General features: G+C 36.8%; 3 protein-coding genes and 2 pseudogenes across 4 annotated transcripts; 4 read left to right on the top strand and 1 right to left on the bottom strand.

The window, feature by feature from the left end:
* Nucleotides 1–1,077: 1,077 nt before the first annotated feature.
* On the bottom strand, nucleotides 1,078–4,063 carry LOC107763305 (uncharacterized). The gene is made up of 3 exons (XM_016581784.2): nucleotides 3,747–4,063; nucleotides 1,552–3,632; nucleotides 1,078–1,457 (listed from the first exon to the last, which is right to left on the bottom strand). The coding sequence occupies exons 1-3, from the start codon at nucleotides 3,931–3,933 to the stop codon at nucleotides 1,383–1,385; spliced, it is 2,343 nt and encodes a 780-aa protein (XP_016437270.1). The 5' UTR covers nucleotides 3,934–4,063; the 3' UTR covers nucleotides 1,078–1,382.
* Nucleotides 4,064–13,512: 9,449 nt separating this feature from the next.
* Nucleotides 13,513–24,973, top strand: LOC107826713 (aspartate--tRNA ligase, chloroplastic/mitochondrial). 2 transcript variants are annotated; one of them, XR_012693676.1, is made up of 16 exons: nucleotides 13,513–14,063; nucleotides 15,010–15,153; nucleotides 16,649–16,758; nucleotides 17,956–18,067; nucleotides 18,252–18,323; nucleotides 18,705–18,796; nucleotides 19,039–19,159; nucleotides 20,739–20,861; nucleotides 21,421–21,616; nucleotides 21,956–22,143; nucleotides 22,262–22,333; nucleotides 23,472–23,570; nucleotides 23,673–23,753; nucleotides 23,843–23,900; nucleotides 24,095–24,223; nucleotides 24,389–24,973. XR_012693676.1 is itself a non-coding variant. In XM_075218012.1 (15 exons), exons 1-15 carry the CDS (start codon nucleotides 13,677–13,679, stop codon nucleotides 24,556–24,558), a joined length of 2,025 nt encoding a protein of 674 aa, XP_075074113.1. In that variant the 5' UTR covers nucleotides 13,513–13,676; the 3' UTR covers nucleotides 24,559–24,973. The 2 variants fall into 2 exon arrangements, 1 of the variants encoding a protein (XP_075074113.1); XM_075218012.1 differs by lacking the exon at nucleotides 24,095–24,223.
* A 1,003-nt stretch (nucleotides 24,974–25,976) lies between these two features.
* Nucleotides 25,977–26,641, top strand: LOC107764781 (agamous-like MADS-box protein AGL62; annotated as a pseudogene).
* A 10,075-nt stretch (nucleotides 26,642–36,716) lies between these two features.
* On the top strand, nucleotides 36,717–37,381 carry LOC107816319 (agamous-like MADS-box protein AGL62; annotated as a pseudogene).
* A 33,060-nt stretch (nucleotides 37,382–70,441) lies between these two features.
* On the top strand, nucleotides 70,442–71,251 carry LOC107796914 (agamous-like MADS-box protein AGL62). The gene is made up of 2 exons (XM_016619739.1): nucleotides 70,442–70,610; nucleotides 70,863–71,251. Exons 1-2 carry the CDS (start codon nucleotides 70,442–70,444, stop codon nucleotides 71,249–71,251), a joined length of 558 nt encoding a protein of 185 aa, XP_016475225.1.
* The last annotated feature ends 838 nt before the right edge of the window (nucleotides 71,252–72,089 follow it).

Raw genomic sequence — 72,089 nt, 5'->3', positions numbered from 1 at the left:
ATAATTTAATCATCAAATAACAAAATAATAAATCCTTTAGCAAAGATCAGAACACTCGTTAGTGTGCGACCCCATAGGTTCAATACTAAACCGGTAGTAAATTGATCACATCAATATACTAATCAAGGGTGACGTCTAGCAACACTCCTTAATGACCGGATAGAATGAAGTATACAATTTACTCTCAAGAACCAGTAGAAGAATAATGTAGTAATTCCTTCTGTCCTTATAGCTCTGGATCACTCTAGGATATGATTCAACTGTCAAATCCTAATAGGCGACCAACTATGTGTCCATGTCAAATATATTCGACCATTGAATGACCTAAAAAACTCTTTTCTTCTTTCATTCAATTGCCCTGGCCAAGGTCTTAGTTTGGTCGTTTATAATTCATGACAACATGGAGCTTAAACTCATTACCAAGAGTTGACAGATTCCATCTTGATCAATCACTAATTCTACAAGCATTTAATCATACCCAATATCCTTTCAACTATCGCCCTAGGGCCATAGGTGTCTAGTATCAAAGTACAATAAATAACTGGTCAATTACCATGACGATCTCAGGTCAAAGGAAACGGTTACGTCACATTCTTCAAGACAATATCCTACTGACAGTTTATGGTAATTCTAACCATTAGGAATTATCCAATGAGTCGGTTCAATGATCATATCTCTATATGCATCATCTATCTATGTAATTTAGTTAATGAGATCAACTAATCTTTATCCCATAAAGACGATCACATAAATATTGATCTAATCGGATTACTAATGTCCAAATTAATAATCCTACGATCAAGAACAAATTTAGATTAAATTATAAGAAACTTCACTCTCATTATCATGATCTCCATCACAATGTCAAGTCTCAAAATTTAATCAAGGACCTTATCAAATTAATCAAGCAATTAATAACAATGATAAAAGAATATCAAATGCCATATATATTTTATAAAAATATGTCCAAAACATCAAATGTGATTGGATCTAGGGCATATCTACTATATCCCTAACATTTACTCCAATGAATAGAAACATTCAAGAAATGGAGCCAACAATCAGATCATCCTAAAATTTATAGAAGCAAGGTCAAACAAAGTGCTATGCACAAGCTACAGGAAATCCTCAACCAATAAAAGAAACTTCAACAGACTAAGGCAGCATGTAGAAAGTTCCACTAATAAGATTAAAAAACATAAGCTAACCAAACATTAATATCCTAAAAAAATTACTTGAATCACTTCAGTTAAGTCAGAAGGCATAGTTCAGGAATGACTATGCTTATGATTGATTTGCCGAGAAGCCAAAAAACCAATTTCCGTCGGTGTCATGCATAAGTGACATGACTTCTGGTTTCTGCTCTAGCACACAACCAATCTTCAAGGAGAGGTGACATGGCTTCTAATTCTGCTCGAGCGTCTTACAGGGGTGATGATTTCTTCTCCTCCACTAACCTAGAATTTCACAAGGAAAAAAATTAGAAAATATTCGAAATATAACAGAAAAATATAAGATTTGGGCATGTAGAATGTAATAGCCAGTACTCACATGCTTGATAGGAATCCTCTCATAAGTAGTGAAACTTCCATAAGAAGGTGAACCCAACGAGTATTCAGACGCAGCCAAGGACTCTCTCCTATTACTCTTTCTTGGTTTCTTCTCCATGCTCTGAGCTTCATCATTTGCTGATTTGGGATATTTCTTACTATAAGATGAACTTATCTGAAAGCTGCTCATTTCTGAGGGACAAGACTCTCCCATAACGTCAACCTCCGTTGGCCAGTTTTGAGAGTAATGTTTCTCTTTGACAATATGATCAGAATAGACTACTGGCTGCAGAGTCTTATCATTTTTTGTCTTAAAATAGATAACTATAGCAGCTAGCACAGAAAGGATAACTGAGGAAATCCCAAGGATCTGAACATTATCTCCAAATCTATCATCAATTGGAGACTGCACCCCTTCCAAAGGTTGGGCATCTTCACCAGAAGAATCATCTTTCACTAAGCTTTCAGGGTTGACGTTCACTGACTCAACTACAGCATCAGAACTGGCATCATTATCAACATTGAAAGATTTGGTTTCGGCCAACTCATGCTCCCCTTGGTCTAGATCCCTTTCTGAACTAATAGACTCATTCCCCTCAGCTACTAGTACAACAGAAACTTCTTCAGTCTCCAAGTCATCTTGTCCTTGTTCTTGATCATTTTCTGAGCTATCAGCCTCATTTTCCTCATCTAATTGAATTGTTGAAGCTTCTTCAATCTCCAACTCATGGGCTCCTTCAACTTCCTCTTCATTGCCATCATCATCTAAATCAGCTTCTATTTGAACTTCTTCCTCATTGGTTTCAGTTTTAGACTCTTCATCCTCTTCCAATTCAACAAGTTCAAGTCCTTTATCCAACTCCACAGAACCAGTACCCCCTTTCAAATACCAGTGATCTATGCCACTATCTTGTACATCAGTCAAGTTCATGAATTTTAAAGGATGCACTGGAATATCTGATGGAATGCTACCAAGGTCATAAATCAACTTTGAGAAGTAAGAAATGGCTTCACCAGAGAATTGCTTAAAGTAACTATTAGCCTTCGCCAACACTGGAATGTCTGATGGAATACTCAGATTAGAAAATCTTAAGTCTATGGACCCAGGAGTAGTAGTAAGTAAGGGAGAATCAGTAACTGAGATCAATACTAAAGCAATCAAGAGTACCAACAACAAAGAAAAAAACTTTGATATTACTGAAGACCTTGGCTTTGTTCTCATTTTTGCTTCTGCAATTTCCTCAGCAGCAGGTTCAGTAATTTTAGGTTCCTCTTCCTCTTCTTGATCAACTGCTGCTTCAAGTAACATCTCTTCTGAAGAAGAACCATCAGATTCTTTCAGCGATTCTTCAGCAGTTTGAGAACTTTCACTGTCCTCTGTGTCTGAAATGTTATCAGACAGTAATAACTCAGACAAGAAGCTGTCATCTAGACTCTTTGCTCCTCCTACTACATCCAATCCTTTTTCCTTATTGAGTAAAACCTCAATTCTTCGGTTGGGTTTGTAGTGAAGAAACTGAGGCCTGGGGGAGAGGTAATTGGTTTTAGGGTCATATGGAGGTAGAGAGGGATCAGCATCAAGTGGAGCTATTAAAGTAGAAACCAGTATTGGCTCATCATTGCAAATATCAGAATCCATGGTTACAGTATCAGAAAGGGTTTCTGAAGGTAAAGGTACCTCCAAAAATGTTACCTTTTTGGGGGGTTTGGCAACTGGAGTAAGACCTTGTTCTTCAACAACAACATTCTCCTCCTTAGGCTCCAATAAAATTTCAGTTTTTTCCATAGATTTTACAGTACTGTTGCTAAGCTCAAAACCCACATCATAATTTTCAGAAGATGCATTAAAGAATGTAGCTTTACCGTCGGACAAGGAGATTGAAGTCCTAAGAGGGTCATTTCTTTCCACCAATATTTTCTTTTTAGGGGATGAAGCAATCTTGGAAGAGGCTGAAATTGTTGGAGACATAAAATTCTTTGAACCCTTTGCCGCCGATGACCTCAGTTTCACTGCTTTCAGTTCATTCTCTTTCTCTTCAAAACCCCCTTCTTTCCCTGAATTAGACACCCTTTTAGCAGAATCTACACCAAAAGAACACAAGAAAACAACAAAGTGACTAATTAAATCAAGAAATCTTGCAACAAATTTTTGACATTTCAAAATAAAGAAATTCGAGCGAAGGAAAGGGAAATTACCAGCAGGGCTATTGGCAGGTGTAACGGGGTTGAATCCTCTGTGGGTTGAAAGAACTGAAGGTCGTGAAAAGGGGTTGCCGTTGAAACTTCTTCTTGCTGTAGAATTGGTGTTTTCAGAGGTTCTTGGATGAGGAGGAATGGGTTTTGCAGAAAGTGGAGAAGGAGATCTGTTAGACGAACCCGCCATTGATGGACGATACCAAGAAAGGTAAGAGAATCGTTTGCAGAAAATAGATGAGGAAATGAAATAGGGTAGTGAATTGAGAAAGGAAAGTGATTTTTTTTAGAGATGATATGTTGTGGGTGTTTGATTTGATGAAGATGCTGTAAATCTTTTGTAACGGCTAGTTTTGAATTTTGAATGCTGCCTTGTTTTGACCGTTGGAGTGAAACGATCAAAAGCAGTGACTTTTGATGATTTGCTTCCTTTATTCTTGTGGCGATAAAGGTGGATTTTGAATTAAGATAACAAACTTTGATTCAAATAGAGCCTGAGATGGGGAAGAAATAAGTTAGGTATATGATATATTAAATCTTTTTTACTTGACCGATTTATTAAGAAGTTCTATGCTCAATAATTTAGTAATTGTACACACAACATACAACATGTAAAAAGAAAAAAAAGAGGTTATACAAGATAGAAGGGAACGAGATTCAATGACTAACTTGATTAATTGATAATAATAACCAATTTATTATCATAGTTTATAAGCATCTATATTGCCTGAATTTTATTGAGCTCAATACCACAGTTTCCTCCATAGCATGCTACTATGCTAGGAAATAAGTTAAAAACAATAGTACGAATACTGACTTTTGGTATATGAATCAGACAAACAATCAAATTTCGAACACTGGAATTAAATAAAGATCGTAAAAATGATTTTGTTAATTTTGAAATTCTTAAGACCTCTAGCATTCTGAAAAAAAAGAGAGAGAGAAGATTTTGTCAAATAATTGATTAAAACAAGCAAAACGGTTAGGAACCTTGTGTGTTCGTTAAACGCCATTCGGAATTAAATCAACAACTAGGAAAGCTATCGTCCATATTAAGATGATCGTGGTAGTTAATAGTAACACTTCAACATCCAACTCACTAATTTAAGCAAACGAGTTGAATAATCCGGGACAATTATAAATTCTTTTGAAACTCTTTACGATCTATAAAAGATGTAATTATGACCAATATTTTGGCTAATGAATTCCATCATACATGAGCATGCTTGCAAAGTAGACTTTGTTGGCAATATTCTTTGGGACCCAAAAATATTGTATTTTGTGGTTGACATCATTTGCACAAGTTGTATATCTTCTTTTACACCTAAGAGGCTGATGATAGGCTATAATTACATGTTTTAGTTGATTATTACACTCTAATTTACTGCACTTTAGTTGAGTTTGCGCTTTAATCGCTAGTGTTTTGCACTAATTATGTGTTTTATGCCTTGTAGGTGTGATTCCGAGCTATATAGATGTTATGGAATGAATTTAAGTGATTTGAAGCTTTGAAGTCTGAGTAAAAGCTCAAGGAATTAAGCCGGGATCGTGTTCGGGGTCAAATTTGATAGTTGAGAACAAACGAAGACTCGATGAGGCATATTACGCACTGTCTAGTAAAATACACATAACCTTTTACTCAGAACTCCATTTTGGCTTCATAATATATGGTTGGAAAGATAACTCAAAGGACTACAACTTTAATGTTTTGCGTTTTTTCAAATTCCAAACGAAACAGGATGAAAACCACGGTTTCACTGCGATCGCGGCAGAACCACGGCAGAGTGCAGACGCAAACAATTGAAGAATCAGAGGCCATGTTTGGCCGCGGTTTGACCGCGACCGCGGTAGAACAACGGCAGGAGGCGGAAATTTCAGGGACTAAAGTGCAAAACACGGGATTTTTAGCCCAAAACCCTATTTTAAACACTAGACTTCGCCCAAGAGAGGCATGCATTATTTTGGAGAGTTTTTTTGGCAAGAAGAACAAGTGTGAGAGAGCACCCAAAACATCTTGGTTTTTTCTTCTCTTTATTTTTTCTTGCAAGTTTTATGATGAATATTGTTGTAGTTTATTTACCCATAGTTAGGAGTAGCTAAATCCTTTGTCTAAGGTTTTGATGGAACCTATTTGGGGATGAACTTCTTGTTTATGTTAATACAAATTGCTAGTCTCAATCTTTACTTGTTCAACTTTGTGTATGTTGTAGTTAATTGACAGGATCCTCAATTAGCTGTGCCTATTTAGTGTGCATAATTCGGGAGAGAGTGCATATTTAGGTTATTGTTGAACAACACCACTCCCAAAGTATAAGAGGGATCTATAACTGCGGGTTTAAATGCGGGATTAGGGATAACGAAGCCTTGAGTGCAATCTAAAGTGAACCGTGTTAATTAGAGCTAGCTAGTGTACCTCGGGAGAGTGAATTGAGTATATTACTATGATTACTCGGGAGAGATTTACGGTAACATGAGCGTTCATGATTGATAAAGAGGTGTTGGTCAATTTGTATGAAGCATAAACAGAAGAGATTCCGTCAATAAGGGAAGTCATTACCTTAGCGTTTTCTCATTATTGTTTACAACCTTAGCATCCTTAGTTTACATCTGTTTATTTAATTGCAATTTTAGTTATTGAAGACACCATCAACTGTGATTCAAACGTTTGAGGAAATTGGTTCTCAAGAGTTTAGTAGTTCTAAAGATAGTGATTGATAGGTTAATTCTCTGTGGATTCGATCCTGGGCAGAATACTCAGGTTATATTTGCAACGTCCGCATTGTCCTTTTTATAAGGCATAGTTGGGCGTGATCAAATTTTGGCGCCGTTGCCGGGGAGTTAACGGAATTATCAATTACCATTGATAGAAATACAAAAATTCTTAGTGTGGTCAGTTTTCTCTATACCCAACTTGTGAATATTTGTGTAATTAATTTTTCTTACCTTAGTCTATTTTTATTGTTTGAGTCTTGTTTATTTTCTTAGTTTTGAAAAATGGTATCATATAATAAAAATTGGTGGGATGGTAGTTGTTCATACTGTGATGACCCTTGTCTTTATTGTGGAGGACCACACTCGTGGCAAAATTGTTTAAATTTTTCCGGGAGTGGATTGTGCGCAGAATCTCAAACCCATGAGTGGAGTATTCGTGATAAGTGTGGTTTTCAAAATGGTCATTGGGATGATTGTGTTGATTGGTCCTTCCCTTCCCCAAGCCCCCGCTATGATGATTCTATTGTTTTTGATGAAAATGATAGGGCTAACGAATTGGAAGAAGTTGAGCATGGCCGAAAGGGAGAGTTCAAGCTCATGTTGGAGTGCTTACTTGAAGGAGGACACAAAGAACAAAGTGCCTTGGAGGAGCTTTTGGAAAATAGTCTCCAAAATTCCTTGGCACTTAATCAAAACCAAGAACTCTCAAATGCCCAAAATGAGAAAATAATGCTCATGTTGGAGACCATTCTTGAAAATGAGGAAGAATGTGAGCTAAAATTTGAAGAGTCAAGAATTGAACCTCCGCCAACCGACCCCATGAGTACCAATGATGCCGAGAAAAACATAGACTTAGAATCAACCGGTGTAAATAAAAATCTGGTTGAGAATGACTCTAGTCCGGGGGAAGAAGAGGATGTCAGAATAGAAAAATTGCAAAATGAAGGTTTGAAGTCACATTCCAAGCATTTTTCAACATTAGAATTGTGTAGTGATATAAAAATTGAACTACATGAGTCCGTGAGGGACTGCGAGGAGGAAAGGCAACAACCATACATTTTACAATTTGAGGAAACAAAAAACCAAAATGACATTCCTCACATGAGAGCCAAGAAGTGCAAAATGAAGAATTTAAGGCTCGACTCGATAATCAACTTACCACCCCCTATCGCTCGTGGTCACAAGCTTGATTCCAAGCTAGATGCACAATTCATATCGTCCAAGTGGCGAGAAAAGTGGTAAAATTGTTTGCGTCGTGCCGCGACTTTAAATCAAGCGCTTGTTGGGAGGCAACCCTATTTTATTTTATTTTATTTTTATTTATTATTGTATTATTCTTGTAGTGTAGATTTTTTATTTTTAGGAACATGGAACACAAAGCCATTGGAAAGATGTAACAACAAACCATTGGTTGGAACTAAGTGTGAGGTACCCGCACGAAGGACCAAGATTGGGAGAAGTCTGAGTACCTCATGAGCTGCTAGTGCTTCGGCCTTTGGCCTACCAGGGAGTTTCTTTTACCCTCTTATTAGTATGGTGTGCATTGGGGACAATGCACAATTTTAAGTGTGGGGTGAGAGACTTGCCTTGATAATGTATTGTAGTGTACATAGACATGGAACATGTTGTAATATTGTATATGTGTTGTTGCATATAGTTGACTGTACTCACATCAGGAGTTACTGACTTGGCCCAACGACGGACGCTTGTCGACGGGTCTCTTGAGGGTCAAAGTCGGATCTAAAAAAAAACAAAGGTACAAGACTCTTCTTGAGGACGGACCACTTGGACAGTACTCTTGAGGGAAGTAGTCCATGTAGCTTCTTTTTATTTTATTTTATTGTTCTTTTCAAGATAGTGTAGTAATTCCCCCTTGATTTTTCTTTAAACCACGGTTCTTTTCCAAGGGTTTTATTTGAACCGAGTGTAGTTAGTTTTTTTTGGGAGTAGGAGCCATTGTGTTGTGTTTTGAAGTGAAACAATATCTTTTGACTTTGTTATGCCTTTAGAATAGTGAGTACTTTGGTTGTGACGCTTAGGCTCAGTTTTTGACTCTTGTAGAAGTACCTTAAATTGTATTATCTTAACTTTGCTCAACTGCTTTGACTAGAGTGTCTTGATGAATCCAATCCTGAGTGAGTTATGTGCTATGCGTGTGTGAGGTTTGTTGTATTCTGTGCATTGCATTTGATGTCTAGAACTTGCCCTGTGTGTTTGCAAAGCGAAATAGTAGTTTTGTTCAGTCTTGGAAGTGATATAGGCATTTCTTTGTTGAGCCAGATATGTATATTTTACCCGCCTAATTGTTATGTATCGTAGTTAACCCCTTTGAGCCTGTAATCTAGTTTCTTTGGCAACCACATTACAAGCCTTACCCATTTGTTTGAATTAACCATCTATTTGAACCATTGTAACCTCTCATGAGCACTTGAATTGTTATGAACTTTTTAAAAGTTAAAGTGTGGGGTGGTTGGTTTGGCTTTTGAGTGGAACCAATGAAATAAGGAGATAGGAGCACTGATTTGAAAAAGCAAGAGCCACTTGAATTGGAAAAAAAAAAGGAAAAGAAAAAAATATATTCTTTGATAATGGTGACTCTTGATATAATTGTGCTTAAATAATTTGGGAGTTGATGTATATTGATGTGAAGGTAGAGTTTGGTTTTACATAAGTAAGGGGTTTGAATGTTAAATTATATGTATTAAAGTGCTTAGGGAGGTGTAGTCACTCTTATATCTAAATGTATCATACCCGTCCCGTAGCCTACATTACAACCAAATAAAGTCCTAATTGATCCTAGATTGAATGAGCTCGATTAGTGGAGTAGTACACTACGGGCAAGCTTATGGTGCATCTTTTGTGGCATATGAATATTAATTCTGAGAGTGAGTGAATTCTTTCTATCTTGAGTTCCTAAGTGTTCTTAAATTTTATTGTATGGAACCACTTTTTTTTTTGTGTAAGGGCGCTTGATTCATGAAGGAAAGGTAATGTCAGTGACCTCTATATTAGAGTAAGTGGGTGAGTTGTGAATAATGCGTGGTACTTGTGAGTCAAATCTTGAGGCGAAGATGTTACGCTTTTGTGCTTAGTCTATTTTAAATATTCTTGATGTGATGAGTTAGGAAAATTGCTTTAAAAAGGTCGTGTCTATATAAAGTGTAGTTTGATTACTCGAGTACGAACAATGGTTTAAGTGTGGGGTGTTGATGATCGGCTATAATTACGTATTTTAGTTGATTATTACACTTTAATTTACTGCACTTTAGTTGAGTTTGCGCTTTAATCGCTAGTGTTTTGCACTAATTATGTGTTTTATGCCTTGTAGGTGTGATTTCGAGCTATATAGATGTTATAGAATGAATTTAAGTAATTTGAAGCTTTGAAATCTGAGTAAAAGCTCAAGAAATTAAGCCGGGATCGTGTTCGGGGGTCAAATTTGATAGTTGAGAACAAACGAAGACTCGATGAGGCATATTGCGCACTATCTAGTAAAATACATATAACTTTTTACTCAGAACTCTATTTTGGCTCCATAATATATTGTTAGAAAGATAACACAAAGGGCTACAACTTTCATGTTTTGCGGTTTTCCAAATTCCAAACAGAACAGGATGAAAACCTGCGGTTTCACCGCAACCGCGGCAGAGTGCATACGCAGACAATTGAAGAATCAGAGGCCATGTTTGGACGCGGTTTGACCGCGACCGCGGTAGAACCGCGGTTGGAGGCGGAAATTTCAGGGACTAAAGTGCAAAATACGGAATTTTTAGCCCAAAATCCTATTTTAAACACTAGACTTCGCCCAAGAGAGGCATGTATTATTTTGGAGAGTTTTTTTGGCAAGAAGAACAAATGTGAGAGAGCACCCAAAGCATATTGGTTTCTTCTTCTCTTTATTTTATGATGAATATTGTTGTAGTTTATTTACCCATAGTTAGGAGTAGCTAAATCCTTTGTCTAAGGTTTTGATGGAACCTATTTGAGGATGAACTTCTTGTTTATGCTAATACAAATTGCTAGTCTCAATCTTTACTTGTTCAACTTTGTGTATGTTGTAGTTAATTGACAGGATCCTCAATTAGCTGTGCCTATTTAGTGTGCATAATTCGGGAGAGAGTGCATATTTAGGTTATTGTTGAACAACACCACTCCCAAAGTATAAGAGGGATCTATAACTGCGGGTTTAAAGGCGGGATTAGGGATAACGAAGCCTTGAGTGCAATCTAAAGTGAACCGTATTAATTAGAGCTAGCTAGTGTATCTCGGGAGAGTGCATTGAGTATATTACTGTGATTACTCGGGAGAGATTTACGGTAAGATGAGCGTTCATGGTTGATAAAGAGGTGTTGGTCAATTTGTATGAAGCATAAACAGAAGGGATTCCGTCAATAAGGGAAGTAATTACCTTAGCGTTTTCTCATTATTGTTTACAACCTTAGCATCCTTATTTTACAGTTGTTTATTTAATTGCAATTTTAGTTATTGAAGACACCATCAACTGTGATTCAAACGTTTGGGAAAATTGGTTCTCAAGAGTTTAGTAGTTCTAAAGATAGTGATTGATAGGTTAATTCTCTGTGGATTCGATCCTGGGCAGAATACTCAGGTTATATTTGCAACGTCCGCATTGTCCTTTTTATAAGGCATAGTTGGGCGTGATCAGAAGCCAAGACTTTTTTGCCTATAAAAGGGAAGGTTATTAGTTCATTTTAGACACACCAAATACACACCAACAAGACTTGAGTATTCATTTCTTGTTTCTTCCTTTCTTCCTTTTATTAAGAGTGTTTTGTATGAAAGTTAAGTGTTGGGAAACACTTGTGTGAACCCTTTATTTGGAGTGATCTTGTGAGGTTATTCTCTTGAGGTATTTGGAATTAATTAGAGTGAATTAGAGTGTTTACTCTAATTTTGTACTCTCTTTTGTACTCTTGTTGGTATAGTAAAATTACTTCTCTCCGCTTGTGGACGTAGGTCACTTTGACCGAACCACGTTAAATTTGTGTCTTCTTTATATGCTTTAATTGCCGTTGTTATCAACTTTCATTATCTTTGTTATTGCCATTATACCATTGTTTGACTAAATTCCGTACTAGCCGGGTTCCCGATCCTAACAAAAGATGTATAACATATTATCTAATTCTATTTTTTTAAGATAGAAGAGTGCATCCAAACCTTATATAGAAAGAAAGCATGCTTAACATGTTAAAGGGTGAGTTTGCCTATGAATCACCGACTCATTCTTCAACAGGCACGTAGTCAGAGCCTTGGCTCCTCCCACTATTCGGGAACTTACGGTTTCATGTTTTATTTTACTAAATAATGAGTTTGGAGTAAAGTTAGTGGTTTGAATCGATTGAAAATTTGAGAGAAAGAAACAGAACATCTAAAGTAATTAAGTTATGAGAAAAAACTGGAAGAATAAAAACGTCCAAAGAAAAATTATCGTGAAATAGACTTAATCAAAGTTTGGCTATGTTCTTATAAGCCCATTTGGAATTCTCACACAACCGAATATGTGATTTATTCAACGGGAGAATTTTCCTTCCTCAATATCCTAACAAGAAAAAATAAAATAATTTCTTCTACATAATTTGCTTTCTAGACGATTAATTCTTTAGGTTGCTTAACTAAAATTGTCATAATTTCTTCCAATTATTTTCAACATTTAAAATCATTTTTAAAATAAAATGCAAATCATATGCATTATATCATAGAACTAAATATTTCAATATGTATTGTGGTAGTAAGATTATTGATTAGCAAAACTAGTACCATGGAGAATTTCACATAAGAATTTCAAAGCTATAGATTATATGAAATAACTCTTAAAAGTTATATCAGTTGTATATGATAACATCACAACAGAAATTAAGGAGTCAAACAGAAAGAGTAGCAATATCTATGTTTGATATATGTGTACGCAGACCTTACCCCTACCCTGGATAGAGAGGTTGTTTCCGAATAAACCCTCGGCAACCTTCCCTCCAAGAACTTCCCACCTTGCTCTTGGGGAGACTCGAACTCACAACCTCTTGGTTGGAAGTGGAGGTTGCTTACCATCAGAGCAACCCCTCTTGTCTGTAATTCTAATATTTTTCTTGATAATTCATTATGAAGGGAACATTTTGTGATGATTAACAATGAATGCATATGCGGTGATTAATAATGTTATGCATGATTTAATCATTCTAAAATCGTATTTTCATTTTTAAGTAGTTTAATTCTTACATTACTAATATATATATTCTTATTCTATATTATATCAATTTTAAAATAATACATAAATTCTCACATAATTTAATGTGATTATTATTTAGTACTATAAACCCAAATATTATATTATCTTAAATTTTATGTTTAGATTAATTATTCATATACCTCAACCAAGCACTACATTATCTTAATTCTTTTGCGAGATTTTGAGGTGAGATAAATTCTTTCTAACTGTCGTTAAAAATAATGAATTTCTCCCATCCCTACAAGGAAAAAGAAAACGGCGTAGAAGCAAAGTATACTTCGCATAGAGAAACTATTTTCCCAAAATATGCAGTTTCTGTTGTAGGTGTTAATCGGGCCGGGCTGACCCGTTTTCAACCCGCTTCAACCCGGGTCAGTCCGTTACTGTAGCTTAATATGCGGACTGGGACGGGTTGGTCGAGAGACGGGTTTTGGACGAACATATTTTGGATAACGGTGCACCGTACCCGCTAAGCCCGTTAACCTGTTAACCGGTTGTTAACGGGCTGCAGCCTGTTATCAGTCCGGTTACCGTTACAATTTTTTTTTTATTATTTAGACCGTTGCCAACGGTCAAAATTTAATTAGAAAAACAAAAAATTACACTAGCCCAACCCGCCCAAACCCGTTTAGCCCTAATCCGAACGGGCCTTAAATAACCCGAAAATTTTCAACCCGACCCCAGCCCGCCCGATAAATGAACGGGCTGAAGTTTTTTCCGTTCAACCCGCCGGATAAACATGTATAGTTTCTGTTGGAAAATTCCACTAATTTCTGTGAGAAGTTACACGCACATTATAAATCGCAGTTCTTTAATGCAACTTATATACAGTATTGTCCTACTACGACTTGTAAATTTGCGTTGTGAGAATCCGACTTACGTGTGAGCGTACACAACGGTCCAATTCAATCTGCTCCAAAACCTCAAATTTTGTCCACAAAACTGTAAAACAAAAAAATCCTTCCCTGTTCATCGCCATGTCCCTCTTCTTCCGTTCCTTACCCACCATAGGTCTTCGCTCAAAACCTTCCCCTCTCACTTCTCTACCTTTCTTTTTCCTTAATAATTTCCACAACCACCCCATTATTATTACCCCAACTTCACTTATCAGTAGCCGCACACTTTCTTCCGCCTCTGCCACTGGTCCTTTAACTTCCGTTGAAACACTTACCCCTAGCACCAAAACTTCTCTATCTCCTACAACTGCTGATACTCTTCAATGGGTTAGCAGGACTCAATACTGTGGTGAATTATCCGATAACGATGTGGGTAAACGGGTTCGACTTTGCGGGTGGGTCGCCCTTCATCGGATTCATGGTGGTTTGACTTTTGTCAACCTCAGGGACCAAACTGGAATTGTTCAGGTGAACCCCCTCACTTATCCCCAGAGGCGGAGCCAGGCTTTCAAACTTATGCGTTCGGGATTCTAATCGTTTAAAGTTAATGGGTTCTAGATTAATAATTTATACATATTCAATAATGGATTTTTTAAGACAAACCCGCTCCCAGCATTCTAGTTCCGCCCCTGCCTATCCCCCCTTAATATTTCAATGCAAGTTGACCTTAATTGAGCGGAATGGATTTAGATGATTCGTATTAGAACCAAAAGTAGTTGTTTATTGAGGATTAGTTGATTGATTGATTGTTATCCCCATTGTTATCACATGTTTATAAGTTCTTCTCTTTATGTATTATGATAGAAATTTGACACTTTTGAAAGTTTGCCTGTGTTATCTTTAAGTCACCCCTGAAGTATTTGAATGAAATGGGCCACAATAGAGCTGAACGAATATAGAAGATTCTTGTACTGAAACAACTAGTTTTGGATTGATGCAAAGATAGATTGATCGATTGTTAAACCAATCTTTTTATGCAAATGTGACATATTTACAAGCTTTTATCTTTATGTATGATGCAATTTGTTTTTGAGGTATACTTGATTGATTGTATGTTTTCCCGATTTTTATATGGAAATGTCACGTCTTTACAAGCTTTTATCTTTATGTATCATTATAAAAATTGATGATCTCTTAGGCTGCTGTGTTATCTCTAAGGAACCCTTTAGGTATTTGAATGAAATGGGATCTGAATAGAGCAGTATTTATTACCGGCAACTAGTTTTGAATTGATGCGAAGTTGATTGAATAATTGATGTCCCAATTTTCTTATGGAAACGTCATATCTCCTCAAGTTATTCTCTCTATGCGTCATTATCTGTAGAAAATTGTAGTCTCTCAAAGGTTGGTTGTGCTCTGTTGATGTAAGTGATAGACCCTAAGGCTAAATTGGTGATGGAACTCTTCATTTCAGATTACGACACTTCCTGATGATTTTCCTGATGCTCATTCTGCTGTGAGCGATCTGAGGCTTGAATATGTCGTTGCCATTGAAGGTGTTGTTCGGCCTAGGCCAGCTGACTCTGCCAACAAAAAGATGAAAACTGGCACGATAGAGGTAACTTGAGACGACCTTTGATTCACCACAATTACTTCTCTCTTCTTCCATATTTTTTAGTGAGTGTCAAACTTTATAGTATTAGTTTTGTTTTTTACTTGATATAATTGCGTTCATTGGTTGCTCGTAACAATTGAGAATCATGTGGCATTTTTAAAGTTATATTTACCTTTGGCTCTGATATTGCAGAATCTTACTTGATGTCAAGTAGAGCTTTTCCATTAGGTTCCCAGCTTTCTCTGGCTACTGCTTTTGTCATGAGGCATGTTCATAGTATATTATGCAGGGGGATCTGAATATTTTGTTCAATGGTACAAGCATCTTGTATGCATACATCTCTCCATAATGAACGGTAAACAACAAACAGGATGCCATGGAACTGATCAAATTGGTGTAATTGAACTTTAAGACTTGTGATAACTAGTAAAGATTTTTAGGCTGTAGCTTAAATGCATTTAAATAAGTTAAGTGTTGCTGGAAAAATGAGAAAGAAAAGATGGCATACATTTTATTGTTGGGTAAATTGACCTCTAATTAGGAGTGGACATAATTTGGGCAAACCCGAAATCTAAACCAAAATTCGAATCTTTTGGATATTTGATTTAGATTTTCGGATTACGGATTGGATTTCGGAATTAACTTTAAAAATTTTTGGATTTCGGATTGGATGTTGGATTTAGTACTTTGATTTTTGGATATTCGAAAATCCAAAATTTTTATACTTTATATTTAGTCCATTATCCATATGCCAATTACTAATACTTTCAATAACATGCCCATTAGACATTATCTCATATATCCAATACTAATTACTAAGTTACTGGCAAAATACTTTCTATCTGGACATGGTTTTACTATTGTTAATTCTTATCGGCCTTATTAATAACTCTGTTGCATTTTCTTGATGATGATTTCATTATTTGAACACTTTATTTGGATGACTGCAGTGAGAATGAGGAACTTTTTAGGCAATGTAACATGAATACTTCATTTGGATGTTCATTTTTGTAAGAAGTCGAAATGTCTCAACTTATAGGCTCAAAACAAATAATCCAAAATATTCATAACGATTAATCCGAAACCGAACTTAAAAATCTGACCCAATTCGAACTTATTTGGATTGGATTTGAATTGTCATTTCTTCAATCCGAAAGCCGAACATCTAAACCAAAATTTTCATACCCTGTCCGAGCTGCCTGAACGCCCACCCTTACCTCTAATCTAAAGTGCTGTTATGTTTCTGAATAAGTAATTAAGTACCAAAGTATTACTAGTCAAATTAAATCAGAAACTGGACAAGGGCCTTAGTCAAATTTCTAAAGCTGAGTTTCTTATCATCCAAGGACGTTTGTCTTTTCACTTTCATGATCTTCTAATTATTTCTTAATTGATTGGATCTGTTTAGTGGCTTTGACTATATCCTGTCATGCAACTTTTTTATATGCCAGTTGCTTACCAAAGTTTTTATATTTCCACTAATTGGTTATGCGTGCAGGTTGCTGCAGAGGATGTCCAGGTGTTGAATGCAGTAAGATTGAAGTTGCCCTTCTTGGTAACAACTGCAGACGATGCAAAAGATTCAGCTAAGGAAGAAATCAGATTGCGGTAACTAATGAATGTTCTACAGCTGTTTGTTGAATCTTTTGTTTGTTTTCCTTTTATGTTTCGTATTCGACCTCATGATCTGCTTCAGGATTCTAAATTCTCATCTTCCCTTGAACTTACTTTAATTCTCATCTAGTCTCGTATCTATTTGCTGTGACCTTCCTCCACAGCGGTTGATCCTCAATGCCAAGCTCCCAAATTGTTTTCTTATTAGGGCTTTGTTAAAGCCTTTAGGTCCCGTACTCCTAAGCCTCCAATCTTCACAGGAGATGCGAGTATGTTCTAATTTGTTAGTGGGTACTTCTTTACTCCTTATTTGTTTCCCTTAGAAAGTTCCTTGGCAGTTCGCCCAACTCCATTGCCCATGGTTGCAGGCATATGCATTAGAGACATGTAGTGGGTGAATACCAGATAGAGTGCTCTTTATCAGTATCTCTTTGAATCCTTTTGGAATAGATGTTCCTTTTACCTTCCTGATTTTCTCGACCCTCTCAATCACCAGATTCCAGTAATGAGCATCCCTTTTGATGGATGCCAATGGTAACCCCTGGCAACCCTGCTATGGAGTAATTATGCAGCTAGCGGATGTTCTTCACCTCTTCCACTAAAAGGTTTCTGACACTTGCAAGAGCATGCTGTTATTGACATGTTGTTAACAACCCATTAAGGATTTCGTCTTTGAGGCCCGTATTTTACACCATTTAAAAGCCGGTGTGAGGTTAGTATATACTTAGCTGGCTGAAGAAGAATACAATGCTTTAGAAGTCATTATAATTTTGAAGGACAAAAAGAGAGAACCTTATGGTAAAGGTCCTCCCCCTCCAACCTTAAGGTTGGGGTTTCGAGTTACCAAGAGAGCAAAGTGGAAAGGGCTACTTTTTTGCTCGTAGGTTGGAAGTTTAGGGTGTTGGTTTGTCATATTAAAAAATAGTCATTAATTTTTCCATTGTCGTCCTGTGTTTCACTTTTCTGCCTCTTTTTCTACCAATGCTTTTGTATTGATGTGATAAGGGCGTAGTCCAGCTCTCTTGGACATATCAAATATCATCTTTGATCCGTTTTGGATCTTGTACGTGTTCGGTGAAGACAATCCTTTTCTTCATTGCAGAAACTGTTTCCTTATCCTAAAATTTTTTACCCCTTTCTTACATTGACGTATTGCTTCTTGCTAGAAATTAATCTTGTACACATTTTTAGATATCGATGCCTTGATTTACGCCGTCCACAAATGAACTCAAATATAATCTTGCGACATAGAGTAGTGAAACTTCTCCGAAGATACCTAGAAGATGTGCATGGTTTTGTCGAGGTAATACCTTCTCTCTAATTGTATTTTTATAGAATTTGGACATCTATTCTTCTTCTTCTTCCTTTTGTGAATAGATAATTTGGTTATCTGGTTTTGAGGAAAATGTTTGCTTTGTTATTTTTTATTTTTTTTCGTGGCTTTTTTTGTTAGCGTTGACCCCAACATTCTCATGGTTACAAGGTAGATTGAGACTCCAATACTATCTAGATCTACTCCTGAAGGTGCTCGTGATTATTTGGTCCCTTCTAGAGTTCAGGTACTCTTTACTTATCTTCTGTTTTAGCACTTTTTGTGTTCATTCAGTCCCTCTATTTGCTGTCAATTTTTTTTTAAAGGTTGTTGGTACAAAAGAAGCGAGTCTTCTTGCAAATAACACTTCTTGTTCCTACAGTCCTCTGATTTATTCTTCATTCTCTTTTACCTTTGAAGTGAAATACTCATTTGTGGAGAGCCAAGGAGAATTGTGCTTAACAAAATGAGAACTTGTCCAAAATTATTGCCCTTATGATGGATAATTTTTTTTTACATCTGACTGATATTTTTTCTGATGGACAATACTCATATTTCAATTGGAAAACTCTTTTTCTCCCATTATTTCTCCATGACATGGAACTTATTTTGTGGTTGTGTTATAAAGCCAGGAACATTTTATGCACTACCCCAGAGTCCTCAGCTGTTCAAGCAAATGCTAATGGTCTCTGGTTTTGATAAGTACTATCAAATAGCAAGGTATTTCATTTGTATAATAGCATTTTAAGATATTTCTGCATCAGATCTCTTGCATTCAAAATTCATGGTGATCCAGATATAAAAGCTCAGGCGTTTTCATCGCTAAAAACTGTGTGAAGCAATATAGTTTTACGAAACCTAAGAGTAGTTATCTTATTCTTATTATAAAGAAAAAAAATGTAATCATGAGCATGTACCCCGTGAGTTATGACTCTCATTAGTCTGTATGGTGTAATTTTCAGGTGCTTTAGGGATGAAGATTTGAGAGCTGACAGACAACCTGAGTTTACACAGCTAGATATAGAAATGGCTTTCACTTCTATGGAGGACATGCTGAAACTCAATGAGGATTTGATTAGAAAGGTTAGTTAAATAGTTTTGGAATGTCAATGCACGGAGTAAGCTCGGTCGAGAATTAAAAAAACAGCATGTATTTGATACTGTAAGAGCCAGATTACTGGAGAAAGTGTTGTTTCCTACAGCAGTGCATCTCAAGTTGTTGGGAAACACTTTCACTATCTTAGAATTTATGCAACATGGACATGCATATGAGGAAATATATTTCTCCAGAGATGCTGGAGATGACAAAGTTGTGAAAGTATTGCCATATTTTTATTAGTTATTTATAAAATCACCAAAATATACATGTGGTGTCAATCCTAGGGTGTATGGTTGTCAATCCTAGGGAGCAGGATACGTCCCGGATTCGGTCAACTGACTTCGGACACTTTGACCGGAGTCCATCGACAAATTTGGGAGAAAAATTGAGATTTTGATTTCTCAAAATAAAAAATAAAACAGATTTAGGAGAATGAAATAATAATGTCCATCTTGGAGAATGAAAGATTGAATTTTACAATATTCATGTAAGTTTTTCACAGAATATCTCTCAAAATTTACAATATTTTTATTGCTCTATTTTTTATAGCCGAATCCCGGCACCCGTATCCATATCCGGATCCGCACACCGAATCTTAAAATTTAGATTTTGCCGAATCCGATACTCGGATCGGTCCCCGTATCGGATACCCGCACCCGACTCCGAGCAACTTTATTCTTAACATAAGTTTTCCTGCAAGAAAATATTAAGCTGCTGTAGGGTTTCTTTTTTGGTTTCCCCCCTATTTAGTGTGCATAGAGCATCTTCTTTTGCAGAGATGTGGGTATAATTGCTGAACTGGGATATATAGCTACATTTCTTGAAATGTGAGCTTTGATATGCAGTGGAAAGTGAAAACTCAATTCTCTTTATCTTTTGTCAGCATTACTTGAACATGGATTTGGCATGCATTCTTATCAGTCAATACTGGCACATGCTATTACTTGTGTTAGCACAAAATCTATCCTGTTTTCTTTCTTCCAAGTTTTAGCACTCTTCAAAGATTGTAAGTTGTGTGCTTATGCTTATGCGACATGTCTTGTAGCTGACCAAAGAAACATGTCTTGTAGCTGAGCAAAGAAAATAAATGATGTTAAATACTGGTGGTGGTTATAGTTGTTCGAGTCCCGCATGGCACTGAGCGTCTTAGACATTTATCTTTGGAGGCGCCTTTGGCCAAGATCTCTACCTAGAACTTCAAGTGTTTAGAATGAGGTGGAATGGCGTCATACAATTTTGTTTAAAAATTGCTAAGCAGACTATTCATATGCCAAAAGAGTGTCTTGTCAGAAATTCATGGGATGATTTGTCTAAAGTACTTAATGAGGTCTTTTTATTTAGTTTATCTTATACAACAACAACACACCCAGTATGATCCCACAAGTGGGGTCTGGGAAGGTTGGATGTACGAAGATTTTACCTCTATCTTGTGTGAGGTAGAGAGGTTGTTTCCGATAGACTTAGTTTGTCTTGGCACGGTAAAAGAATTCAAAACAAGGGAAAACTTTTACCTTCCTATCCAGGAAAAAATCAAGTGATGCATTGTCACATCTTTTGTTGCAGGTTTTTCAGGAAATCCAAGGTGTCCAACTGCCAAATCCTTTTCCAAGGCTTACATATGCTGAAGCAATGAGTCGATATGGTTCAGATAGACCAGATACTCGTTTTGATGTCGAATTGAGAGATGTAATTCTTCTGCAGACTCCAATATTGATCTTTGCTCTTCTTTGTTTCTGTTTGTCTTGACAGTGTATTTCTTCTTTCTTGCTATAATGGACATGTATTTGTTGTCTTGTTGACATACCTTATTCTTTCTCTTACTCTTTTGGATTGGGGCTTTTGTTTTAGGGCTCAGGGGTGGTGGTTGGGGGGTTGGGGTGGAGGTGATACCAACTCTTTTGGATTGGGGCTTTTGTTTTAGGGCTCAGGGGTGGGGTGGGGGGAGCTGGAGGTGATCATACCAATTAAGTTCGAGCACAACCCAATTCACTTGCCTTGAATTAGTATATCAATCTACTTTTTTCACAATGATTTTGCTCTTTTCCGTACAACTGATTGTGTTAAGAGCATTTAGTCTACAAGCTCACTGCTTCTGCGTTGCAACGTCCGCTCCTTATCTATGTAGTTGTATTATCTGCATAGGTGCTCCATATGAAGAAATTTGACCAAGTATGTCATTCATGATACCGCCCTTAGTTTGGATTTGGCAGTGTTGCTGATGATCCTTGTTTTGTTTCACACGCAGGTGTCCGGCATTTTCTCCAATTCCACATTCAAGGTTTTCTCAGATGCCTTAGCAAGTGGAGGAATTATTAAGGCCTTATGTGTGCCTTCTGGGACAAAAATTTATTCAAATACTTCTTTGAAGAAAGGCGACATATACAAAGAAGCAATCAAATCTGGGGCAAAGGGTTTGCCTTTTTTAAAGGTCTTGAATGGTGGTAATGAAAGTTCTACTTCTGGTTCTCTTTTAGCCTTAGATGAAATTCTTCTTTAAGTTTAGCAACTTTGTGGGGTTAGTCCACTTCCCGCAATGAAGGGATTTGCTCAATAATTGCCATACGAATGAGACAGTTCTTTCCCTCCCCCACAAAAAATTACACATCCATGGCTTCCAAGTAAGTGTGCAGAAGAAAAATTAGGTCCAGGGTGTGGGCCATATCGATATCGAGGCTTCAAGACCTTACACTTTGTGGATGTATCTTCACGTTTCTCTCTCTTGCCTTCCTTATCAGAAAAGTTTCTCTCTTGCCTTATATTGGTTATTTAAAATTTCTCAGGGAGCATTGAAGGGATTCCCCAGCTGGTCTCTAGTTTGGATCCGGAAAAGAAAGAGGAATTGCTGAATCAGTTGTCTGCGGTACCAGATGATCTTATCTTGTTTGCTGTTGGTCACTATGCAGAAGTCAATAAAACTTTGGATCGTCTGAGAACATATGTAGCACACGAATTGGGTTTAATTGACAATGTAAGTTTCTGATGACCAAAATTGGGTCAACATGATGTGTTTATCTGTAGAAGAGCTAGGTTCATGACTAGCATCTTGTATGTCCTAATGTCCAACGTTCTTTTGTTTGTATATCTAGTCCAGGCATTCAATACTCTGGGTGACTGACTTTCCAATGTTTGAGTGGAATGATTCAGAACAGAGATTTGAGGTATGTATGGTGCCTAGAATTATCTTCCATGATATACGTGCACGACTAGTCCATCAGTCATTTTGCTTCTTGGCCTTAGGTGGTTTACTTTTGAATATCAAAGAGAAGTAAAATAAGCGAGCCCACGGTGTCCTTTATTATTGTGAGGTATAGTGCCCTTTTAATGATGCAAGAGGTCCATGAAAGAAAATCACGGAAGAACTCAATGTTTAATTACCAAAGGAAAGGATTAAAGAGCACCAAAAGATCTCAATGTTTACATATAATGCTACTGCTTTAATAGACAAAAAAAAAAAAACATTTAATGCTACCACATACTTGGCTCGTTTGTTGGTGAATGTGAGCTTCACAATTATTTTATGTGGTATTGCTCTTACCTGTTACATCCTTACTAGCTGGAGAGATACAACCCTCGTGTTTTCAATGGCCAAAATAGTTTATCATGATCCTACCCTGTCAATGGCCAAAATAGTTTATCATGATCCTGCCCTGATTTTCTCTAGTATGCATTCCTTTTTCCAGTACCTCAAAACTCTACATATCAAGATCTAGAAGACGCAGGTCAATAAATCCATACCAATCACGAATTCTACCTCTAGAACTCTCACCAGTAGCATAATATTGGCATGAGATGATTTAAATGGAGTATTATAGTCAGTGAGGATTCATATAGCCGGCCCAACTTGTTTGGGATTGAGGCGTAATTGTTGTTGAATAAGAAATGTGACAACAACCCAAGATTCTAGAAATTTGTATTTCGCTGCTTTTGAAGATTATGAGCGAATTAGTGCCTTACATTAATCTAGCAAGGATATCCTTGATTTGCATTTAAGTTGTTTCAATCAAATAGTGGCATTTTTCAAGAAGGGGAGCCTCAGAGGGAACCTTGGAGTAACGGTGAAGTTGTCTCCATCTGACCTTTAGGTCATGAGTTCGAGCCGTGGAATCAACCACTGATGCTTGCATTAGGGTAGGCTTCCTACATCGCACCCCCTTGGGGTGCGGCCCTTCCCCGGACTTTGCGTGAACGCGGAATGCTTCGTGCGCCGAGCTGCCCTTTTGGTGACATTTTTCAAAGACTAATCTGTTTCTCGGTTATGATATCTTGTTAAGTGAAGTGACCACAATTTTCCTACAGGCTTTGCATCATCCTTTCACCGCACCTAATCCAGACGATATAAATGACCTCTCCTCTGCCCGTGCCTTAGCTTATGACATGGTTTACAATGGAGTTGAGGTACATGAATTCGTGCTCTCTTTACTAGCTGCTTCAGTGAGAGAAGATAATCATGTGATGGAGATAAATTATGTTCTGTTGTTACCTTACATCTTGAATTAGATTGGTGGAGGAAGCTTGAGAATTTACAAGCGTGAAGTCCAAGAGAAGGTTCTCAATATTGTTGGCATTTCCCGAGAACAGGTAAGCTGACTCCTTTGGTTTGCATTGCATTTGGTGGCTGTCCAGTTGTATAGAATACTCCAGATATGCACTCTTTTTGTTTGTGGCAGGCTGAAGCAAAATTTGGCTATCTTTTGGAGGCTCTGGACATGGGTGCTCCTCCACACGGTATTACAGAATTCTTTCTGTTGTTTGACACTATATTTGTGCTGCTAATCAAATGTTACAGAGTTTTTATGTGAATGCTATATTATGAAGAACTACCTTCCCTATCCGCTATGACAGATATAGCTGGATTTAAACTTCTATAATGTCATGGTGATCTTTTCTCATGATTTTCGGTATGGCATTCATTGATGTAGACCCCTGGCCTTGAGGAATTGATCTGTCCCTTTGGAGCCAAAGGGACAGCTACTGCTATTGATTCTAAAGTGGAACCTCAAACCTGAACTCGAACGAATTGGAGCTTTTCTCCCCAGGAAATTTCCTTGGTATACATAATACCTGTGTTGATCTTACCTAATTCGTTAAACTATTTTTAGAGCAGTTGCTTCTTCAGGGTTTTAGTTTCTATTATGATGTTATTTGGCCTGAGAAAATCTTGCTTGGTTCGTGTGGGTGGTACTTAAAATTGTATTTACTCACGGTTGTTGCAGGAGGAATTGCTTATGGGTTGGATAGATTGGTGATGCTCTTGGCTGGCACTAATTCCATCAGGGATGTTATAGCTTTTCCAAAGACAACAACTGCTCATTGTGCCCTTACTCGTTCACCATCAGAGGTCGATCCACAGCAGCTTAAAGATCTTTCATTACAGAAGATGTAGGTTCTTGATTTGTTTTTGAAAGTACTATGTACCGGAAAAATTGGTGGTGAAAAGGAGATGTTGGCTAGCTGGGACAGGGGTAAAGTCCTGAGATGTTAGAGGAAATCCTGGGATTATGGCGACATTGTTATGCTAAACAATTTATTGCAAGTAGAAGAGGCGCCATCGTTCCACACAGTTTTTCTTTGAAATATTACATTGTAGCAGCAAAATCATTAGGTTCCAGTTTTCATTGCTGAGAGTAAAGATGTTACTCTGATTTTCTGATTGTCTGCTTTGTTGACAATACTGATAAAGGAAAGCGAGTCTTTTTAATAATGTAGATAATTATTCGACCTTGGAATATTTGGTGAAGTTGACTTATAGTGCTGTCTTGCCCGAGTATCAAAGTAAAATATGGACCTTTTTTCTTTCACGTGATTGTTGGCTATGCAGCTATCTGCTCTTGTCAATTATTATTATTATTTTTTAATCTTTATCTTTTGTATTATTTTTCGTTGCTGCTGAGTGTTATTTTTCCTCATAAAACCTAATCCCAATCCTAATACTCACGAAATAAAAGAATTTGTAATAAAAAACCTAAGCTTTAACGTGAAATAAATATAATTTTTATAAATCCAAATGCCCTCGCACGCTTGATGTGACACATTTTCTATCTCTCTCTCTATGTATGTATATATCAACTCATTAAAAAAAATTTACTAATAAATTGATCGATACTTTTTGAAAAATTATTCATAAATGGAAAGTCGTGTTATTAAAATAAAAGGTTATACTGATTATTTAATATATTCTTTTTAATACGTTTCTTCAATTTGTTCTCAAATTATAAAATGGTGGTCAAGTGCAATCCAATAATATAATTCTAATTAATAAAAGTATGTATTGTCTAGTTATGATCATTAAGGATTAGCGCAGTCGAGACAAAAAAACGATGAATGAAGGCCAAATGGGTTTGGCTCAAATCCTTTTAAAAAAGAAAGTAACATAAATTTCTGGACTCCCAAGTTCCTCAAACAATTACGTAAACAACGTATTAGCAAAACAAAAGGTTATATTGAACATTTAATATTTCCTCTTTTTAAAATTATTTTTAACTTGTTCTCAAATAAAATGCTGGTCAAGTGCAGTCCAACAACAAAACTCAAATTAATAAAAGTATGTATTGTCTAATTATGATCATTAAAATTAGCGTTGGCAATACAAAGAAACAATGAATGGAGGCAAAATGGGTTTGGTTCAAATCCTTCAAAAAAAGAAAGAACATAAGTTTCTAGACTGCCAAGTTATTTGAATTCATTTACCTAAAACAATTACAATGAGAATGAAAAATCACAGTTTCTTACATAAAGCTCTTGGTGTTGAGACTCAAAATCACCAATTTCTTTGTTTCTCAAATCTCGAGTGTTTAATTACCCATGGCAAAGGGTCGCCAAAAGGTTGATATGGTGAAGATGCAGAACGAGAGTAATTTGCAAGTGACTTTCTCTAAGCGTCGTGCTGGTCTCTTCAAGAAGGCTAGTGAACTTTGTACACTATGTGGTGCTGAAATAGCCCTTGTGGTATTTTCCCCGGGCAAGAAAGTTTACTCATTTGGCCACCCTTGTGTGGATTCAGTAATGGATAGGTTTCTCACAAGGAACTCTCAACCAAATAATGGCCATAACCAGCTCATTGTGGCTCATCGAAATGCTAGTGTTCGTGATCTCAACATGGAGCTCACGAACATTGAGGGGATTCTCCAAATGGAAAAAAATCGTGGAGAAGCCCTACAAGCAAGGAAGAGAGATAACGGTCATTAGTGGGAAGCACCAATTGAAGAACTTAACTTTTTTCAACTGCAACAACTGAAGGATGCATAAAGAAAAAGGTTGAAAGAGAGGCACAAAACCAACAAATGGTGACTAGTAATGCATTCCCATTTCTCACCTTTGGAAGTGCCTTGGCTTCTATTGGTGCCAGGGCAAGATCTTCATATGGTTCCTATGATTCTTTTCCATTTCAAAATAGGGTTTCAGGACACAATTTTGGTGCGCCTTTTGCTAACAGGGCTAGAGGATCTATTTTTTCAGTAGTTGCTTAGTAGTTCAACTGTCAATACAGGAAATCCTGGGACTTCAAGACCTATCATGCTTAATTATTAAAAGCTTGATTATAAGCGTCTAAGTTCATTTTCATTTGAGTTATCCGATGTGTGTGTCTTTTGTGTCATCATATAATGGTCATTAGTTATAGTTCGTGTTACTAGGAATTCAATGAGTTCAAACAATAGCTATATAAGTGATCAGTCCAGTGTGTTGTCGTAAGGGTGAAGTAATTTATAATATTATCAGTTTGTTTTATATTTGTCCCGCTATTTCATTCTTTTGTGCCTTATAAGTTTTATATTTTTGAATGGTGTTACTCATTTATTTAATTTACCATAAAGTGGTAGAGCGCCCTAGTTTTAATTCCAATAAGAATCAACCATACAGAGACATGGTGGTTTTAAGTATCTAAGGTTATTTTATTATATATACATAGACAATTACATGTAGATTTATCCTCATTGCTAGTGATAACTCGGTGTGGGTAAATATTAACTATTAAGTTCGTAGTATATATCTATAATTTCTTCTAAAGAAATAACGAAATGACCTCTTAAATAGTTAAAATTGTGAAGTTTGGATATATATATATATATATATATAGAGAGAGAGAGAGAGAGAGAAACACACATGTGCCTGCATATATTATATATTGTGTACCAGATATATATACTTATATAGTGGCTGCAAGATGTGATTGATTTAATTTGTACGTGAAATAATCTATCTTTTTTAGAATTAACTGTATATTACATTGTAATCCATACGTTACTATTGTTTCATTTTGCATTGTAATTTGCTTTAAATCTGAGCCCTTGTTATATTTGTGAGCACATGATTTTTGTCCGATTAAAATACTCCTACAAAAATTCACAAATAGGTTTTTCTTAATTGCTTTTAAGTTTTATAGAATTTGTAGGAATTTTTTGTTAATTGTTTGCATTTAATTGCATTTTCTGCACTCTTAATATTTTAATGTCATGAAAATACCAAAAATTATTTAATTCTTCGTTGCATAACATTTTAGGTTTTTATTTGCATTTTTAGGATTTAAGTCGTTTATTAATTGTATTATTAAACAAAAATTACGAAATACATTGGTTGTTTGCATTTTTAGTCTTTAGTCTTAATTATTTAGTGATAAGTTAGTAGGAAATAAGTTAGGGATAATTTTACAAATAGATTTAGAATCTAATTTAGGATTTTATTTAGTATGTTTAGGATTTTTAATTTTTAAAATCAAAAGAGAAAAAAAGAAAAAGAAAGAACAAAGAAAAGGAATTAAGGGAATTGAACCTTGTTTAAATTTGGGAGTTTTTGTGTAACAAACTGTTAGCTTTCATAGTTGTGGAAGTTCTCAGAACGAAGGTCAGCTTAGAGAGAAGGCTAAGAAGAGAAAGGGATTAACCGTTCTATTGAAGGAAAAAAATGAAAGTCTCTTTGTACATTAGCTCCTATTGTGTATTTGTACACTTTAACATACACTTACTTCCTAACTAACCACATTAATTAGATTTAACTAACTATAGCTAGCTAACCATAGTTTACTAACTCCACTTCTCTCAACACTCCACCTCAAGCTGAAGGCTTGAAGAGATTCTTCACTCCGAGCTTGTTCAGAAGATAGTCATGTTGGGCTTTGCCCAAGCCTTTTGTTAGTAAGTCTGCTAGCTGTTCCTTAGTTGATACATGCTGAGTCTTCAGTACCCCTTGCACTATCCTTTCTCGAACAAAATGACAGTCTATGTCAATATGTTTAGTTCTTTCGTGGAAAATGGGATTTGCTGCAATTTGAATTGCAGCCTTGCTATCACACATAAGCTTTACAGGTGAGTTTAGATGAACTCCAAGCTCTTTGAACAGCCCATTTAACCATACTATTTCTGCAGTACGTGCTGCCATGCTCCTAAACTCAGCTTCTGCAGAACTTCTGGAGACAGTCTCCTGCTTCTTTGATTTCCATGAGATCAAATCATCTCCAAACTTTACTATGTAACCTGTGACTGACCTCCTAGTTTATAGGCAAGAGCCCCAGTCAGAGTCACAGTATGCAGATAACTCATTTGCATTCTGTGCTGGCATGAAAAGTCCTAGCCCAGGAGCTCCTTTTATGTACCTCACTACCCTCAAAGCTGCTTCCATATGAGAGACTTTTGGGCGGTGCATATACTGACTCAGGACTTGAACCACAAATGCTATGTCTGGTCTAGTCATAGTTAAGTAGAGTAATCTCCCTACAAGCCTTTGATAGCTGCCTGGATTCTTGAGTGCAACGCCTGATTCTTCTAAGCTTCCTATGCCTGTTATAGCTTTGTCATACTCCTAAGATGTTAGCTTTTGATTCACTTCTAGAGGTGTGCCTGCTGGCTTGGCTCCCCCTAGACCTGACTCAGAGATAAGCTCCAAGGCATATTTCCTTTGAGACATAACTATACCCTCTTTTGATCTAGCAACTTCAATGCCCAGAAAGAACTTTAGCTCACCTAGATCTTTCATCTTGAAATTCTTCTGCAAATCAGTTTTTGTCTGATTTAATAGCATCATATTGTTGCCTGTGATCAGTAGATCATCTACATACACCAGCACAATAACTAGATCACTGCCATTGTGTTTGGTAAACATAGAGTAGTCAAAGTAGCTCTGTTGAAAGCCCATGTGTAGTAATGCTTATGTTAATTTCTTGTTCCATTGTCTTGGGGCCTGTTTGAGCCCATACAAGGCCTTGTGTAGTTTGCAGACCTTGTAAGACTCCCCCTGTCTGGCAAACCCATCAGGTATCTGCATGTAGACATCCTCCACTAGGTCACCATTGAGGAAGGCATTGTGCACATCCATTTGATAGATAACCCACTGTTTAGCAGCTGCTAAGGCAATGATGGGCCTCACAGTAACCATCTTGGCTACAGGAGAAAAGGTTTCTGAGTAGTCAAGGCCTTCTTTCTGAATATAGCCCTTGGCCACCAGTCTTGCCTTGTATCTCTCAACTTCTCCTGAAGCCTTGAACTTTATCTTAAAAATCCATTTGCATCCAATAGGGTCTTTTCCAGCAGGCAGGTCCACAATGCTCCATGTATGATTGGCTTCTATAGCAGCTATTTCAAGTTTCATAGCTGCAATCCACTTGGGATCTGAGGCTGCTTCATTAAATGACTGTGGTTAAGTAATAGATGAGTAGGAGGATAGGGCATGAAGGTGAGCAGGTTTGAGAGCATTGTAGGATACATGTGAGGAGATAGGATACAGGCAGGTGTGAGAGGAAGCAGGAGTCACATAATCTTGCAACCACAAAGGAGTTTTGCTAGGTCTTGATGATCTTCTCAGACTCACAGAGGGAGCCTGAGGATCCTCTGAGGTATTGTGTTCTTCTGTCAAAGGAGAAGAAAGAAGAGAAGGAACTAAGGAGAGAGGTTCCTCTGAAGGGTGTATGTCAGTTGGATATGTGTCAGTTTGTGTTCTCATAGGTGTATCATAGGATAGAGGTGCATGATGAACTTCAGTAACTGCAGGAAGAAGATCTAGAACAGGGAACATAGGTGTGCCAGAGCTTTGTGAGCATTTGAATGGAAATATGTCTTCTTTAAACACCACATTTCTGCTTACAAGGAAGGTTCTTGAGTGAAGATCATAGACCTTATATCCCTTATGAGTTGAGGAATATCCTAGAAATGCACCAGGTACTGCTCGGGAAGCAAATTTGTCCAGCTCTTTGGGTGAAGTTACATAGCACAAACAACCAAATACTCTGAGATGAGTGAGGTTGGGAGCATGTAAATAAAGCATCTCAAAGGGTGACTTGCCACCAATAACTCTTGAAGGAAGTCTGTTGAGCAAGTAAACAGCTGTAGATACACAATCTCCCCAGAATTTCAAAGGCACATCAGCTTGAAACCTCAAAGCTCTGGCTATTTCTAATATAGTCATGTGCCTCCTCTCAGCAACTCCATTTTGCTGAGGTGTATAGGTGCAGGTACTTTGATGAATAATGCCCAAGGATGACAACAAACTGTGAACTTCTTGATTAAAGAAATCACTACCATTATCGGTTCTCAGAGTCTTAACTATTGTGGAAAATACATTCTTCACCTTTGTTAGAAACTCTTTAAGGACAACCACTGTATCAGACTTAGAAACAAGTAAGAAAACCCAGGTAAATCTGGAAAAGTCAGCTACAATAGTAACAAAGAACCTTTTACTGTCATATGTAGGTACTCTATATGGCCCCCATACATCACAATGAATCAGTTCAAATATATCATTAGAGGTAGTAGTACTTAGCTTGTAAGGTAACTTTGACTGCTTGGCTAAAGGGCAGACAATGTAATGTGTGTAGAGTTGTATGCTTTTTGATTACATCTATAGGTGCATGACCTAGTCTTCTATGCCACAGTGCACTAGATTCAGAGTGTTCACTAGTCATACAAGCAGACTTATTTTCAGGCATAGTAGACTTATATATAGAGTTCACCTGCACAGTTTTATTCCTTTGTTGAGTTGAATCATGACTGAATATACCACCGACTAATGTCTTGCCTTGTAATAGGTACAGTCCCTTGTCCTCCTTACCAATCCCCTTCACCTTGACCATTGTAGAGATCCTGGAAGATACATAAGTCAGGAAAGAATGCCACAAGACACTGCAGCTCTTTAGTCAGTTTAGATACTGACAGTAGATTGTACTTAAACTTTAGAATGTACAACACATTGTTGATATCCTGATTGTTAAGAACACTTGCTTTTCCTATATGTGTAATAAAGGCAACATCCCCTGTTGGCAAGTGAACTTTACTTCCCTTTTGAGAGGGAATTGACTGACATGAACTTAGCATTTCTAGCGTGGATGTCATATGATTTGAAGCTCCAGAGTCTATTATCCAATTGAGATTAACAGCCTTGGATAACAGAGCTATTAGTTTACCTGCAGTTGCAGCTCTGGCAGAAGAGCCTTCATCTGCTCCCTTGTTAAGTAGTTGCACTATCTGCTGATATTGCTCCTGTGTAAAGTAAGGGACTGTTTGTTGTTGCTGATTCTGGACTCCAGTTGGTACAACATTTATCTATATTTGTTGAGGCTGGAAACCAGATGTAGGTGAAGTCCCACACTACAAACCTCCAAATTGCATCTGCATATGAGCATTTTGCATAGTAGGACTGTAATTGGTATTGACATGATTAGCATATGTTCCTGAGTTGCTTCCCTTCTTCTTCATCTTAAGGTTGGACTTGAAGTCTTGAGGATATCCTATTAGTTTATAACAGTTCTCCCTAGTATGACCTTTGTAGTTACAATAATCACAAATCAGTGTCTTCTTCTGAGCTCTAAACTGTCCAGTGCCAGGATTTGGATTTTTGTTGCCATACATAGCAGTGCTGTCATTACCTTCTGTTACTTGCATCATTTGCGTGAAGTTTGCCAGATTTCTCTGACTTTCAACATCCACAAGGAGAGAATATGCCTTGTTGATACTAGGTACTGGTGTCATCATCATTATTTGACTTCGAGCTTGAGAATAAGAGTCATTCAGTCCCATAAGGAACTGAAGCAACCTATGATATTCAAAGTGCTCAGCATATTTCTTTGACTCTGAACACGGACAACCAGGACAAGGCATGAGTGCATCAAACTCATCCCATAGATCTCTTAATTTCGAGAAATAATCAGCTATATTCATTGTTCCTTGTGTTAATGTATGGATCTCTCTGTGCAAGTACAGAACCCTAGATCCATTCACTTTGTCAAATCTTTCCTTCAGATCTTCCCACACTTTGTGAGCATTGGAGGCGTACACTACAGTGCTTAACAAACCTGGACGTACAACATTTATAATCTAAGAGAGTACTACAATATTTACCTTTTCCCATTGTTCATGAAATTCAGGTTCAAACTTCGATTTTGAGTACCTACCATCCACAAATCCTAGTTTGCTTTTACCTAATAGACCTATTCTCATAGATCGACTCCACAAAGCATAGTTATCCGACCCAGTTAACTGAAGAGAGATGAGTGAGCTACCTGGAGTATCTGTTGGTTGAAGATATAGAGGGTGATTATGATCTATCGTAGGGAAAATAGCTGGAGCAGCTGGTACATTCGCACGTCTGGGAGCACTCTCATTTATTTCGTCTTCTATAGCCATTGATGAAAGTTTTTAGAGGTCAAATTGAGCAAAACCCTAGCTCAGAGGTGTTGTTACCTTCAGACACTTCAGCTGAACTTTAGTAACACACATACACGCAGATGAGCGAGGAACTAAGCTCTGATCATAGACACTAGCTCTGATACCATGTTAGCTTCCATAGTTGTGGAAGTTCTCAGATCGAAGGTCAGCTTAGAGAGAAGGCTAAGAAGAGAAAGAGATTAACCGTTCTATTGAAGGAAAAAAAATAAAAGTCTCTTTGTATATTAGCTCCTATTGTGTATTTGTACACTTTAACATACACTTACTTCCTAACTAACCACATTAATTAGATTTAACTAACTATAGGTAGCTAACTATAGTTTACTAACTCCACTTCTCTCAACACAAACTAGTAACTAACTTTGGGAGGGAAATCGAAGGAGCTATAACTAACTCATTGTCTATATAAGAAACATCACTAGCTCAAACTAATCAATCCGCCAATTATAGTTAGAGAGGTGCGTAGTCTTAGTTTTAATATCCTTTTAATTTTTTTTCCAGATTTGTTGCTGCTTTTATTTCTTCTTCCTTTTTTCTATTGTATGATTAAAGTTTCAGTTCTCTCTCTCTTTTAGATACTCAGTTTGGCGGTGCCATTTAAAGGTTTTTACAGTTTCTGGAGTAAGAACTTCTGGTTAGTATGTTGTTAATCTTTTGAGTCTTTATATTTTATCGCTATTAATTCTAAAGATTATTCATGTAATCAAGATATATATTTTTGTTGATGCAGAGATGTCGAAAAAGAAGAAAAATCTGCTTTGTAAACACACCAAGAACATAAACGATGATGATGCAGAGATATGGGCCAGGAAAGATGACAAATCGGCCAGGAAAAATGCCAAATTGACCGGCCAGGTCATGAGAAAATAAAAAAACGAGAAGAATGAGAAGAACTACTCCATCCTCTGCGCCAATGAAGAAGTAGACGATACAGCCTATGAAGAAGCAGAAATAACAGAGGAAATGTAACAGAGGACATAGCATTTTATGACCTTGTAATTAGCGAAGAGTAAATGTAATCTTCAAAAGGAAATGTAATGCCAGAATCTTATGCTCCTTCTGAAATTAGTTACTCCATATTTTCTTCGGCCAGTGTTGACTGCTATGAAAGTTCTTGAACTGAAATTAAAGTCGGTTTTTGGTTTGATAAGGTAAATTAGGTTGAAAAGTTCTTTTTTCCCCAAAGTCTCTCTTTTTAGTCTTATGGAATCCAAGTGTAGAATCTTACCTTGAAACCACACCCTTATCAAACCCTCAGATTTCCCAAGCTCCCTTTGGGTTTTTAAGCTCCTAGCTGTTATTCTAAAAAAAAGGTCATAATTTTTGAAGCTGAAGATCAAGATTTTGGGCTCTTGATGCTTCCATAATTTCTGACATAGTGGGATATTTGTCTTCAGGAATAGCATTATAGGTTCTTGTTTCGGCTAGACATTGGTTGAGAGTATCTGCTTTACTTCGGTGACTGAAAGATGAGCAGCTACTAGAGATTGAAATCTGGGAGATGAGTGATTTAGTTTTACTGAAAGGATAAGAAGCTTTTTTATTCCTAGATGTTGGTGTTCTTGGATGAGGGAATTGAGTTGTGGAGTTTCTAACAGCAATTGGGCATTTGGTGCAAGGATATGAACTCATTGTGTTAAAATTTTGAGGATATGAAATTGTGGAATCTCTCACAAATTGGACATAACAGTAATTTTCTGGATATCATTTTAGATTATATATGTTTCTCCTCTTATTCGGTAGAGTATAGCAGGGAATCAAGGATATAACAGGGCTGCGAAGTGGAGGTAAGGGATGAGGAGTTGAGGACATAACAAGGTAGAAAATTTAGGCAAAGAAAGAATTTATCGAGCATGTGGACTCATTATCTTCTAGATCCAAATATCATAACAGGACAAACTATAAATGAATTTTTTTTACTAATCCCAACATTTTATCCTTGTGCATAAAGCATCAATTCATATACCCCAATTAGTCACATTTATAATATGATTGCTCATCTACTATAAAGTGAGGTTAATTTCACTTATGGTTACTCAACTATGTTTCAATTTCACTAAAGTCACTCAACTATTTTTTATCATTTAAAAGTAACTAAACTTTCACATTGTCACTTAAAAGTCATTTTGGCTCTAGCCCCTACCATAAATATGACATGGCATAAAATTTAATGAGAAAAATCCAAAAATAAATGTCACATAAGCTTAAATGGACCATAACCACTTTAGATCCATTTCTCCCTTAATGTGATTTGACCCATAACCAAAATGGGTTTCAATAGGGGAAAAAACACACACCCCTAATAAAATTAGGTTTTGTGATTTTTTGTGGGTTTTTTATCGTACAAATACACACCCAACTATGCCTTATAAAAAGGACTAAGCGGTCGCTGCAAATATAATCCGGTTTTGTGACGACCCAAAGGGTCATCACCTGTTTTCTTATCAAATTCTGTGATTTTGAGGCCTTGAAAAATTCATTTAGAGTCGCCTCGATTTGCCTGCGCAGTCCGGGCGCGTAGCCGGAAACTTAAATACGAAATTCTGTGAAAAATGCTAAGTTTTGATGTTAAAATGAATAAATTTGACTTTGGTCAACATTTTGGGCAAACGGGTCCGGACCCGTGATTTGACGGCCCCAGAGGGTTCATAGGAAAATATGGGACGTGGGCGTATGCTCGGAATCGAATTCCGAGGTCCCAAGCCCGAGAAATGAATTTTTTTAGAAAATTATTTTCTGGAAATGTTTTAGAAAATTGGAAATGAAATCTGATTAGAAAGTGATGGTATCAGACCCGTATTTTTGTTCTGGAGCCCGGTACAGGTCTTATATATGTTTGAAATACTTCCTGTAAAATTTGGTTAAAAACGGACGCCGTTTGACGTGATTCGGACTTAAAGTTCTAAATTTGCAACTTGATGAAGTTTAAGAAAAAACTCTTGATTTTGAGATTTGGTTCATTGTTTTTGAGGTTATTTAGATCGCACGGATAAGTTCGTATGATGTTGTTGAGTTAGTACACGTGTTTGGTTAGGAGCCCTGAGGGCTCGGGAGTGTTTCGGAATGGTTTTAGGCTTATAAAAATTGCAGTCAGTTCTGGTATGTCCTTCTTCGCGTTCGCGGGAGGACCTTCGCGAATGCGATGAGTAAAATATTGCCGAAGGAAACTTCCTTCTACGCTAACGCGTAGACCAGGTCGCGAACGCGAGGCAGCGGGGGGCTATACCTTCACGAACACGTTCCTGGCCACGTGAACGCGAAGGCCAAGTGGCCTGGGCAGGGGGAAAGGGTAGAAAACCTTACGCGAACGCGACCTTAAGGATGCGAACGCGAGGGCTCGAGAAGCTATAGCTTCACGATCGCGAGCCCCTTAACGCGAACGTGAAGGCCAAAAAGCCTGACCCATCGCGAATGCGAGAGATCTATTGCGAACGCGTAGCATTAAATCGCCCAGTTATTTTAAAGTTTCAAAAACAGAAGGCAAACGAGATTTCTCAAAATTTTTCAAAACTTCTTCTTCTCCAAAGCTCTTAGGCGATCCTTGAAGCACTTTTTCACCAAAACTTCTTGGGTAAGTAATCTCCAACTCGTTTTCTTCCTTTTTCATCAACATCTAATGAATTTCTAGGCCTAAAATATATGATTAAGGGTGGAAAATTAGGGATTTGGGTAGAGTTAGAGCTTTTTGATTTTTCTTGATTCAAAATGGGTTTGGTTCAAATCCTTCAAAAAGAGAAAGAACATAAGTTTCTAGACTGCCAAGTTATTTGAATTCATTTATCTAAAACAATTACAATGAGAATGAAAAATCACAGTTTCTTACATAAAGCTCTTGGTGTTGAGACTCAAAATCACCAATTTCTTTGTTTCTCAAATCTCGAGTGTTTAATTACCCATGGCAAAGGGTCGCCAAAAGGTTGATATGGTGAAGATGCAGAACGAGAGTAATTTGCAAGTGACTTTCTCTAAGCGTCGTGCTGGTCTCTTCAAGAAGGCTAGTGAACTTTGTACACTATGTGGTGCTGAAATAGCCCTTGTGGTATTTTCCCCGGGCAAGAAAGTTTACTCATTTGGCCACCCTTGTGTGGATTCAATAGTGGATAGGTTTCTCACAAGGAACTCTCAACCAAATAATGGCCATAGCCAGCTCATTGTGGCTCATCGAAATGCTAGTGTTCGTGATCTCAACATGGAGCTCACGAACATTGAGGGGATTCTCCAAATGGAAAAAAATCGCGGAGAAGCCCTATAAGCAAGGAAGAGAGATAACGGTCATTAGTGGGAAGCACCAATTGAAGAACTTAACTTTTTTCAACTGCAACAACTGAAGGATGCATAAAGAAAAAGGTTGAAAGAGAGGCACAAAATCAACAAATGGTGACTAGTAATGCATTCCCATTTCTCACCTTTGGAAGTGCCTTGGCTTCTATTGGTGCCAGGGCAAGATCTTCATATGGTTCCTATGATTCTTTTCCATTTCAAAATAGGGTTTCAGGACACAATTTTGGTGCGCCTTTTGCTAACAGGGCTAGTGGATCTATTTTTTCAGTAGTTGCTTAGTAGTTCGACTGTCAATACAGGAAATCCTGGGACTTCAAGACCTATCATGCTTAATTATTAAAAGCTTGATTATAAGCGTCTAAGTTCATTTTCATTTGAGTTATCCGATGTGTGTGTCTTTTGTGTCATCATATAATGGTCATTAGTTATAGTTCGTGTTACTAGGAATTCAATGAGTTCAAACAATAGCTATATAAGTGATCAGTCCAGTGTGTTGTCGTAAGGGTGAAGTAATTTATAATATTATCAGTTTGTTTTATATTTGTCCCGCTATTTCATTCTTTTGTGCCTTATAAGTTTTATATTTTTGAATGGTGTTACTCATTTATTTAATTTACCATAAAGTGGTAGAGCGCCCTAGTTTTAATTCCAATAAGAATCAACCATACAGAGACATGGTGGTTTTAAGTATCTAAGGTTATTTTATTATATATACATAGACAATTACATGTAGATTTATCCTCATTGCTAGTGATAACTCGGTGTGGGTAAATATTAACTATTAAGTTCGTAGTATATATCTATAATTTCTTCTAAAGAAATAACGAAATGACCTCTTAAATAGTTAAAATTGTGAAATACGCGTATATATATATATATATATATATATATATATATATATATATATATATATATATATATATATATATAGAGAGAGAGAGAGAGAGAGAGAGAGAGAGAGAGAGAGAGAGAGAGAGAGAGAGAGAGAGAGAGAGGTGTGCCTGCATATATTATATATTGTGTACCAGATATATATACTTATATAGTGGCTGCAAGATGTGATTGATTTAATTTGTACGTGAAATAATCTATCTTTTTTAGAATTAACTGTATATTACATTGTAATCCATACGTTACTATTGTTTCATTTTGCATTGTAATTTGCTTTAAATCTGAGCCCTTGTTATATTTGTGAGCACATAATTTTTGTCCGATTAAAATATTCCTACAAAAATTCACAAATAGGTTTTTCTTAATTGCTTTTAAGTTTTATAGAATTTGTAGGAATTTTTTGTTAATTGTTTGTATTTAATTGCATTTTGTGCACTCTTAATATTTTAATGTCATGAAAATACCAAAAATTATTTAATTCTTCGTTGCATAACATTTTAGGTTTTTATTTGCATTATTAGGATTTAAGTCGTTTATTAATTGTATTATTAAACAAAAATTACGAAATACATTGGTTGTTTGCATTTTTAGTCTTTAGTCTTAATTATTTAGTGATAAGTTAGTAGGAAATAAGTTAGGGATAATTTTACAAATATATTTTGAATCTAATTTAGGATTTTATTTAGTATGTTTAGGATTTTTAATTTTTAAAATCAAAAGAGAAAAAAAGATAAAGAATGAACAAAGAAAAGGAATTAAGGGAATTGAACCTTGTTTAAATTTGGGAGTTTTTGTGTAGTAAACTGTTAGCTTTCATAGTTGTGGAAGTTCTCAGAACGAAGGTCAGCTTAGAGAGAAGGCTAAGAAGAGAAAGGGATTAACCGTTCTATTGAAGGAAAAAAATGAAAGTCTCTTTGTACATTAGCTCCTATTGTGTATTTGTACACTTTAACATACACTTACTTCCTAACTAACCACATTAATTAGATTTAACTAACTATAGCTAGCTAACCATAGTTTACTAACTCCACTTCTCTCAACACTCCCCCTCAAGCTGAAGGCTTGAAGAGATTCTTCACTCCGAGCTTGTTCAGAAGATAGTCATGTTGGGCCTTGCCCAAGCCTTTTGTTAGTAAGTCTGCTAGCTGTTCCTTAGTTGATACATGCTGAGTCTTCAGTACCCCTTGCACTATCCTTTCTCGAACAAAATGACAGTCTATGTCAATATGTTTAGTTCTTTCGTGGAAAATGGGATTTGCTGCAATTTGAATTGCAGCCTTGCTATCACACATAAGCTTTACAGGTGAGTTTAGATGAACTCCAAGCTCTTTGAACAGCCCATTTAACCATACTATTTCTGCAGTACATGCTGCCATGCTCCTAAACTCAGCTTTTGCAGAACTTCTGGAGACAGTCTCCTGCTTCTTCGATTTCCATGAGATCAAATCATCTCCAAACTTCACTATGTAACCTGTGACTGACCTCCTAGTTTGTAGGCAAGAGCCCCAGTCAGAGTCACAGTATGCAGATAACTCATTTGCATTCTGTGCTGGCATGAAGAGTCCTAGCCCAGGAGCTCCTTTTATGTACCTCACTACCCTCAAAGCTGCTTCCATATGAGAGACTTTTGGGCGGTGCATATAGTGACTCAGGACTTGAACCACAAATGCTATGTCTGGTCTAGTCATAGTTAAGTAGAGTAATCTCCCTACAAGCCTTTGATAGCTGCCTGGATTCTTGAGTGCAACGTCTGATTCTTCTAAGCTTCCTATGCCTGTTATAGCTTTGTCATACTCCTAAGATGTTAGCTTTTGATTCACTTCTAGAGGTGTTCCTGGCTTGGCTCCCCCTAGACCTGACTCAGAGATAAGCTCCAAGGCATATTTCCTTTGAGACATAACTATACCCTCTTTTGATCTAGCAACTTCAATGCCCAGAAAGAACTTTAGCTCACCTAGATCTTTCATCTTGAAATTCTTCTGCAAATCAGTTTTTGTCTGATTTAATAGCATCATATTGTTGCCTGTGATCAGTAGATCATCTACATACACCAGCACAATAACTAGATCACTGCCATTGTGTTTAGTAAACATAGAGTAGTCAAAGTAGCTCTGTTGAAAGCCCATGTGTAGTAATGCTTATGTTAATTTCTTGTTCCATTGTCTTGGGGCCTGTTTGAGCCCATTCAAGGCCTTGTGTAGTTTGCAGACCTTGTAAGACTCCCCCTGTCTTGTAAACCCATCAGGTATCTGCATGTAGACATCCTCCACTAGGTCACCATTGAGGAAGGCATTGTGCACATCCATTTGATAGATAACCCACTGTTTAGCAGCTGCTAAGGCAATGATGGACCTCACAGTAACCATCTTGGCTACAGGAGAAAAGGTTTCTGAGTAGTCAAGGCCTTCTTTCTGACTATAGCCCTTGGCCACCAGTCTTGCCTTGTATCTCTCAACTTCTCCTGAAGCCTTGAACTTTATCTTAAAAATCCATTTGCATCCAATAGGGTCTTTTCCAGCAGGCAGGTCCACAATGCTCCATGTATGATTGGCTTCTAGAGCAGCTATTTCAAGTTTCATAGCTGCAATCCACTTGGGATCTGAGGCTGCTTCATTAAATGACTGTGGTTCAGTAATAGATGAGTAGGAGGATAGGGCATGAAGGTGAGCAGGTTTGAGATAATTGTAGGATACATGTGAGGAGATAGGATACAGCCAGGTGTGAGAGGAAGCAGGAGTCACATAATCTTGCAACCACAAAGGAGTTTTGCTAGGTCTTGATGATCTTCTCAGACTCACAGAGGGAGCCTGAGGGTCCTCTGAGGTATTGTGTTCTTCTGTCAAAGGAGAAGAAAGAAGAGAAGGAACTAAGGAGAGAGGTTCCTCTGAAGGGTGTATGCAGTTGGATATGTGTCAGTTTGTGTTCTCATAGGTGTATCATAGGATAGAGGTGCATGATGAACTTCAGTAACTGCAGGAAGAAGATCTAGAACAGGGAACATAGGTGTGCCAGAGCTTTGTGAGCATTTGAATGGAAATATGTCTTCTTTAAACACCACATTTCTGCTTACAAGGAAGGTTCTTGAGTGAAGATCATAGACCTTATATCCCTTCTGAGTTGAGGAATATCCTAGAAATGCACCAGGTACTGCTCGGGAAGCAAATTTGTCCAGCTCTTTGGGTGAAGTTACATAGCACAAACAACCAAATACTCTGAGATGAGTGAGGTTGGGAGCATGTAAATAAAGCATCTCAAAGGGTGAGTTGCCACCAATAACTCTTGAAGGAAGTCTGTTGAGCAAGTAAACAGCTGTAGATACACAATCTCCCCAGAATTTCAAAGGCACATCAGCTTGAAACCTCAAAGCTCTGGCCATTTCTAATATAGTCCTGTGCCTCCTCTCAGCAACTCCATTTTGCTGAGGTGTATAGGTGCAGGTACTTTGATGAATAATGCCCAAGGATTGTCACACCTCCTTTTTCCGTACCCGAGAGGGTACAAGGGATTTTTTTCCAATTAAAGGACAATCAAAACGGGATTGGTTTGTTTATTTCAGAGTCGCCACTTGGGAGTTTTAGGGTGTCCCAAGTCACCAATTTTAATCCCGAATCGAGGAAAAGAATGACTCCATATTACAGTCTGCGTACCAGAAATCCGGATAAGGAATTCTGTTAACCCGGGAGAAGGTGTTAGGCATTCCCGAATTTCGTGGTTCTAGCACGGTCGCTCAACTGTTATATTCGGCTTGATTATCTGATTTTATACAAATATGAACTTATGTGCAAATTTTAACTTTTTACCGCTTTCATAATTGTTATTATTATTTTCTACAAGGAATTGCAACATTGCGAAAATATATCCCGAACCGCGTTACAATCAATGTATCCGTGGTCGTCGACACATTTTGACTCTATTGAGATTTGGATTTGGGTCACATCAATGTGCACCCGTGTTTAAGAAGGTTAAATTATTAAAGGTGCGCCTAAAGCAACTAGCGTATTGTTATTTTGGGAAGGCCGTAAAATTCGCTAAACGGCCTGTCCCGAATTCTAAGTATTTTAATATATACATTTAGAGGGCCCCGCAGCTTGTGCATTTTTGTTTGTCGAGGCTCGTCTCATTTTTATTTAAAAGGATAAACCTACAGTGACTATATTTTCCTATTAAGTTCGTCTCTAAAATAAAAGAAAATCTCTTAATTAATTACATGCTAAAAACGTAACTTATTAATTATTAGTTTACGGCTAATGCGAATGGAAAATTGCGACCGAGTTTGTACAAAGAAAAACTGCTTTCATTCTATATTCTATTATTCAATAATACTAAAACGTGAGATTGACACACCATAATATCAAAACAGATTAACTATTCTTTGATTAATTTAAACTAACATGATTAGATGAAGAAGTTATACATATGTGACATCGTTACTAATTTAATCAATCAACTACATTTTTATACAAAGAAAAGAAAATTATATTCAACCACAAATCTAAATAGGAGGAATTCAACAGGAACAAAGCCTGATTAATATTTCATTTTTGCTTCAAGCCGAGATTGTACAAATGTGTACCTGGAAACAGCAGTACAAGAACAAAAGAAGGAGAAGTCAGCAGCAGTAATAACACAGCAACATCAGATTCAGCAACACCGCAAACCAGTACAGTAGGAATAACAGAAAACCCAGGAGACTATAAACGACTCCAAGTATAGAGAAGAAGTAAAAGGTAGGAAGGTTCTGACTATTTCAGATCTTAAGCGAGGCAATGAAGCAGTAACTATTCTTTTTCAACTTCAAAACTCTCCAAAATGAATTCTGCCCCTGTATATTAAGTGTATCCAGAATGTATATCGGGTGTATACTTCTCACTCCGCCCCCTCTTTTTTTCCCACCTTCTTCTTAAATTTTCTCTTCTATTTATAGCAAAATTTTCGAAATTTTCAGATTTGTTTTTTATTATTTTATTATTTTTTTAATTAAAAGAAATCCCACTTACAAATTGCTTTTATTTTTTAGAAAAAGAAATCTCACCTTTATTTACTTTTATTTTTAAAATTCCAACTTTAATTACTTTATCTTATTTAAAATTCCACTTTTTATTTTTTTAAAAGAGAATCTCACTTTATTTAACTTTTCTTTAAAAAACAAACCACTATCTTTTCTTTTTCTTTTAAAAATGCTACTTTCAATTACTTTAAATTTTTTAAATTTTCAGATACATTTATATTTATTTTTTAATTCCAACCTTCTTTTACTTTTAAATTTTTTAAAAATTTCCACAAAACTTTTTATTTTTTTAAAATTTTCTACATTCTTTTACTTTTTTAAAAAAGAAGAAGAGAATTTCACCTATTTTTACTTTTATATTTTTTTTATTCAATACTTCCCTTTTTCTTATTTTTTTTAAATCATTCCCGAAATTATTATATATTTTTTTTAAAAAATAAAAATAAAAATAAAAATAAAATAAAATAAAATATTTTCGGATTTTTTATATATAATTCACCTTTTATTTTTTATTTACTTTTTTGGTTTTGTTTTGTGTTGGACAAAAATGAAGAAGGGGTGTTGGGTTAATGGAGCGGACCGGGTCGACCCGGTTTGAAGTAGACCGGGTCATGGGGAAAGTTGGGCAATTATTTGGGCCTGTGGTTTGAAATTGAAGAAGTGGCCCAATCCGATTTTTCTTTGTATTTTTGTTCTCTTTTCTTCTTTTATTTTTCTAAAACTAAATTATAAAAGTACTTAAATTATTATTAAGAACTAAATTAAGTTATAAAAGCGCAAATTAACTTCCAATAATAATTAACGCACAATTAAGTAATAATTAAGCATAAAATTGTTCATTTGGACATTAAATGCTAAAAATGCAAAAGATGCCTATTTTTGTAAGTTTTAATTTTTGTAAACAAATTTAATTACTAACAATTGTAGAATTAAATCCTACATGCAAAAATGCGACATATTTTGTATTTTTTATTAATCAAATAAACATGCATAGACAAACATACAAATAGTTACACAAAATATCACAAAAATTGCACACCAAGAAAAATTATTATTTTTGAATTTTTTGGGAGTAATTCTCATATAGGGCAAAAATCACGTGCTTACAGCTGCCCCTCTTTGCCCGGAGACACGAAGGGTTTTCGTGCAAAGATAAAGCGAGCGATTTTTGCCCATCCGAGTACTCCGTGTGAAGCATTTTTTTTTTTGAAAAAGATTTGACCGAACCTTTGCTTCAAAGGTTTCCTACATATCCTGGGCTAAACAGGAATCAGGTCAATGTAGTTCAGGAAGTTTTTGGTAGCTGGGACTACCGTGGGACTGCGATGTTACTGCTGTTGCATGCTGTTATCACTGCTTACCGATCTCCTTGTTACACCGTGCTTAAAAGAAAACAAGAAGCTAGGCTAGACTAAAATTTTTTCTTGTTGCCTTGCTTTCTTGTCGGCTTGTGTTTCCTTCGGTGCTTTTCTTCCTTGAATTTTGGAATGATACTGGCCCTTTGCTTTTCTGAATACCAGTTTTCATCATTTTGCTCGGTCCGCTGGGGACATGGCTTTCTTCATCAAGCTTTTCGGCGGTTCCTCTGGTGGGTACGACTTTCTTCATCAGACTTGTTATGCTGGGCATGATTTAATGTTCACCAGCTGCTTCTTTCAAGACGCGTCCTTTCTTCCTTTTAACTCATGCGCCTGAATTTGTGCTGGGACATCTTGTTGCAACCTTCTGTTTCCCGGTGCTGGGGATTTTTATTGTTTCCTGCTGGGGATTCTTGTTGTAACCCTCTATTTTATTGTTTTCTGACTTGATCTTGAAATGTATGCCTCTATTATATGGGCGGGCTCCCAACTTCAACGCTTGTAATGAAAAAGACTGAATGTATTCCCGCATTATACTGGTGGGCGACCTAGAACATGAATGTATTCCCGCATTTTACTGGTGGGCGACCTAGAACAGAATGTATTCCCGCATTTTACTGGTGGGCGACCTAGAACAGAAAGTATTCCCGCATTTTACTGGTGGGCGACCTAGAACAGAATGAAAGGACAGAAATGTATGCCTCTGTTATATGGGCGGGCTCCCAACTTCAATACTAACTTAGGAGGAAATGCCTCTCCTATGGGTAAAACTAAACTTAGGAGGAAATATCTCTCCTATGGATAAAATAAACTTTAGGAGGAAATGCATCTCCTGTGGGTAAAACTAAACTTTAGGAGGAAATGTGTCTCCTATGGGTAAAACTAAACTTAGGAGGAAATGCATCTCCTATGGGTAAAACTAAACTTAGGAGGAAATGCGTCTCCTATGGGTAAAAGTAAACTTAGGAGGAAATGCATCTCCTATGGGTAAAACTAAACTTAGGAGGAAATGCGTCTCCTATGGGTAAAAGTAAACTTAGGAGGAAATGCATCTCCTATGGGTAAAATGAATTTAGGAGGAAATGCGTCTCCTATTGGTAAAGGCGTGGAATGTATTCCCTTGTTATACAGGTGGGCGCCTAAAATATGAAATGGACAGACAAAAATTATTCCTCTCGTTATACAGGTGAGCGCCTGGCTTCAACAACAATTTAGAAAATAAAATCCTATTCGAGGGCGAATGAACCCAAAATATCCTATTCGAGGGCGGATGAACCCAGAATATCCTATTCGAGGGCGGATGAACCCAGAATATCCTATTCGAGGGCGGATGAACCCAGAATATCCTATTCGAGGGCGGATGAACCCAGAATATCCTATTCGAGGGCGGATGAACCCAGAATATCCTATTCGAGGGCGGATGAACCCAGAATATCCTATTCGAGGGCGGATGAACCCAGAATATCCTATTCGAGGGCGGATGAACCCAGAATATCCTATTCGAGTGCGGATGAACCCAGAATATCCTATTCGAGGGCGGATGAACCCAAAATATCCTATTCGAGGGCGGATGAACCCAAAATATCCTATTCGAGGGCGGATGAACCCAAAATATCCTATTCGAGGGCGGATGAACCCAAAATATCCTATTCGAGGGCGGATGAACCCAAAATACCCTATTCGAGGGCGGATGAACCCAAAATACCCTATTCGAGGGCGGATGAACCCAAAATATCCTATTCGAGGGCGGATGAACCCAAAATATCCTATTCGAGGGCGGATGAACCCAAAATATCCTATGAACCCAAAATATCCTATTCGAGGGCGGATGAACCCAAAATATCCTATTCAAGGGCGGATGAACCCAAAATATCCTATTCGAGGGCGGATGAACCCAAAATATCCTATTCGAGGGCGGATGAACCCAAAATATCCTATTCGAGGGCGGATGAACCCAAAATATCCTATTCGAGGGCGGATGAACCCATCTTCAAAAACTTGGATTTGTCTTACCTCCGACTGTTTTTCTTAGAATCATGTTGTCTTGCTATCTCTTAAGACTTGAATTGATTTCCTCGTTCCTCCGAGAAAATTTTCGACAAATGGCAGAAAATTTTCTGCCCCAGTTTTGGTGCTTTTCCTTGTGGCATATTTTTTCGCCATTAACAAGATTTCCTTTTCCTGCTTCAAATCAAAGAAAATTTGTTAGTTTTAACACATGGTGAGTGGTCGTGCCACTCCTGCTGGGGATGGTTTTTTTTCCTTTCTCTCTTCCCCGCTCTGTGCTTCATTACGCTATCAAAACTTGCTGGGGATTATTTTGCTGGGAATGAATTTTTCTCTCTTTTTTTTCCTTCCCCACTCTGTGTTGTACGACCCTCTTGGAACTTGGTCGAAAATCTGTCAGGGATGCTCCTACATCTTGATGATCTGTTTGGGACCCTCTTGGAATTAGATCCACAATTTTCTCAACTGTTGTTTTCCTGTTTTTCTCCAACTTCCCTTGGAAATTTAGTCCCCTTGGGATCTAGACCCATTCAACATTTGGTCTTGCGACCAACTTCTTTTCGCTTTATCGCCTTATCTTTGGCATGTCCTATTCGCATTTTGCTTTGCATCATTTTGGCAACTGGTAGTAAGCTCTGAAAATCCTTTTCAAAAACAAACTGCTGGGGAGCTAAAGTCTTTAAACCAAAAAAAATGAAAAAATGATGATTTCAAAAATAGAAAAACAAAAGAAATCTTCCTGAACAAATGCTGGGGAAAAGGAAAGAAGAGAACTTATTTGAATGATATAACCGATCCCAACGATCATGTTGCGCATTCCGGATTAATCAACCCAGTCTATTTGTATCAATCAACCTTTCGGACGGCCTCATGTTGCTGGGGATAAACAGGCACTCAACTCTTTGCCAAATGCGGATTCTTTCCGCCAATCTTGTCTTCTCACCTCATAGTGCCCTTCGAGGGGTTTTCGCTAATAAGACTTCCTCGTTTTATCTTTCTCATCTTTCGTCGCCTTATGGTGCCTGTGAAGGTTTTCACCGATAAGACTCTCTCATTTTATTTCTCTCATCTTTCGTCGCCTTATGGTGCCTGTGAAGGTTTTCACCGATAAGACTCTCTCATTTTATTTCCCTCATCTTTCGTCGCCTTATGGTGCCTGTGAAGGTTTTCACCGATAAGACTCTCTCATTTTATTTCCTAGTTGGGGATTGGAGTGCTGCCGATATGACTCTCTCTGCTGGGGATTCTTTCGGCTATCAATTCATTTCCAGCTTATGATCTTCTTCTTTGCTGGGGATCAAAGTGTTATTCCCGACTTCCATTTGCGTTGATTTAGCACTTCTCGGATACTGATCGGGAGGTCTTTTTTGGACATCAATATGGGTTTTTGTGTATGGTTAAAAGAAAAGGGGTAACAAGAGGTTCAAAATAATTTTGATGGGTAAAACATTACAACTCTCGGAATCAACTTCTGCCCCAGTTTTGCTTGCTTGGGGATTTTTGTTTTTTGTTACACTATGACCGAGCTGTGAGGCGCCTACGTTTCCTTCTTTGAGGAATCAGGTCCAACGTAGTTCCCATTTCCCTTGTTGTTGTTGTTGTTTTTTTTTTTGCGACTTTTCTTTTGTTCTTATTATCATTACTTTTTTTCTTTTTCTTTCATTTTCATTACTGATTCCAAAAGAGGGGTATGAAAGAATAAATAAGGCTCAAAAGGGGAAGCAAAGGTTAAAGTGTTTGGATAGAAGAAAGAATTGCCTCCGTCATTTCATTCTCTGATAAATGCTAAGTACAAACAAACAACAATTTCAATCATACATAATATCTCTTAACTGCGTCAGAATTGATAGCCATGTCGACGCATTTCTCTTCGATATTTGTTGATCACAAAGCGTCATTGGGCTTGCTCTGTTTAGATTGCGATAATCAACACACTGGCACCGATTAGCCAACCAATCAGGATATCGAGCGACCTGAATAACCTTAGCATTCAGCTGTTTGGTTACTTCTTCCTTAATCTTCACACTCACGTCGGTTTTGAACTTCTTCAATTTTGCTTGACGGGGGGAAATGCCGGGTCAGTGGGCAATTTTTGAACCACTAGATTGGTGCTTCAACCTGGCATGTCGTCGTATGACCATGCAAAATGTTTTGAATTTAGTAAGTGCTTTGATTAGTTCTTCCCTGATGTTTGGTTCCATATGGACGCTTATCTCTGATGTCATCCGCATCCCCTAGATTGACGACTTCCGTGTCATTTGAGTTAGGCTTTTTTTTCAAATTGGCTCAACTCTCTGTTAATTTCTTCGAAGGCTTCATCCTTATCGTATTCCTACTTATCATCACAATCTTGTACTATAAGTTCGAAATCTAATTGAATTTTTTAGACTAGGTTGAAGATCCGTCGTGCATGCCATGTCATTAGAACCAGTATAAAGAGAACTGTTCAGAAGAGAAAAATAAGAAGAAAAATTAAAACAAAATAAGGGATGAGAGAAAAAAAAAACTTTCACTTTATTAAAATACGGGATAACAAGGTTTCACACTTTGGCGAACACAAGAACAAAAATCTGGATTACAACCCTGGAATAATCCAGACAACAAGAAAGAAAATCAGAGCCCACTACCAAGACTCCCTTCGTATAAGAAGAGGAGTAGCCATTCAATTGTTGATCTTTGCTTTCAAAATAAGGGATCTTTGCTTTCAGCCTCTGGTGTCTGAACCTCAATCTTGTTGGTGTCAATAAGATTCTGTACTGCATGTTTCAACTTCCAACACTTCTCGGTATCATGTCCGGGAGCCCCCGAACAATACTCACAGCTTATCGAGTGGTCCATATTTTTGGGAAGGGGATTTGGCAATCTGGGCTCAACAGGACTCAACAAACCTAACTGCCTTAATTTGTGGAACACGACAATATAAGTTTCCCCCAACTCAGTGAATGTTCTTTGGATTCTTTCATTTCTAAAAGCCTGATTTCCCCGGAAACCTGCCCTTGGAGGGTTCTTGTAGGCTCTTGGCGGTGGATAGGTATTTTGTGGTGGTGTATGTGTGTTCTGGGGAGCCGGCATGCGCCATTGCGGGCGAACCGGAGGCCGAGTATATGTTTGGGCTTGGTGCACGGAGAAGTGTGGTTCTTGAGGTGAATAGTGGTGCTGAGGTGGGCTGTATGGGTAGTTTGGTCTGTGGGGTCTGGGTTGGTTGTAGTATGGTTTACCAGACCTGGACCAACTGCTTGCCTCAATCGTGGCAATTTCTTCTTTCTTCCTCCTTCCCAGGGCACCTCCCGTGTCGCTCTGAATAGCCTGGGTCGTTGCCTTGAGTGCTGAGTAATTCAGGATTTTGTCAGACCTCAGACCCTTCTCTATCATGACCCCTATCTTTACTACTTTATTGAAGGATTTCCCAACCGTCGTCACCAAGTGACCAAAGTAAGTTGGATCCAGTGTCTGCAAGAAGTAGTCCACCATTTCTCCCTCTCTCATGGGAGGATCAACTCTGGCTGCTTGCTCTCTCCAGCGGAACCCGAACTCACGAAAACTTTCCCCGGGCTTCTTCCCGGTCCTCAACAATGTGAGACGGTCAGGGACTATCTCGAGATTGTATTGGAAATGACCTGCGAAAGCCTGCGCCAGATCATCCCAAGTGTACCATCTGCTGGAATCCTGCCTGGTATACCATTCGAGTGCCGATCCGCTCAGACTTTGGCCAAAATAGGCTATCAGCAGTTCATCTTTACCGCCTGCCCCTCTCATTTTGCTACAGAAACCCCGCAAATGTGTCATGGGGTTACCGTGCCCTTCATATAAATCAAACTTAGGCATCTTGAACCCAGCCGGGAGTTGGACGTCCGGAAAAGGGCATAGATCTTTGTAGGCCACACTGACCTGGTTGCCCAATCCGTGCAGGTTCCTGAAGGACTGCTCCAGGCTTTTGAACTTTCTCAATACCTCCTCTTGTTCTAGGACTTTAACCGGCTTTTCAATCTCTGCCGATACCTCCAAGTGCAGATTGTAGGCATGTGGTTCGGGGGCATGGAATGTGGGCTCAGGGGGATAGTATTGCGTATTGTGAGCCTGAAACAACCTCTCGCTGGAGGATCTTTGCAACGTGGCTGGCGGAGGTGCCCCGACGACGGGGACGATTGGCGGAGGAGGGTTTTGTTTGGGTGGTGGAGCTTGGGGATTATAGGAAGTATCCCCTTGGTAGTATTGGGCAACGGGGAAGCTCGTTGAAGGGCCGGGTAAAGGGTATTCCGGTGTGTGTCCCGGTGGGGAAGTAGGAGTGACGAGTGGTTCGGGCCCCTTTTGCGCCTTAGCCATGGCTAGCTGCATTTCATGCATTTCCAATCTCATTTTTTCTATATTGGCCATCGCCTCCTTCAGCATCTGATGTGCCGTCCCTTCCGACTCAACACTATTTTCTGAGCCAGTCATGCTTTCTGGTATAATCCCTTTTGATCTTGTTTGATAATGGTATGGTGCCAGTACGCTTTAACAACTAACTGTTTGGATTTGGACAAACAACAAACTTGTTAGCGTTAAAGTTTTAACAGATATTGCAATTGCATGTTGGGGAACGCAATATTCTTAGGCAGTTAACCATTTCTAACATGATTTTTTTCTACCGCGTGCATCCTCCCGCGTGAAACCCTTCATTCCACCCCCATTTTTTTAATTCTTTGTGCCTTTTTTATTTATTCACTTTCTTTTTTTTTTGTTGTGGTCGAATCTTATGGAGATTGCCTACGTATCATGCCCCCGCATGAATCAGGCCTCGCGTAGTTCGGACAAAATGTAAGGTAAAAGCTATGAAACATTTTTTCTTTATCAATTTTCATAATAAAACAAATTGGGTTTCGAAGGTTTAAAGATGACCTACAAACTTAAAAATCAAACAACCCGCATACTCTAATCAAAATACTTACAAACTCAAAAACAAACGGCCAGTTCCTTTTCCCGTTTGACAAATGCAACCCAATGGTTATTTTCTGCAAATGTGGCCCCTTCCAAATTTCACATAAATTTTGAGGCCGGGAGGATTATTTTATGACACTTTACAAACTCGTACATTCTTTTACGAAAATAACCTTTTGACAATTGAAAGATACTCTAAGGCTATTTCGGCAAGAACGATTTAAGACGCGGCCGAAGCTGGCTCGGCTTATTATGACAAAAATTCAAACGGTATTCACCTGACCGCCGACTCTTTGTTTTTTTTTCTTTTCAAATTATAATAAAAACCTGGTATTGCAAACACGACCCTTCAGAGCCTCGGGGACGAAGATTTTTAAGGCTGTGTGGGTCCATATCTCAAAATGACCCAAAGGTGGCTGTTTATGCAAAGTCAGCCTTCCAGCATCCCTTTCGGGAACATTCGGCTATTTATGACAAAACAACATCACCTGACTTATTCATGACTCTTTTTATCGTTTTTCAAATTTAGAAAACTCAATATTGCAAACACGGCCTTTCAACGCCTCGGGGACGAAGATTTTTAAGGCTGTGTGGGTCAACTGGACCAAATCTTAAATATGACCCAAAAGTGGCTGTTTATGCAAAGTCAGTTTTCCGGTGTCCCCTTCGGGAACATTCGGCTATGTCTTGATAAAACAGCGTCACCCGACTTCTTAGAAATTTGACATATATATTTTTTCTATTTTTTTTTGTAAAAGGGGAAGTTGGACATCACCCGACTTATTTATGACAAAATTAAAAATCTTGACATTTTTTTTTTGTTTTTTTATTATTATTTGTTTTTGGATTTTTTAGCAAAAGGTGGGGTTGGACCCGATGAGGGTTGCCTACGTATCTCACATCCGGTGAGAATCAAACCCGCGTAGTTCGGGTCTCGTGAATAAGTAAATGAACTAATATATTTTTTATTTTATTTTATTGGAACTGTGAAAGAAATGCTCAAAGGAAGTATATATATTTTTTTGATTGATTTCTTTTTGAAAGAAAAACTTGTAAAAATTCCTTTTCTTTTGATTTGAACTTTGAGAATTTCAAAAGTAAAAGGAAGTTTTTTTTTCGAATTTCCATTTGTTTTTTTTTATTCTAAAGAAAAAAAAATATTTTTGGAATTTTACTTTTGATAAAAGAAATGCTTCTAAAAAATATTTTTTGAATTTTGAATTTTCTTTTCAATTTTGAAAGAAGAATCAAAATATTTTCGGATTTTTTTTTTCTTAAAAGAAAACATTTTTATTATTTTTTTTATCAACAATGGAAAATAAAGATATTTATATTATTTTTTGCAAGACATATCTTTTTGGAATTTTATTTTAAATTTTCTTGGCAAGACAAATACTCTTTGCAACAAATAAAGATATATATATCTTTTGGAAATAAAAAAACTTTTCGTATTTATATATATATATATATATATATATATATATATATATATATATATATATATATATATATATATATATATATATATATATATTTGCGACAAATAATGAAAGACTTTTTTTTTTTTGCATTTTCATAAGCAAATAAATAATAAAAAAAACCATTTTAAAAATAAGACTCTTTTTTATTTTCATTTTCATGGCAAGACAAACTATATATTTTTTCTATTTTTTATTTTTGAAAAACAAAAACAGAACAACGACTTTTTCTTTTCTTTTCTTAGCTTTTAATAAAACAAACTAATAAGACATTTTTTTTCATTTTCTTAAAATTTCGGCAGAGTTTTGACAGTATTTGGGCATTTGTTTTCTTTTCAAAAATAAACAATCAATTCCCTAACCGCTATTTCGTTTTTTTTTCAATTTCAAAATATTATTCCTGATATTCACAAGTCAGTCAGCACACAAGTCCGAATCAAATAAATGCGCAAGTAGTAGCAAGTAAGATGCATCAGGATGGTCATTTTCATTTTTGGTACACCTGTCCTAGACAGACCCAACCCCTGTGTTGGGCCTCCAAAGTCAAATGCACGTGATGCAAACAAACGTTCCTACTAGGGATCCGGCATGTGGCTTTGTTATACTAGGTTCAGAACCTGGGTGTTTGTTCTAGACCTGGCTTACCCGAGCGGACAGCTCGAGCCGAGGAGGAGGCGGCAGTCCGGGAATACAGAAGCTTCACCGGCTTTGCGACTTATCCAAACCTCGTTCTAAATTGGGACTTGACACTATACAGAAAAGAAGTCGTACGAAGTACACCCTTCTTCAAAATTTAGAAGACTCAGAGAGAAGATGGGTTTCAGCACAGTTTATATACAGTTCACAAAATATCAAAGCGGTAAAAGCAATTAGTTAGCATATTAAGCACAGATCATGTAACAAAATCAGATAAAGCTGAACATAACAATTTATTCTAATCTCGATTTCTAACCCTGAACCAGTGGTTTTGGGTCCAAGTCCCCAGCAGAGTCGCCAGAGCTGTCACACCTCCTTTTTCCGTACCCGAGAGGGTACAAGGGAGTTTTTTCCAATTAAAGGACAATCGAAACGTGATTGATTTGTTTACTTCAGAGTCGCCACTTGGGAGTTTTAGGGTGTCCCAAGTCACCAATTTTAATCCCGAATCGAGGAAAAGAATGACTTCATATTACAGTCTGCGTACCAGAAATCCGGATAAGGAATTCTGTTAACCCGGGAGAAGGTGTTAGGCATTCCCGAATTCCGTGGTTCTAGCACGGTCGCTCAACTGTTATATTCGGCTTGATTATCTGATTTTATACAAATATGAACTTATGTGCACATTTTAACTTTTTACCGCTTTCATAATTGTTATTATTATTTTCTACAAGGAATTGCAACGTTGTGAAAATATATCCCGAACCGCGTTATAATCAATGTACCCGTGGTCGTCGACACATTTTGACTCTATTGAGATTTGGATTTGGGTCACATCAATGTGCACCCGTGTTTAAGAAGGTTAAATTATTAAAGGTGCGCCTAAAGCAACTAGCGTATTGTTATTTTGGGAAGGCCATAAAATTCGCTAAACGGCCTGTCCCGAATTCTAAGTATTTTAATATATACATTTAGAGGGCCCCGCAGCTTGTGCATTTTTGTTTGTCGAGGCTCGTCTCATTTTTATTTAAAAGGATAAACCTACAGTGACTATATTTTCCTATTAAGTTCGTCTCTAAAATAAAAGAAAATCTCTTAATTAATTACATGCTAAAAACGTAACTTATTAATTATTAGTTTACGGCTAATGCGAATGGAAAATTGCGACCGAGTTTGTACAAAGAAAAACTGCTTTCATTCTATATTCTATTATTCAATAATACTAAAACGTGAGATTGACACACCATAATATCAAAACAGATTAACTATTCTTTGATTAATTTAAACTAACATTATTAGATGAAGAAGTTATACATATGTGACATCGTTACTAATTTAATCAATCAACTACATTTTTATACAAAGAAAAGAAAATTATATTCAACCACAAATCTAAACAGGAGGAATTCAACAGGAACAAAGCCTGATTAATATTTTATTTTTGCTTCAAGCCGAGATTGTACAAATGTGTACCTGGAAACAGCAGTACAAGAACAAAAGAAGGAGAAGTCAGCAGCAGTAATAACACAGCAACATCAGATTCAGCAACACCGCAAACCAGTATAGTAGGAATAGCAGAAAACCCAGGAGACTTTAAACGACTCCAAGTATAGAGAAGAAGTAAAAGGCAGGAAGGTTCTGACTATTCTAGATCTTAAGCGAGGCAATGAAGCAGTAACTATTCTTTTTCAACTTCAAAACTCTCCCAAATGAATTCTGCCCCTGTATATTAAGTGTATCCAGAATGTATATCGGGTGTATACTTCTCACTCCGCCCCCTCTTTTTTTCCCACCTTCTTCCTAAATTTTCTCTTCTATTTATAGCAAAATTTTCGAAATTTTCAGATTTGTTTTTTATTATTTTATTTTTTTTAATTAAAAGAAATTCCACTTACAAATTGCTTTTATTTTTTAGAAAAAGAAATCTCACCTTTATTTACTTTTATTTTTAAAATTCCAACTTTAATTACTTTATCTTATTTAAAATCCCACTTTTTATTTTTTTAAAAGAGAATCTCACTTTATTTAACTTTTCTTTAAAAAACAAACCACTTTCTTTTCTTTTTCTTTTAAAAATGCTACTTTCAATTACTTTAAATTTTTTAAATTTTCAGATACATTTATATTTATTTTTTAATTCCAACCTTCTTTTACTTTTAAATTTTTTAAAAATTTCCACAAAACTTTTTATTTTTTTAAAATTTTCTACATTCTTTTACTTTTTTTTTTTAAAAAAAAGAGAATTTCACCTATTTTTACTTTTATATTTTTTTTATTCAATACTTCCCTTTTTCTTATTTTTTTTAAATCATTCCCGAAATTATTGTATATTTTTTTAAAAAAATAAAAATAATAATAAAATAAAATATTTTCGGATTTTTTATATATAAAAAAAAACATAAAATTCACCTTTTATTTTTTATTTTTTTGGTTTTGTTTTGTGTTGGACAAAAATGAAGAAGGGGTGTTGGGTTAATGGAGCGGACCGGGTCGACCCGGTTTGAAGTGGACCGGGTCATGGGGAAAGTTGGGCAATTATTTGGGCCTGTGGTTTGAAATTGAAGAAGTGGCCCAATCCGATTTTTCTTTGTATTTTTGTTCTCTTTTCTTCTTTTATTTTTCTAAAACTAAATTATAAAAGTACTTAAATTATTATTAAGAACTAAATTAAGTTATAAAAGCGCAAATTAACTTCCAATAACAATTAACGCACAATTAAGTAATAATTAAGCATAAAATTGTTCATTTGTACATTAAATGCTAAAAATGCAAAAGATGCCTATTTTTGTAAGTTTTAATTTTTGTAAACAAATTTAATTACTAACAATTGTAATCCTACATGCAAAAATGCGACATATTTTATATTTTTTATTAATCAAATAAACATGCATAGACAAACATACAAATAGTTACACAAAATATCACAAAAATTGCACACCAAGAAAAATTATTTTATTTTTGAATTTTTTGGGAGTAATTCTCATATAGGGCAAAAATCACGTGCTTACAAGGATGACAACAAACTGTGAACTTCTTGATTAAAGAATTCACTACCATTATCGGTTCTCAGAGTCTTAGCTATTGTGGAAAATACATTCTTCACCTTTGTTAGAAACTCTTTAAGGACAACCACTGTATCAGACTTAGAAACAAGTAAGAAAACCCAGGTAAATCTGGAAAAGTCATCTACAATAGTAACAAAGAACCTTTTACTGTCATATGTAGGTACTCTATATGGCCACCATACATCACAATGAATCAGTTCAAATATATCATTAGAGGTAGTAGTACTTAGCTTGTAAGGTAACTTTGACTGCTTGGCTAAAGGGCAGATAATGCAATGTGTGTGATTATCCTTCAAACTACTTAGAGTTGTATGCTTTTTGATTACATCTATAGGTGCATGACCTAGTCTTCTATGCCACAGTGCACTAGATTCAGAGTGTTCACTAGTCATACAAGCAGACTTATTTTCAGGCATAGTAGACTTATATATAGAGTTCACCTGCACAGTTTTATTCCTTTGTTGAGTTGAATCATGACTGAATATACCACCGACTAATTTCTTGCCTTGTAATAGGTACAGTCCCTTGTCCTCCTTACCAATCCCCTTCACCTGACCATTGTAGAGATCCTGGAAGATACATAAGTCAGGAAAGAATGCCACAAGACACTGCAGCTCTTTAGTCAGTTTAGATACTGACAGTAGATTGTACTTAAACTCTAGAATGTACAACACATTGTTGATATCCTGATTGTTAAGAACACTTGCTTTTCCTATATGTGTAATAAAGGCAACATCCCCTGTTGGCAAGTGAACTTTACTTCCCTTTTGAGAGGGAATTGACTGACATGAACTTAGCATTTCTAGCGTGGATGTCCTATGATTTGAAGCTCCAGAGTCTATTATCCAATTGAGATTAACAGCCTTGGATAACAGAGCTATTAGTTTACCTGCAGTTGCAGCTCTGGCAGAAGAGCCTTCATCTGCTCCCTTGTTAAGTAGTTGCACTATCTGCTGATATTGCTCCTATGTAAAGTAAGGGACTGTTTGTTGTTGCTGATTCTGGACTCCAGTTGGTACAACATTCATCTGTATTTGTTGAGGCTGGAAACCAGATGTAGGTGAAGTCCCACACTACAAACCTCCAAATTGCATCTGCATATGAGCATTTTGCATAGTAGGACTGTAATTGGTATTGACATGATTAGCATACGTTCCTGAGTTGCTTCCCTTCTTCTTCATCTTAAGGTTGGACTTGAAGTCTTGAGGATATCCTATTAGTTTATAACAGTTCTCCCTAGTATGACCTTTGTAGTTACAATAATCACAAATCAGTGTCTTCTTCTGAGCTCTAAACTGTCCAGTGCCAGGATTTGGATTTTTGTTGCCATACATAGCAGTGCTGTCATTACCTTCTGTTACTTGCATCATTTGCGTGAAGTTTGCCAGATTTCTCTGACTTTCAACATCCACAAGGAGAGAATATGCCTTGTTTATACTAGGTACTGGTGTCATCATCATTATTTGACTTCGAGCTTGAGAATAAGAGTCATTCAGTCCCATAAGGAACTGAAGCAACCTATGATATTCAAAGTGCTCAGCATATTTCTTTGACTCTGAACACGGACAACCAGGACAAGGCATGAGTGCATCAAACTCATCCCATAGATCTCTTAATTTCGAGAAATAATCAGCTATATTCATTGTTCCTTGTGTTAATGTATGGATCTCTCTGTGCAAGTACAGAACCCTAGATCCATTCACTTTGTCAAATCTTTCCTTCAGATCTTCCCACACCTTGTGAGCATTGGAGGCGTACACTACAGTGCTTCACAAACCTGGACGTACAACATTTATAATCTAAGAGAGTACTACAACATTTACCTTTTCCCATTGTTCATGAAATTCAGGTTCAAACTTCGATTTTGGGTACCTACCATCCACAAATCCTAGTTTGCTTTTACCTAATAGACCTATTCTCATAGATCGACTCCACAAAGCATAGTTATCTGACCCAGTTAGCTGAAGAGAGATGAGTGAGCTACCTGGAGTATCTGTTGGTTGAAGATATAGAGGGTGATTATGATCTATCGTAGGGAAAATAGCTGGAGCAGCTGGTACATTCGCACGTTTGGGAGAACTCTCATTTATTTCTTCTTCTATAGCCATTGATGAAACTTTTCAGAGGTCAAATTGAGCAAAACCCTAGCTCAGAGGTGTTGTTACCTTCAGACACTTCAGCTGAACTTCAGTAACACACATGCATGCAGATAAGCGAGGAACTAAGCTCTGATCATAGACACTAGCTCTGATACCATGTTAGCTTCCATAGTTGTGGAAGTTCTCAGATTGAAGGTCAGCTTAGAGAGAAGGCTAAGAAGAGAAAGGGATTAACCGTTCTATTGAAGGAAAAAATGAAAGTCTCTTTGTATATTAGCTTCTATTGTGTATTTGTACACTTTAACATACACTTACTTCCTAACTAACCACATTAATTAGATTTAACTAACTATAGCTAGCTAACCATAGTTTACTAACTCCACTTCTCTCAACACAAACTAGTAACTAACTTTGGGAGGGAAATCGAAGGAGCTATAACTAACTCATTGTCTATATAAGAAACATCACTAGCTTAAACTAATCAATCCGCCAATTATAGTTACAGAGGTGCGTAGTCTTAGTTTTAATATCCTTTTAATTTTTTTTCCAGATATGTTGCTACTTTTATTTCTTCTTCCTTTTTTCTATTGTATGATTAAAGTTTCAGTTCTCTCTCTCTTTTAGATACTCAGTTTGGCGGTGCCATTTAAAGATTTTTACAGTTTCTGGAGTAAGAACTTCTGGTTAGTATGTTGTTAATCTTTTGAGTCTTTATATTTTATCGCTATTAATTCTAAAGATTATTCATGTAATCAAGATATATATTTTTGTTGATGCAGAGATGTCGAAAAAGAAGAAAAATCTGCTTCGTAAACACACCAAGAACATAAACGATGATGATGCAGAGATATGGGCCAGGAAAGATGACAAATCGACCAGGAAAAATGCCAAATTGACCGGCCAGGTCATGAGAAAATAAAAAAACGAGAAGAATGAGAAGAACTACTCCATCCTCTGCGCCAATGAAGAAGTAGACGATACAGCCTATGAAGAAGCAGAAATAACAGAGGAAATGTAACAGAGGACATAGCATTTTATGACCTTGTAATTAGCGAAGAGTAAATGTAATCTTCAAAAGGAAATGTAATGCCAGAATCTTATGCTCTTTCTGAAATTAGTTACTCCATATTTTCTTCGGCCAGTGTTGACTGCAATGAAAGTTCTTGAACTGAAATTAAAGTCGGTTTTTGGTTTGATAAGGTAAATTAGGTTGAAAAGTTCTTTTTTCCCCAAAGTCTCTCTTTTTAGTCTTATGGAATCCAAGTGTAGAATCTTACCTTGAAACCACACCCTTATCAAACCCTCAGATTTCCCAAGCTCCCTTTGGGTTTTTAAGCTCCTAGCTATTATTCTAAAAAAAGGGTCATAATTTTTGAAGCTGAAGATCAAGATTTTGGGCTCTTGATGCTTCCATAATTTCTGACATAGTGGGATATTTGTCTTCAGGAATAGCATTATAGGTTCTTGTTTCGGCTAGACATTGGTTGAGAGTATCTGCTTTACTTCGGTGACTGAAAGATGAGCAACTACTAGAGATTGAAATCTGGGAGATGAGTGATTTAGTTTTACTGAAAGGATAAGAAGCTTTTTTATTCCTAGATGTTGGTGTTCTTGGATGAGGGAATTGAGTTGTGGAGTTTCTAACAGCAATTGGGCATTTGGTGCAAGGATATGAACTCATTGTGTTAAAATTTTGAGGATATGAAATTGTGGAATCTCTCACAAAGTGGACATAACAGTAATTTTCTGGATATCATTTTAGATTATATATGTTTCTCCTCTTATTCGGTAGAGTATAGCAGGGAATCAAGGATATAACAGGGCTGCGAAGAGGAGGTAAGGGATGAGGAGTTGAGGACATAACAAGGTAGAAAATTTAGGCAAAGAGAGAATTTATCGAGCATGTGGACTCATTATCTTCTAGATCCAAATATCATAACAGGACAAACTATAAATGATTTTTTTTACTAATCCCAACATTTTATCCTTGTGCATAAAGCATCAATTCATATACCCCAATTAGTCACATTTATAATATGATTGCTCATCTACTATAAAGTGAGGTTAATTTCACTTATGGTCACTCAACTATGTTTCGATTTCACTAAAGTCACTCAACAATTTTTTATCATTTAAAAGTAACTAAACTTTCACATTGTCACTTAAAGGTCATTTTGGCTCTAGCCCCTACCATAAATATGACATGGCATAAAATTTAATGAGAAAAATCCAAAAATAAATGTCACATAAGCTTAAATGGACCATAACCACTTTAGATCCATTTCTCCCTTAATGTGATTTGACCCATAACCAAAATGGGTTTCAATAGGGGAAAAAATACACACCCTTAATAAAATTAGGTTTTGTGATTTTTTGTGGGGTTTTTATCGTACAAATACACACCCAACTATGCCTTATAAAAAGGACTAAGCGGTCGCTGCAAATATAATCCGGTTTTGTGACGACCTAAAGGGTCATCACCTATTTTCTTATCAAATTCTGTGATTTTGAGGCCTTGAAAAATTCATTTAGAGTCGCCTTGATTTGCCTGCGCAGTCCGGGCGCGTAGCCGGAAAGCTTAAATATGAAATTCTGTGAAAAATGCTAAGTTTTGATGTTAAAATGAATAAATTTGACTTTGGTCAACATTTTGGGCAAACGGGCTCGGACCCGTGATTTGACGGTCCCAGAGGGTTCGTAGGAAAATATGGGACGTGGGCGTATGCTCGGAATCGAATTCCGAGGTCCCAAGCCCGAGAAATGAATTTTTTTAGAAAATTATTTTCAGGAAATATTTTAGAAAATTGGAAATGAAATCTGATTAGAAAGCGATGGTATCAGACCCGTATTTTTGTTCTGGAGCCCGGTACATGTCTTATATATGTTTGAAATACTTCCTGTAAAATTTGGTTAAAAACGGACGCCGTTTGACGTGATTCGGACTTAAAGTTCTAAATTTGCAACTTGATGAAGTTTAAGAAAAAACTCTTGATTTTGAGATTTGATTCATTGTTTTTGAGGTTATTTAGGCAATTTAATCGCACGGATAAGTTCGTATGATGTTGTTGAGTTAGTACACGTGTTTGGTTAGGAGCACTGAGGGCTCGGGAGTGTTTCGGAATGGTTTTAGGCTTATAAAAATTGCAGTCAGTTCTGGTATGTCCTTCTTCGCGTTCGCGGGAGGACCTTCGCGAATGCGATGAGTAAAATATTGCCGAAGGAAACTTCCTTCTACGCTAATGCGTAGACCAGGTCGCGAACGCGAGGCAGCGGGGGGCTATGCCTTCGTTAACACGTTCCTGGCCACGCGAACGCGAAGGCCAAGTGGCCTGGGCAGGGGGAAAGGGTAGAAAACCTTACGCGAACGCGACCTTAAGGATGCGAACGCGAGGGCTCGAGAAGCTATAGCTTCGCGATCGCGAGCCCCTTAACGCGAACATGAAGGCCAAAAAGCCTGACCCATCGAGAATGCGAGAGATCTGTCGTGAACGCGTAGCATTAAATCGCCCAGTTATTTTTAATTTTCAAAAACAGAATGCAAACGGGATTTCTCAAAAATTTTCAAAACTTCTTCTTCTCCAAAGCTCTTAGGCGATCCTTGAAGCACTTTTTCACCAAAACTTCTTGGGTAAGTAATCTCCAACTCGTTTTCTTCCTTTTTCATCAACATCTAATGAATTTCTAGGCCTAAAATATATGATTAAGGGTGGAAAATTAGGGATTTGGGTAGAGTTAGAACTTTTTGATTTTTCTTGATTTAGACCTCGTTTTGGGGTCGAATCTGAAAATAAATTATATATTCAGGCTCGTGGGTGAATGAGTGATTTGATTTTGGTCCGAACCTCGTGTTTTGACCAAGCGGGTCCAGGATCGATTTTTGGGTTTTTGGGAAGAATGATGGAAACGCTATAATTAGGTATTGGGTTCGCATTATTTAACATTTATTGATGTATTAAAGTCATTTATGTATAGATACAATCGATTTGGAGCCAAATTCGAGAGGAAAAGTGGTAATTGAGAATTGAATTAGCCGTGGAAGTTTGAGGTAAGTGTTCGGTCTAACCTTAGTTTGAGGGATTGAGAGTTGAGTCATATTTGCTATGTGTTTCTTGTTGAGTACGACGTATATGTATGGTGACGAGTATCTATACGTTGGTGTCGAGCATGACCGTGAGTCTTAATTTGATACTTGTTGAATTCTTGAATAATGCTATGGTTGAAATAATGAGTAAATCCATGGTATTGAGCAAATGCTTAGTTTATTTTCGTGGAAGTTAATTATGAGTTAGAAATGATGATAATAGAGATGATTAAAAGTTGAATTGAGATTGGTTATAGCTGATTTTCCCTTGTCGGGACGTATATTTTTGTACTGTTGAGTTCCCTTGCCGGGATAGAGTAACTTTTGGTTAATCCCTTGCCGGGATTGTTATTATGAATACTGTAAGCTGTATATTTGGAATGGGTTGCGCGCCACAATATTTTTATTAATGAATATACATATGGATCGGGCAAGATCTTCATATGGTTCCTATGATTCTTTTCCATTTCAAAATAGGGTTTCAGGACACAATTTTGGTGCGCCTTTTGCTACCAGGGCTAGTGGATCTATTTTTTCAGTAGTTCCTTAGTAGTTCGTCTGTCAATATAGGAAATCCTGGGACTTCAAGACCTATCATGCTTAATTATTAAAAGCTTGATTATAAGCGTCTAAGTTCATTTTCATTTGAGTTATCCGATGTGTGTGTCTTTTGTGTCATCATATAATGGTCATTAGTTATAGTTCGTGTTACTAGGAATTCAATGAGTTCATCACTCGTTTTAGAAATAAATTCTGTGTTCCATGGCCTTAAAAACCTCTTTCTGTCTCACCTCGATTTGCATGTGCAGTCCGGGCGCGTAGCCGGAAAGCCATCATGTGAAAATTTGTGAAAAATGATGAATTTTATCTTTAAAATAAATTTAAGTTGACTTCAGTCAATATTTTGGGTAAACGTTCCGGACCCGTGATTTGACGGTCCCGGAGGGTTTGTAGGAAAATATGGGACTTGGACGTATGCCCGGAATCGAATTCCGAGGTCCCAAGCCAAAGAAATGAATTTTTAAAGAAAATTATTTTATGAAATAAATATTGAGTTTTTGGAAATGAAAAGTGTTTGGAATTTGATGGTATCGGGCCCGTATTTTGGTTCCGGAGCTGGTACATGTCTTATATGTGATTTAAGTCGAGCTTGTGAAATTTGGTGAAAAATGGAGTTTATTTGATGTGATTTGGACTTCCGGTTGAAGAGTTTTGAACTTTAATTGTTCTTGATGAAAATGATGAGTTTTGAGATTTAATTCATAGTTTTACATGTTATTTTCATGATTTGATTGCAAGAGAAAGTCCGTATGATGTTCTTAGGTTAGTATGCATGTTTGGTTTGGAGCTTCGAGGGCTCGGATGAGTTTTGGATAGGCCATAGAGTGAAATTTGCACTTAGGAATTTGCTGATATGTTCCGAGCTTGTGTCATTGATTTTGGAGGCTCGTGGGATCAGTTTTGCCTTTAGCAGAGTTTGCCTACAACAATAGCTACCAATCGAGTATCCAAATGGCTCCTTATGAGGCTTTGTACAGTAGGCGGTGTCGGTCGTCGGTTGGATGGTTTGAGCCGAGAGAGGATCGATTATTGGGTACAGATCTAGTATAGGATGCCTTGGACAAGGTCATGATCATTCAAGATAGGCTTCGTACAGATCAGTCCAGGAAAAAGAGTTATGTCGACAGTAAGGTTCGAGATTTAGCATTCATGGTCGGTAAACGAGTATTGCTTCGGGTGTCGCCTATGAAGGGCGTGATGAGATTTGGAAAGAAACGCAAGCTTAGCCCTAGGTTCATTGACCTGTTTGAGATTCTTGATCGAGTGGGAGAGGTGGCTTACAGACTTGCGTTGCTGCCGAGCTTATCAGTCGTGCATCCAGTGTTTCATGTATCCATGCTTCGGAAGTATCACGACGATCCATCCCACGTGTTAGATTTCAGCATTCTCCAGTTGGACAAGGACTTGTCCTATGAGGAGGAGCTGGTAGCTATTCTAGATCGGCAAGTTCGTCAGTTGAGATCGAAGAGTTTCCCTTCAGTTCATGTTCAGTGGAGAGGTCAGCCTGCTGAGGCATCAACCTGGGAGTCCGAATCCAATATGTATAGCCATTATCCCCATCTTTTCCCCGACTCAGGTACTTCCTTCTTATGTCCGTTCGAGGACGAACGGTTGTTTTAGGCCATCACTTATTTTAGAAATAAATTCTGTGTTCCGAGGCCTTAAAAATCTTTTTCTGTCTTACCTCGATTTGCGTGCGCAGTCGGGGTGCGTAGTCGAAAAGCCATTATGTAAAAATCTGTGAAAATGATGAATTTTTCCTTTAAAATGAATTTAAGTTGACTTCGATCAATATTTTGGGTAAATGGACCCAGATCCGTGATTTGACGGTCCCGGAGGGTCCGTAGGAAAATATGGGACTTGGGCGTATGCCCGAAATCGAATTCCGAGGTCCCAAGCCAAAAAAATGAATTTTTAAAGAAAATTATTTTTTGAAATAAATATGAGTTTTGGAAATGAAAAATGTTTGGAATTGATGGTATCTGGCCCGTATTTTGGTTTTGGAGCTCGGTACAGGTCTTATAAGTGATTTAAGTCGAGCCTGTGAAACTTGGTGAAAAATGGAGTTTATTTAACGTGATTTGGACTTCTGGTTGAAGAGTTATGAACTTTAAGTGTTCTTGATGAAAATGATGAGTTTTGAGGTTTAATTCATAGTTTTACATGTTATTTTCATGATTTGATTGCACGATCAAGTCCGTATGATGTTCTTAGGTTAGTGTTCATGTTTGGTTTGGAGCCTCGAGGGCTCGGGTGAGTTTTGGATAGGCCACGGAGTTTAATTTGCACTTAGGAATTTGCTGATATGTTGCAGGCCTGCAGACTTCGTATTTGCGAAGCCTGGCTCGCAAATGCGAGCAATGAGTCGCAAATGCGAGAAGTGGCCTGGGCTGCCTTGGTCGCAAATGCGAAGTAATTGTCGCAAATGCGAAGGCAGTATCGCAAATGCGAAGGTAGCAAACTTCTGAAGGGTTCGCAATTGCGAACCCTGGTCGCAATTGCGACATCTGCGACCTGCAAATTTATAACTTAGCCGAAAATCTTCCATTTTTCAAACCCTTTCAAAACCAAAACACTCTTGGGCGATTTTTCAAAGACAACTTCTCTTCTAAATCGATTGTAAGTCATTTCTAACTCGTTTTCTTTAATCTTTAACATCTTTTCACATTATTTCAACTCAAAATCAATGATTTTCAAGGGAGAAATTGAGTGTTTTGGGTAGAACCTAGGTTTTTCAAATTTTTGGGATTTGGACCTCGATTTGAGGTCCGATTTCAAAACAAATTATATATTTGGGTTCGTAGGGGAATGGGTAATTGGGTTTTGGTTCGAACCTCGGATTTTGACCATGTGGGCCCGGGGGAAATTTTTGAAGTTTTGGGAAAAAATTTATAAAACCTATTTTCATGCGTTGGAATTGATTCATTTAGCATTTATTGACATAGTTAAGTAACTTGTGGCTAGATACGAGCGAATTGGTGGTGGAATCAAGAGGTAAAGCGATAGTTGAGACTTGAATTATGTTCGTGGCATCAAGGTAAGTGTTTGGTCTAACCTTAGCTTGAGGGATTAGGAGTTGTGTCCTATTTGCTATGTGTTATTTGTTGAGTACAACTCATAAGCATGGTGATGAGTATCTATACGTTGGTGTCAATCATGCCCGTGAGTCTTATATTATGATTATTTTGACTCCGTTTGTATTGTTCATGCCCTTTTGTGATGATTTCTATTGTCGGGTAAAGTTTGTGGAAGTAATAGTGGTATTTGAGTATTGAAGAGCGTTGGCTCAAGTTGTATAATGAATTGTGGAAGTATAATTGACAATTGAACCTTATAGAGCATTGGCTCAAGTTATGAAGTAAAAGTGAAAAAGAGAAGAGAATTATTATATTGTCTCCCTTGCCGGGATGTTGTTGCTTTTAATGCTATCTCCCTTGCCGGGATGTTGATGCTTTTGACATTGTTCCCTTGACGGGATTTTATTGTTGAACTATTGTTTCCTTGCCGGGATTTTATGCAATTTTATTTATTTCCTTGCCTTATTGCTTGTGATTGTTTTTTGGGTGAGGAAGAGTGTTAAAGCACGAAGGGTGATACCGTGTATTATTTTGGTAAGAAAGTGTTAAAGCACGAAGGGTGATGCCATTTATGATTTTTCTGAGGAAGAGTGTAAAGCACGAAGGGTGGTGCCGTGCCACACGATGTACTATTCCATGCCGATTATATTGATTTTATGGTGAGGACGAGAGTAAAAGCATGAAGGGTGATGCCGTGCACTTGTTTGATTTCTGGTTCTTGTTGATAATTGAGATATAATGTTCCTCGTATTTACTTGTTGTCTTTCTATTCTTAATTGATGTTTCCCTGCAACATGTTTCCCCCTCCCATTATTAACTATACATTCCTGCTTCTACTTTCCGCTGTATATGATCTAATTGCACAAGTTTACTTGGTAGTCTGGTCCTAGCCTCGTCACTACTTCACCGAGGTTAGGTTAGGCACTTACCAACACATGGGGTCGGTTATGCTGATACTATACTCTGCACTGTGTACAGATCCCGGCGTAACAACTTTTGGACCTTAGCTTTGGGTGGCTGCCTTCAGTCCATACGGAGATCCAAGGTAGTCCTGCAGGCGTCCGCAGACCCTGGCGTCTCCCTCTATCCCTTCATCCTGTTTCATTTGTGTATTTCAGAAACAATGTATTATTTATTTTTGAGACTTTGTTTGTAGTATTCCTAGACCGTCTGTGAAGTTGTGACACCAGTTCTGGGTAGTTTTTGTTTAAGAAATCGTATTGGAACTATTTAGATGGTTTAATTGTTTCTTCCGCTTGTTTAATTTCCGCAGTTCATAAACTGTTAATTCACATTTGTTGAAGAATTAAAAATGGGAAAAAGGTAATTTGTTCAAACGTTTGGCTTGCCTAACTTTCATTAGTAGGCGCCATCACGACTCCCGAGGGTGAAAATCCGGGTCGTGACCTAGGAATTCAATGAGTTCAAACAATAGCTATGTAAGTGATCAGTCCAGTGTGTTGTCGTAAGGGTGGAGTTATTTATAATATTATCAGTATGTTTTATGTTTGTCCCGCTATTCCATCCTTTTGTGCCTTAAAGTTTTATATTTTTGAATGGTGTTACTCATTTCTTTAACTTACCATAAAGTGGTAGAGCGCCCTCGTTTAAATTCCAACAAGAATCAACCATATAGAGACATGGTGGTTTTAAGTATCTAAGGTTATTTTATTATATATAGATAGACAATTACATGTAGATTTATCCTCATTGCTAGTGATAACTCGGTGTGGGTAAATATTAACTACATTACTTAAGTTCTTAGCATATATCTATAATTTCTTCTAAAGAAGTAACGAAAGGACCTCTTAGTTAAAATTGTGAAGTTTGTGAGAACTGCTTTTATATATATAGTGGCTGCAAGATGTGATTAATTTAATTTGTACGTGAAATAATCATCTTTTTTAGAATTAACTGTATATTACATTGTAATCCATATGTTATTATTGATTCATTTTGCATTGTAATTTACTTTAAATCTAAGCCCTTAGTTATATTTTCCATGGAAACAAGGCCGTTTTAGGTCTAACTCTCCTCCATGTGCCCCCCTCCCTCCCCCCCAAAAAAAAAAAAAGAAGAAAAAGAAAAGAGTTCTAACCCTTTACTTGGGACTAGCGTACAATATATAACTTTCTATCTGATATATAGAGGGTCGTTTCTTCAAATTTAATGTTACTTTTCAATTTGATAGGAGTATAAATCTAACATTGCCATTTTATTAAGATGACATATAACTTTCAATGATTCTAATAAGAATATTACAAAAACGGAGATAGATAATTCAAAGAAACTAATAAAATAATTAGATAAGCATAATCTACATGTTCTTTCCAATATTTCCCGCAAGTAGGCGTTTGCCATATTAATTGGTATCTTTGCAGAAATAGTCGTTAGATTTATTGTTTATAATTTCTAGGTGGTATACATAGATTATATATAAATTATATATGATTCGACACATATTATGCATGGATTATACAGGTAATATACTTCTGGCAGCTATTTTTAAGTAATTGTGGAGAGCGACTATTTAGGTTAATTCTTCTTTACCAAAAAAAAGCATTGCATCAACATTTAAAAATAATTTAGATCCAAACTTATATTCTGTAAGGCCCTAGTAACCTGACTAATAATGAAGTAGTTTATAGGACTTATTATTGTGACATGAATATACCAAGAAACCACAAATAGTAAAATTTCAAAGGTTGATAAGTTTTTTTTTAAAGTAGTACTTGCCAATAGATAAGAAAACTATTTTTTAATTGCAGTCACCCACACCGAACACTTGCTTTTGGTAAAAAAGGAATATATGAAAATATATTGGTTATTTTTATAGTATTCGCATGTTTAAACAACAAAAGCTTTAAGTTCTATTTACATTTTGTATCATCTCAATTTTGTTTGATAATATTGGTATTGGAGTTACCTTGCACGCATGTGATCGACTATTCCAATTTTTGGATTGTATGAATATACCGTTTATTAAAGTGTGAATATTGACATGATTTTGTATTTTCTTATCAATACGTGTTTGAAGCATCTAAATCTTAAATCATAGTAAGCTTTTAGTGATGGTAGGGAATTGAATAAATTGATAAAAAATCACGGTGACTCTAGGTCTTATATTAGAGTCAATAGATAATTAAAGAGACTACAATGTATTTAGTAGAATAAGAAAAGGAAGGAAAGAAATTTACCCCCCGAGTTCTGAACGTCGTCACTGGTTTTACGTGGATTTCTCCATTATCACAAAAAGAAAAAAAAAAGAAATTTATAGTAATTGCTTCCCTGAAACTATATTTCTAATTATGCCCATATGTAAGAGGAAAAAGCTTGATTATATATCCATATATTGGTGCTTGTACCAAATTGCATCCGTTTATATGGATAAGTAATAAATTGAGGTGATTATATATATTAATTAACTATGTTTACATGATTAAACTGTATGTAAATGATAACTGCCATGTAAATCTTCAGTGATTTGATGTAAATATTAAAACATGTTATAATCTTGCGCGACAACTCGAATATTACCAAAAGTAGGAAAATAACAAAAAAAAAAATATATAAAGAAAAGCAATGGTAAACTGAACTAGGAATATTGAAACATGTCCTAATCTTCCGCGACAGCTCGAATATTACCAAAAATTAAAAATAACTGGAAAGAGAATATAAATAAAAACATGTCATAATCTTCAGCGACAACTCGAAAATTACCAAAAAATTCGAAACTTAAAAAGATAATAAAAATAAAAATAATGGTAAACTAAACTAGGATACTTATTCATCCATTTGCAAATTAAGAGATGTTATTAAGAGAGTATCAAATATTAGTAATCTCATAATAACAAATCACCACTGGTCTGGGCCTGGGCCTGAAAATTGACTTGACCATTACAATATTGTAGATGTAAGTTTTGAAAATCTTTTGAAAAATGGAGAGTACAGTCACCACTATGATTAAGTATCTAAATTTACTTGCCTCATAACATGTGAACACTACAAAAATGAACTGGATTTGTGTATATAAACTACCAAAACTGAAAAGCCAAAAATATTGGGAAAACTCTATAAATACTAGGCTTCTACATTACAAAGTTCATATCACATAATAATTCTTAGTAATAAATACTAGTTATATCATAATTATCCTTGAGAATGAGTACTAGACTGATTAAGGGTCGCAAAAGTGTTCGTCTCGCGAAAATAGAAAATCAAAATAATCGACAAGTGACTTTCTCAAAACGCCGAAATGGTGTCTTCAAGAAAGCAAATGAGCTTGCCGTTATGACGGGTGCTGAAGTTGGCATCATCGTGTTTCCACCAGGTAATTACAAGCCTAGTTACATTTTTTTGTCATCTATATATACATGATATAGCATCAACAAATATAACTTTTTAAGCATAAATATACATTAAACAGGCAAATCCAAGATGTTGAACATGATAATAAATCTCTCGTAACTTCAAAGCATCATAAAAGAATACCTGGCGTGGGAGGTGTTATAACGGTAGATTAACTAATTTGTCTCCTCTTGCCCTATTTTATATTACTGATTTCTCTCTTCTTGCTCTATAGGTAGCAAGCCTTACTCTTTTGGTCATCCAAATGTAGATGAAACCATCGACAAATATGTTGGCGAAGAAAGGCCTCCATCACCATCATCACCAGGCATTGATGACAAGTATGTCCAGATGTTCCGCAAAGCCAATTCTATGACACTTAACACACAACTCAATACTCTGCAAGATCAACTGGATTTTGCGTTAAACTTGAAAAGCAAACTCAAGGAAAAGAATAAGAAGTTGGAGAGCCAACAAGAGTGGTTCAAGGGTCCTATAGAGAAGATGAACTACACAGAGGCTTCAATGTTGAAAGAGGGATTGGAAGATTTGCTCTTGAAGGTGAAGAACTATGGCACTGAACGTGGTTATGGTTACGAAAATGGAAAGTGGAAGGCTGAATAAAAGCTGCTGCTATTTTTTTTTTTTAAATAATAGTTCGTGTTATTTATTTTTAAAGGTGCGCAACCATAAAAATTGTCGTCGTATGACTAGGATGTCACAGGTATAAACCACAGAAATAATATTTTGCAGAAATACAAAATAAGGCTATCTACAACAGACCAACATGGTCATGGTTTCTCTCTTTCCCGGCCATATCCTGCACATAGCAGGAGTTTAGTGCAGGGGCTATTCTAGTTTATCATTTTTTTGGGTTGGGGTATTATGTGATGTTTTGGTGATATCTACTATGATGCTCGATATGCAGACAAAGGTCTAAAGTGTATTTTTTAATTGTTTATCTTAATTTCACAATTTTTTCTCTTTATCGTTTCATTTTTTTGATCGACGAGTAATTGATGGGATGACTAACAGCGTAGTTAAAATTGTGAAGTTTGTGAGAATATATATATATATATATATATATATATCAAATTGTTAGCATTTGCATCAAAACATTGGAATAATTCACAAAAAATTATCCTACAATTAAAAAAGAATTTTAGCAATTGTATTGTGCATTTCTAAATTTCAAGCTGATTTATTAAATCAAAATTTTTTGTTAAGAATTGATTATAAATCTGCAAAATCTGTTTTACATAAAGATGTACAAATCTTGCTTCTAAACATATATTTGCTAGGTGGCAAGCTATTTTATCTATTTTTGATATTGATATAGAATATATATTTTAGATTTTTTGATTTTGATATATATACCATAAATCAAGACATTGGAAACAATATCGTAGCAGAAAAACTCATGATGTGCCTACATGTATTATATATCGTGTGCTAGATATAT

This window comes from Nicotiana tabacum, chromosome 7, assembly GCF_000715075.1.
Source record: "Nicotiana tabacum cultivar K326 chromosome 7, ASM71507v2, whole genome shotgun sequence".
Classification (NCBI taxonomy): Eukaryota; Viridiplantae; Streptophyta; class Magnoliopsida; order Solanales; family Solanaceae; genus Nicotiana; species Nicotiana tabacum.
This window is presented reverse-complemented; position numbering and strand designations above follow the sequence as displayed.

Coding starts and splice junctions, on each gene's coding strand:
- LOC107763305 (XM_016581784.2), bottom strand. CDS start 3,933: ATGGCGGGTTCGTCTAACAGATCTCCTTCTCCACTTTCTGCAAAACCC. Junction 3,633..3,746: donor ACCTGCCAATAGCCCTGCTG/GTAATTTCCCTT, acceptor CTTTTGGTGTAG/ATTCTGCTAAAAGGGTGTCT. Junction 1,458..1,551: donor AGAGGATTCCTATCAAGCAT/GTGAGTACTGGC, acceptor GTGAAATTCTAG/GTTAGTGGAGGAGAAGAAAT.
- LOC107826713 (XM_075218012.1), top strand. CDS start 13,677: ATGTCCCTCTTCTTCCGTTCCTTACCCACCATAGGTCTTCGCTCAAAA. Junction 18,324..18,704: donor TGGTCCCTTCTAGAGTTCAG/GTACTCTTTACT, acceptor TGTGTTATAAAG/CCAGGAACATTTTATGCACT. Junction 21,617..21,955: donor TTTAAAGGTCTTGAATGGTG/GTAATGAAAGTT, acceptor AAAATTTCTCAG/GGAGCATTGAAGGGATTCCC.
- LOC107796914 (XM_016619739.1), top strand. CDS start 70,442: ATGAGTACTAGACTGATTAAGGGTCGCAAAAGTGTTCGTCTCGCGAAA. Junction 70,611..70,862: donor CATCATCGTGTTTCCACCAG/GTAATTACAAGC, acceptor CTTGCTCTATAG/GTAGCAAGCCTTACTCTTTT.